A 72089-nucleotide genomic window follows, 5' to 3' on the forward strand; every position below is an offset into this window, starting at 1 on the left:
GGAGCCAGAGAGATGCTCGCCCACAGTTCTGACATTCCAGATTGGAAGCATGCAGCATTTCAAAGCTGGCGAATAAACTCTGACTTAACAGAGGAAATCCAGGAGGGATTTTGCTTAAAAGATTGTAGCCACAGTCTGAACCAGTAAACAGTGGGTGTTGTAGTTTGTCGTTTACAGTGACACTGCTTACGAATGCAAAACAAACTCTGTCCACTTAGTTGGATGTTTCTTTACTCCTGACAGTATTTGGCCCTGCATCCTCTAATGTTATAACCCAGAACCACATTGCCCCTAGACTCTGATCTAAATGCAGTTTGGGCTTTTCCCCCTGATGGTGAAGGTTAGGATTTGGGGATGGTAAGCTGATCCTAGATTTGTGCCTGAGGACCACCTCTATACATCTGGGGCTGTAGGTAGGGCCACCTGATTTAGCCCATAAACTCTGACCACTAACCCCTAACTCCTGAAACCTAACCCTCCACCTGTTTGTAGTCAGACTGCTTGTACAGGCCACAACAGCCAACTGTTCCATGACAACAATATTCTGATTCACGTTCGTACTAGTACTGAATTGTCTTAGAGCTTTTTGAGCCAACATGGTGTGCAGGAAAATGATGTATCTCAATCAGAGTAAGCCCAATGTCTCTAGGGCTCTCGTCCAAACTGCAGGGTACCAATAGTGCTTGTGAGTTGATGAAAAGTTTAGTATCTCTTTGTCTTTGTCTGTTCTGGTCTGTGTGTCTTAATACACTTCTAGTTTGAACCATTACCTATAGGATTGTCATCATGAGGAGCACTAGTGCGTTACAAACGTTGACGTTCAACTCAAACTGCAACCACGACACAAAGAATCCCTCTCAACCGCTGGTTGTAAAAATGATTCCCACTCTCACTCACACTTAGGCCCTCTGTCATCCTTCCCTCCACTGACTCTTCACCACCACTTACCCACAGCACCACCTTTTGGCCATCCTAAGCATAACAACAGGCTATAAAAACAGGTATTTATGCAATCATAGCCTCCAGTCGGTTCCAGTTCAAAGTTTAACTTATCACTTTCCCCCCCAATACAGTATGTCATTTTTCTTTCTCTGTCCAGACATGCATATAAGAAAACATGCATGCACAGTTCCTCCCCTCCCTCTCTACCCTCTCTCCCTTTACCTCTCACCCTCTACTTTTCTCTCCCCTCTCCCTCCCCTCCCTCTCTACCCTCTCTCCCTTTACCTCTCACCCTCTACTTTTCTCTCCCCTCTCCCTCCTCTCTCTCTCGTTTTTCCTCTCTCTTTGCCTCTCTCCTTGACTCTTTCCTTGCCTCTATCCTTGCCTCTCTCCTTACCTCTTTCCTTGCCTCTCTCTCCCTCCCTCGAACTGTCTACAGTTCACTGCTAGGAATCTTCATAACAGCAGGACAATAACAACTGTTGTTGTCACCACAGATACACACTTCCATCCCTGAGCGTTTCCTGGGTCTTATTGTTAGCCGTACCTGCCATCTGCATGGCTTGAGAGATGCGGTCAATGGTCAGTGTGTGTAACTAACGACCTAGTTTAAATATCTACAGTACCGCCACAGACGCATACCATTTGATTAACACTTGAGAACACTTGGCTGATACGTTGGCTGATATGTTGGCTGATATGTTGGCTGATATGTTGGCTGATATGTTGGCTGATATGTTGGCTGATATGTTGGCTGATATGTTGGCTGATATGTTGGCTGATACGTGGCTGATATGTTGGCTGATATGTTGGCTGATATGTTGGCTGATATGTTGGCTGATACGTTGGCTGATACGTTGGCTGATACGTTGGCTGATACGTTGGCTGATACGTTGGCTGATACGTTGGCTGATATGTTGGCTGATATGTTGGCTGATATGTTGGCTGATATGTTGGCTGATATGTTGGCTGATATGCGCAGCAGAGAGACTGAGAGGCAGAAGGACATAGAGACGAGCGGCTGCATCAACGACCTTCTTCAGTCGTGAGTTGCACATGTGTGTCAGGGCAGCAGCAACACAGCTAGTCTACACGCTAACCACCAAATACTACAATATCCACGCAAGCCACGAGCCAGCCAGCCATATATCATGAGTTAGAAGATGATGAATATTATATTATGAGGTTATTATTTGAAAGGAGCATTGAAGATAAATCAATCAGTAAGGTAAATGGAGCTAGCTAACAGCAGATTTACATCAATCATCAACGTCAATGATCTGTTTATAGCCCACCCTCTTTTCCTGAAGTCAGTCATGGCTTTGGAGGCACTGTAACTAGCTTCCAATGTGTGATGATGATGAGTGAGTGTGTTGGTGCAGAAATAAATAGGCCTATGCAAAAAAAAATGCTACATTTGATATGTTATGAATTTTGAGAGCACCTGTCCCCTGAAAGGTCTGTGCATGGCCCTGCCTGTGACACGGACACACACACACACGTCTCAGATAGATGCCTGACCAGGATCCTGCCTTCTCCTCTGTCTCTCCTCTGTCTCAGCCAGGCCAGATGTGGCCTCTTATCAGGAGATGGAAACTTGAGCTCTAATCATTATCATTTCCCCATGCTAGATTTATAGACCAGTTGGGATTTATAGTCCACTCCTGACAGGCTGGAATAGGAGAGGGGAGCAGAGAGACACACACACCACCATGTACTCTCTTTCCCCTTATCACGTGCTATCTAGAACCTAAAAGGGTTCTTCAGCTGTCCCCATAGGAGAACCCTTTGAAGAACCATTATTTGTTCCAGGTAGAACCCTTTTGGTTCAGGTAGAACCATTTTGGGTGGGAACCCAAAAGAGTTCTACCTGGAACCAAAAAAAGTGTTCCTATAGGGACAGCTGAAAACCCCTTTTGGAACTCTTTTTTCTAAGAGTTTGGGGCTAGTCCTGCAGGCTTTAGCCACCTGCAAATTACAACTTAGTACTTGAAGAGTTAAGACTATGTTCCTTCAGCCCATTGTGTGTGTGTGTGTGTGTGTCAGGGGGAGGGCCGTACAGCCTCTAGTAGAAAGCCTTTAATCCTGGGGCTGTCAGGCCCAAACCCGGCTTGACGTCCCATTGATGTGTAACAGAACAAAACACAGGGCCCCTCACTAAGCCCCCGACCCGGGCCCCTCAGCCCCCAGCCACCCCGACAATACCACAGAGGAGGGCATTTTTCAGCCAGTACACACACACACACACACACACACACACACACACACACACACACACACACACACACACACACACACACACACACACACACACACACACACACACACGCACACGCACACACACACACGCACACAGGCACACACACAGGGGAGGGCATTCCTCAGCCCCTCAGAGCCTCGTCTTAAAGGGGAAAAGGCAACCACTAAACAACACACATTCATAGTAAATACATTACCATACACAACAACACAATTTTAATTCTCAAGGAAGGACTTTCCATAGGAGCAACAATGTTTTTTCCCATATCATTTGTTTATAAATTCTCGACTGACAACAAAAGACTAAAATATACAGTTTATCCTTAGTTTTTTGGTAATGATAAGGTGAGAAAGTTGTAATAATCTCAGTAAGATATTTATTCTAAGTTATAAGTAAGTAATTTATATTATTTACAATATTCTTCACAATTATGAACTTAGTAGTGTTTAGGCATTAGCTTGGAGAAGTGTATATCTAGAACCTAATACCACAATAGAGGAAAAATCACACCCACCAACACCATCCATCCATCATCCATCCATCCACACACTCCCAAATGATGTAGGATGTACAGGACTAGTGTTTATGTGTGTGTGTATGTGTGTGTGTACATGTGTACCACTGACCATCCATTAACAACACTGCTCCACGTCTACTCTTTCATATTCATGAGACACATATTTCTCTCCCACTTTCTCTCTCTCCATCCCTCTCCCTCTCTCTCTCACACACACAGCCACCCGATCGGTACAAATTAAAACTAGGCCTTGGGTCAATTATCACTGGAGCTGGGAGTATGCTCATAAGAGAGCAGGGAAACAGGTAGGGAGAGGATGGAACTGTGGTGCCATTGAGGAGGACTCAGGTAGAATAAATAGACACAAAAATGCATACACATCATCTGGGTTGAAAAGCAGCAGCGTGTTGACTGTGTGGGAAGGAGAGATAGAAAAAGAGAGAGAGACCTCTGTCTATGTTAAGCTGTACTGTCTTCTGTTTGCAGAAGGCCTACGCTTATGGTCCTGTGACTCCCAAAGTGTGCACTTGTTCACTTCCTTTTAATGACTGCCATAAGAAAAAAAATCCTCAAGCCCATGTCTCCACCAATCCAATGTTTTTTTTTTGATGTGTGGGAAATAACAAGTGTACACTTCAGGAGAAAGACGATATTAAGATAGTAAGACATTTAAACGTGTTAACCCTCGCAAGGATGCTGGCCCAAACAGCATCCCTAGCCGCGTCCTCAGAACATGTGCAGACCAGCTGGCTGGTGTTTTTATGGACATATTCAATCTCTCCCTTTCCCAGTCTGCTGTCCCCACATGCTTCAAGATGGCCACCATTGTTCCTGTACCCAAGAATGCAAAGGTAACTGAACTAAATGACTATCGCCTCGTAGCACTCACTTCTGTCATCATTAAGTGCTTTGAGAGACTAGTCAAGGATCATATCACCTCCACTTTACCTGTCACCCTAGACCCACTTCAGTTCGCTTACCGCCTCAATAGGTCCACAGACGACGCAATCGCCATCACACTGCACTCTGCCCTATCCCATCTGGACAAGAGGAATACCTATGTAAGAATGCTGTTCATTGATTATAGCTGTGCATTCAACACCATAGTACCCTCAAAGCTCATCATTAAGCTTGAGGCCCTGGGTCTCAACCCCGCCCTGTGCATTTGGGTCCTGGACTTCCTGACGGGCCGCCCCCAGATGGTGAAGGTAGGAAACAATATCTCCACTTTGCTGATCCTCAACACTGGGGCCCCACAATGGTGCGTGCTCAGCCCCCCCCCCCCCCCCCCCCCCCCCCCCCCCCCCCCCCCCCCCCTCCCCCCCCCCCCCCCCCCCCCCCCCCCCTCCCCCCCCCCCCCCCCCCCCCCCCCCCTGTACTCCCTGTTCACCCATGACTGCGTGGCCATGCATGCCTCCAACTCAATCATCAAGTTTGCAGACGACACAACAGTAGTGGGCTTGATAACCAACAACGACGAGGCAGCCTACAGGGAGGAGGTGAGGGCTCTCGGAGTGTGGTGTCAGGAAAACAACCTCTCACTCAACGTCAACAAAACAAAGGAGATCATCGTGGACTTCAGGAAACAGCAGAGGGAGCACCCCCTCTGTACAAATCACAAACAAACTGAATTGGTCCACTCACATAGACAGTGTGGTGAAGAAGGCGCAACAGCGCCTCTTCAACCTCAGGAGGCTGAAGAAATATGGCTTGTCACCTAAAACCCTCACAAACTTTTACAGATGCACAATTGAGAGCATCTTGTCGGGCTGTATCACCGCCTGGTACGGCTACTGCACAGCCCACAATCACAGAACTCTCCAGAGGGTGGTGCAGTCTGCCCAACGCATCACCGGGGGCAAACTACCTGCCCTCCAGGATACCTACAGCACCCGATGTCACAGGAAGGCCAAATAGATAATCAAGGACAACAACCACCCAAGCCATTGCCTGTTCACCCCGCTACCATCCAGAAGGTGAGGTCAGTGCAGGTGCAACAAAGCTGGGACCGAGAGACTGAAAAACAGCCTCTCTCAGTCCATCAGACTGCTAAACAGCCAACACTAACACAGAGAGGCTGCTGCCTACAGACTTGAAATCATTGGCCACTTTAATAAATGGATCACTAGTCACTTTAATAATGCCACTTTAATAATGTTTACATATGTTTACATTACTCATCTCATATGTATATACTGTGTTTTATACCATCTATTGCATCTTTCCTATGCCGCTCTGTCATTGCTCATCCATATATTTATATTTATATATTCTTATTCCATTCATTACATTTTTGTGTGCATTAGGTAGTTTTTGGGGAATTGTTATATTACTTGTTAGATATTACTGCATGGTCGAAACTAGAAGTACAAGCATTTCGCTACACTCGCATTAACATCTGCTAACCATGTGTACTTGACCAATAACATTTGATTTGATTATTGAGATGCATCCATTGACCCAGAAACAGCTTCTTTTAATCCTACACAGCTCAGTCTACTTCACTTTCCCTTTCTCAACAGCCATATTGTTCTTAGTTCTGGCCTCGCACAGTTTGGTGATTTCATGAATTCATGTTCCCCCTTATTGCATCGATTGTATTGTTTTCCTTTTATCGAATGTAGCCTGTGCCTACATATTAGCTATTATGCTGAACATAAATTAACGGCAGTATATATAACTTTTATTAACAAAGTCATTTTCTAACTAATATCGTCGATATTTTGGTTGGAGATAGGTCTAGTAGGCCTATGCGTAACTTATTTCACGTTAGGCCATAGGCCTAGGCTACACGTTAGGTTGGTTTCACTGTGCTCTCACACAAGCTTTTGGTTTATGAAACTTTATTTAGCACTTACTTTACATAAACCGCTAAATACCATACATTTTGCATTAAAAGTCATGTTAAAATTCGCTAGCTAGCTAACCAACAACTGTAAATATGTATTTGAGAGACAACAAGTGCTCATTGTGCAAATATATTTACGTTTTCAATAAATATGGAAGACGGAATATAGTTTTGTTGTCAACAATCTAAGCCAACACCTTCTGATTTGTCCCATAATTGTGCATGTGTCGGTATTGTTACTAAACTATTTGGTTAATAATAATTATGGTTATTCCATGCGAGACATTGCCAAGAAACTGAAGATCTCGTACAACGCTGTGTACTAATCCCTTCACAGAACAGCGCAAACTGGCTCTAACCAGAATAGAAAGAGGAGTGTGAGGCCCCGGTGCACAACTGAGCAAGAGGACAAGTACATTAGTGTCTAGTTTGAGAGACAGATGCTTCACAAGTCCTCAACTGGCAGCTTCATTAAATAGTACCCGCGACTCTGGGATGCTGGCCTTCTAGGCAGAGTTGCAAAGTTATCAGACTTGCCAATAAAAAGAAAAGATTAAGATGGGCAAAAGAACACAGACACTGGACAGAGGAACTCTGCCAAGTGTGACAAAACCTCACATTTTTGATATGCCACACCTGTTACATGGTGTGTTTATATTTTTGTTCAGTGTAAATATTAATCTTCAAGTGCAGTGTGATGTGAAATAGCTGATGAAACGTTATAAATCGATATTGGTCTATCTGAAGAAATCATTCGGCTGATATCCTCAATTTTTTGAGATTCTGTTTTTTGTCAAAAAGCCTGGGTCGTCTTGTGGTGGTCAAGAAAAACCATACTTACTCAGTCTTTGCGCTCACATTAACAATAGTTGTCTGGGCTATAATGCGACATAAGTTAAATACTACATTTTGGCAAGTGTTCAAGTTTAGCGTCTCGTTCTTGCCCGTTTAATTATTATTATTTTTTTTTAACTATTAGCTGCAGCTCTTGATTAAATAATTGCAATGATAATGGCCATACATTATGCCCAGACAAAGGTCGCCTTTAGTTTAGAGGATTATTATTCAAATTCAAAACAGTAACAAGCTTTAATTAAACACGCTAAAGGCACGGAGGGAGAGAGGGCATTTCTATGGTCGCACCTCTCCTGCTGCTGCTCCAGTTCCCCGGTGGATGGTGGTTCTTGCCGCCACCGGACTTGATAAACACGTTTGATGCTGGTTGTTTACCCAATGAAACCAAGCCTTTAGTGTTCGGGGCGATAGGGACCGCATCAGAGCAAAGGATGCTTTATCCCTAACCGCTTCATTAGAGCTCTCTGATTCCCACATTAGTTTATTGTAAGAAACAACTTTTATCACGCAACGTAATCAGCGGGCCCAGAAGAATAGAACATACGGACTATGTGAAGTTTTTCCTTTTGTCTTATGTCATGTTTGGGTAACAATAGATGGCTCAGCACAATACCAGACTTCATCATACAGTCATACCAGCAACCATGTAGTAAATAGTGTGTTCATCTTCATTCCAAAACTCAATTTTGAAATTAGGGGATGCTTTTATCAAGAGTAGGCTATAGACCAACATTGTGTTTTTATAAATCTTACTATAAGGGATTAAAGTTTTCCAATGCCTATAGGCGAATTCTTTTGTACAAACCACTCCATGTTGTGCTTAATGTTTAAATGATCATATTATCACTATTGAAATGAATTTCGTTCAATTATTCAGAAGTTAATTTAAGCACTGGCCTCAATGTAAGTTTCATTTTTTTTCAAAGCAATAAAAAGGTTTCTTCTTAATATGAATAATTTCAAGTGCTTATTATTCGAAATTGCTCACGAAATCGGATTCATTGAGTGAATCTTTATCATGCATTAACACCGTTAGATATTACTGTGCACGTTAGGCCTATGACACTGTATATTAATGGACGGATTATCAAGAGCTGGTTATGTTCGAGGGCACGGGCTTTCAGCTTTACGCAGCTTCCACATCAATGTCATGTGTGGAGTTGGTCACAGGGGTGACCTATCCCAGTTAATAACCAGAGGATGTATCATTTTTTAGCTTCACCAAACCATACGTATGCCTACTGGACTATAAGCGCATAGAGTCATTACACCTGCCTTTCAACGGCAGAAAACGTCAAGGTGAGCTCATGACATTGCAGAACTTGGAGAAAAAATAATAAAACGCTTAGTGTTGTCATTTATGGTTGACGAATTTGGTTTGTCGTTTAATTTAATCAGTAGACTAGGAAACGTGTGATGGTTCCGTATTTTACCGTTTACATCTTCACAATCACAGGTTGAAATAGACGAAGGAAACTTCAAACATGCCCGAAGCCAACGGCAGTCTAATCAGAACAATTTAGTGGGCTTTATTAAATATCTTCCGTATTCAATTATCTGTTGCCTAGTTCAAATTCACTGAGATTTACATATACATAAATACTACATCACTCAATTGATTCTCTACACAATTCCTTCATCAAAAGTGCTATAGGCCTATGCGTAGTATAATACCTATAGGCTACACATTGGTCTATGAGCATAACATTGTTATAGTAGCCTATAGCAAAAATTGCTGTGACTTAGTATGCCTTTGCTGCATATTGTGTATTTTCACGAATAAGACAATCAGGCCAACCAATTATAATGGAATCGGGATGTTGTTTTACTGTAAAATACATTAGGCCTACATACTATTCAATAAAAGCCACATTGACTGACTGATAGTTTTACCTGATGGCTTTTTCAGTCTGTAAACGGCTTGTAAATTGTATGATTGCGTCCCCTGGTGGTGATCTAGCAAACTACATCACTGATCGTAGCAGGCAAGTGCAGCATGTTGCACCTTTTAGCACATCTGGTTGAACTTAGTCACACACATCCTCAATTGTCAAGTCTTTGTTATACATTTCATGTGCATGTAGACTAGTTTGATTGAAATATTGTAGTTATATGTCTCTGCAAAAATTGTGAAACAGTGCATTATAAACTAAATTGAATACATTATTTGAACATTAAACAGAATAAAGGTCACTGTCCCAAGTCTTGTCCCTGTCCCTTCCCTTATCCCTGTCCCTTCCCTGATCCCTGCCCCTCCCCTGCAGATCCCTGCCCCTCCCCTGCAGATCCCTGTCCCTTCCCTGATCCCTGCCCCTCCCCTGCAGATCCATGTCCCTCCCCTCCAGGTCCCTGGTCATGTTCCTCCTGAGGAGTTGCTTCAGCCCCCTTGAGGAAGGTACGAAAGTGCTCTTCTGTGTTGAGCTCAGGTTTCTTCAGCAGCAGGTGACATTTTGGCAGATAGTAGGCCACCATCAGTCCCATGTTACTGAGCAAACTGACAGATACATGAACGATGGAGCGGTCTTTGTCATTCAGACCAGTGTAGATGGGGATGAAGACCACCCAAACCACGCAGTAGGTCAGGGTGGAGAAGGTGATATCTCTGGCCAGGTTGTACTGTCGAACGGTCTTCACAGCCATGAAGGTGCACATGAAGGATGTGAGGGCCAGGAGGCCATTGAAACCCTGCATCAGGCCCAGACCTAAAATGGGTTCCACAGGGCATCGTAGGAACTTCCTCACAAAGTTCACCTTCATCTTGGCCAGGTACTGGGATAGAGAGGGCCCTTCCTGGACATAGTAGCCACAGATCCCTGCCTGCACTCCACAGCAGGCCAATACTAGCAGACAGCCTCCAGGGCCTCTCAGTGTATCCAGATGAAAAGGAGCCTTGCCAGGGAATTCTGTCACGTACACAATCTGAGGGAGGACAGAGAATTAGCTATTCCAGGATTCATGATATTCTGCGTCTTCCTCACTCATATTCATCCAAATGTCTCCTGAACTGTTGGATTTTTTAAATCAAAGAAAACCTATTTAGCTATATAATATATCCAATGTTTCATGTTTGTTTTGTGTTCCACAGGTCTAGGCCTTACCTGCAGTGAGATGGCTAGGATGGTGGACAGGGTGACCGTTTGGAAAATAGAGCTGACGGGCAGCTGCAGACGACACACCAGCTCCCCCGGCTGGCCCAGGAACAGCAGCAGGCAGGCACAGCCCCCCATCAGGCTGAGGAGGGCCACACCACCCAGGGCCCCTCCAGAGGCCCTCACCAGTGGAGACCCCCGGTGCTGCAGGAGCAGGACCCCCACAGCCCCCTGACAGGCCAGCAGCACCAGCATGGCAAGCAGCAACCCCAGGGACTCAGGCTGGCCCCAAGTCAGGAAGTCAAAGGTAGGCTCTGTGCAGTTGGTGCTACGTACCAGGGACCACTGGCCCTCTAGACACTGGGTACACTGGATGTCCACTGGAGACAGAGAGGGAGCAGAGACGTGGTTAGAATGATAGAATGATAGAACCAGATAAGAGTACAAAGTCTTATAAGACCACCACTCACATCTTTCAATTTTGTAAATTTATTGGGCATTTTTTAAACACAATGTTGGCCGTGTGTGACAAAGGTGTAAAGCTGTTAGTCTGTTCATCTGTTAGTTTCAGCATGTTGCTCAAGGAAAATATCAAAGAAATCTACAAAACCAAATCACAAGAGTGATGGCTTTTTTAATGCCTAGATTGATGGATGTAATTTCTGTGAGTGTGAATCACCCACTTGTGCCATTCTGGAAGGTGCCCGGTAAACATTCAATACAGTCATAGCAGCAGGAATGGAAGCCTTTCACTCTGCGCACCTGGCCAGGGCCACACTCAGAGGAACAGGTAGACTCAGGGGCCTGCAGCAGAGGTGGGGTCAGACAGGATGTGGTGGTCAACACCACAGGAGGCTGCTGAAGGGAGGACGGCTCATAATAACGGCCGGAATGGAGCGAATGGAATGGCATCAAACACATGAAAACCATGTTGTTGTTCTTTTATACAATTCCACAAATTCTGCTCCAGCCATTACCACGAGTCTGTCCTCCCCAATTAAGGTGCCACCAACCTCCTGTGGTAAACACACTTAAATGAAGACTTTTTTAATGTCAAACATTTGAGCAGCTTTAACCAATAGTGGTGAAAATTGAGTTTGGTGCATAAAAGGAAGATGCAATCTACTCTAGCTGAAGGAACTTAGAAACGTTACCACTTTGTGGAGCATAGCTGGCACATTAAAAAGGCTTAATCCCAGAGGTAAAAATGTGAAAAGCCAATCAAATCCAACATTATGTTTGATGAGGAGATGGGGCGGCGATTACCTTAGTACTGCCTGTATGCCATTGGATGAGGGTGTTGTTAATTGACAGGTTCTTATAGAAGGTGCCGACATCTTTGAAACTCAGACTGTTGTTTCTCCAGACCCACTGTAGTACATTGTAGCCAATGTTTGGGTTTCCATTACTGTCAAACTCAAAATGACTTCCATTTAGACTGAAGTTTACCTTCTTCAGCACCTCCAACAGCTGCAGGGGGAAAGTGTTGTTAATTACATTTGTAAAAGTATCCTTGCACAGTCTCACATAATCATTATCATTATCTGGAGAAAAAAAGTAACTGTGAGGGAGAATGTACCTGCCAGGGATAGACTTTGCTTTTAGCGCCCCTCGGGCAGCTATTGGCATTGCACCTGAGCAGATTATGCAGTGCGTGTGCAACGCTGTAGATGGCAGCATAGACACTGAAAGCTGACCTCAGCAGTATGGGCTCTGTCACTAGACGTAAATTGTCTGGAGACAGGTTCCAGCAGTCTGGGCACTGGTTCATACCACGGGTTGACTCTGTATCTGGTGAGGGCTGCCTGGCCCTCTCCTCTCTGATCCTGGAGAAGAGTTCCCTGGTGTAGGGTGTGAGCAGGCCCAGGGTCTGGCTCTGGACTGCGAAGGCGATGATAGTGCCCACAGTGTGGATGTTTGGGAGAGTTGATACGTCTCTGTGCAGGGCCCAATCTTCGCTGGCCACCCACACACCTGTCAGATTCCTCCTGATCACCTGATCACAAACAGCATGTTGGTATCGTAGCAATGGTCATTGAAATTGTTAAAACGTTTTTAAAACTATTGTAATAAATGAAATAGTTGGAAATAGATTAAGTAACTCCAAACTTTTAGAATTGTTTATAATCTATCAGATATTGACTGAATTATAGCACATAAAACATTTTACTGACACGGAAAAATTATGAATGAAGTTCAGGGATTTTGGTGGGAATTCATGTAGTACATTTATTGTCAGAGGTAACTTTTTTTCTTAGAATGCACTCATATATACTTTTTCTTATTGTATCAGGTATTTTTTTTATATATTTTGTGTTAAAATAAAGAAAATCATATGTGCCTCATTTCCATAAATATGCAGGTTATATTTGCATATATGAAAAAATTAACATAAAGGGGTGGAACAGGGCTGAAACCACCAAACACCTGCTCTGTCTACCCTACCAGCACTCACTCTGTCTACCCTACCAGCACTCACCTGCTCTGTCTACCCTACCAGCACTCACGTGCTCTGTCTACCCTACCAGCACTCACTCTTTCTACCCTACCAGCACTCACTCTGTCTACCCTACCAGCACTCACCTGCTCTGTCTACCCTACCAGCACTCACCTGCTCTGTCTACCCTACCAGCACCTCACTCTTTCTTACCCCTACCAGCCACTCACTCTGTCTACCCTACCAGCCACTCACCTGCTCTGTCACCCTACAGCACTCACCTGCTCTTGTCTACCCTGACCAGCACTCACTCTTTTACCCTACCAGCACTCACTCTGTCTACCCTACCAGCATCACCTGCTCTTCTACCCTACCAGCACTCACCTGCTCTGTCTACCCTACCAGCACTCACCTGCCTTCTACCCTACCAGCACTCACCTGCTCTGTCTACCCTACCAGCACTCATCTTTTCTACCCTACCAGCACTCACTCTGTCTACCCACCAGCACTCACTGCTCTGTCTACCTTACCAGCACTCACTCTTCTACCCTACCGCACTCACTCTTCTACCCTACCAGCACTCACCTGCTCTGTCTACCACAGCACTCACCTGCTCTGTCACCTACAGCACTCTCTCTGTCTACCCTACCACACTCACTCTGTCTAACCTACCAGACTCACCTGCTCTGTCTACCCTACCAGCACTCACTCTTTCTACCCTACCAGCACTCACCTCTGTCTACCCTACCAGCACCCACCTGCTCTTGTCTACCCTACCAGCACTCACTCTTCTACTCTACCAGCACTCACTCTGTCTACCCTACCAGCACTCACCTGCTCTGTCTACCCTTCCAGCACTCACTCTGTCTACCCTACAGCACTCACCTGCCTGTCTACCCTCCAGCACTCACCTGCTCTGTCTACCTCCAGCACTCACCTGTCTACCCTACCAGCCACTCACCTGCTCTGTCTACCCTACCAGCACTCACTCTGTCTACCCTACCAGCACTCACTCTGTCTACCTACCAGCACTCACTCTGTCTACCCTACCAGCACTCACCTGCTCTGTCTACCCTACCAGCACTCACCTGCTCTGTCTACCCTACCAGCACTCACCTGCTCTGTCTTACCCTACCAGCACTCACCTGCTCTGTCTTACCCTACCCAGCGCTCACCTCTCTGTCTACCCTACCAGCACTCACCTGCTCTGTCTACCCTACCAGCACTCACCTGCTCTGTCTACCCTACCAGCACTCACTCTGTTCTACCCTACAGCACTCACCTGCTCTGTCTACCCTACCAGCACTCACCTGCTCTGTCTACCCTACCAGCACTCACTCTGTCTACCCTACCAGCGTACCTGCTCTGTCTACCCTACCAGCACTCACCTGCTCTGTCTACCCTACCAGCACTCACCTGCTCGTCTACCCTACCAGCACTCACCTGCTCTGTCTACCCTACCAGCACTCACCTGCTCTGTCTACCCTACCAGCACTCACCTGCTCTTCTACCCTACCAGCACTCACCTGCTCTGTCTACCCTACCAGCACTACTGCTCTGTCTACCCTACCAACTCACCTGCTCTGTCACCCCACCAGCACTCACCTGCTCTGTCTACCTACCAGCACTCACCGCTCTGTCTACCCTACCAGCACTCACCTGCTCTGTCTACCCTACCAGCACTCACCTGCTCTGTCTACCCTACCAGCACTCACCTGCTCTGTCTACCCTACCAGCACTCACCTGCTCTGTCTACCCTACCACACTCACTCTGTCTACCCTACCAGCACTCACCTGCTCTGTCTACCCTACCAGCACTCACCTGCTCTGTCTACCCTACCAGCACTCACCTGCGCTGTCTACCCTACCAGCACTCACCTGCTCTGTCTAGACTGGCCCATTAATACTGTTGATTTCAATGTTCTCTCTCATAATTCAACAAGTGTGTCAATAGCAGGATACCTCCGGATTTAAAATCAATGCGCTTGGCTCTAGATTACACCTATCTTAACATACTTTACATTGTTTGCGAGATCAGACATAATATCACTATAGTCAGTGTTCATTTTCGGGAGTTGCTTTCATTTGAGCGAATCTCATTTGTAAACACTGTATTAAATTCTAACTTTTTTCAATTCCACAAAAAAGGAACACACATCAAAATAAAGTTATCTTTCTTCTCTTTGTTGTGATGTAAGTGTCAAGATGGTGCGTTAGATCCTAGATGAAGCTTTAGGGTTCTTAGAAATACAACGGAAAGCCAACGTATTCCATTGAGCCCATTTCAGCCATTACCGGGGTGTGTTTGACAGGTCATTACAAACATTTCATAACATACATAAACGGGGGAAAACAACAGGCACAAGCAAGAGTATAAGAGTAGCAGGAGTACATTTTATTCATCAATCCAGTGAGATTTAAGTGACAAGTGGATATTGCACCCCTCAAACACAGGAAACAGATAGCTGAAAAAAACAGATCCTAAGATGGGCGGGGCATGCACGTTGCTACTTACAGTTAAATGTTCTAATCTGAATTTAGATACTGTAAATTAGTTAAATTAATGTACTTCAAAAACAGTCAAACCAATGGCTGCATAAAGCTTTTTGAAAAGCTTGTGAGATTTTTTTTTACAATTTTGTCTGCCTCTAGAACTCTTATGTGACTTGCTATCTCACTGACCTCAGTGAAGAAGGCTCTGGCAGGCTGGGAGAGGGAAAACACCACCACCACTCCCACCTTGGCCTCTGCGATGCGGTCCAGGATCTCTCTGACCACTGGCTGTGGGTCACGGTACATAGGGATTAACCCCTCGTAGCCCACACAGATGGAGTTCCTTGCTGCCAGGGTGGAGAACTGGCGCTGGCCCTGGCGTCCGTACTCATCCTCACTGCCCACCACGGCCACCCAGTTCCACTGGAACCTGTTTAGCAGATACACCATGGCCTCCACCTGCCTCTTGTCACTGGGCACGGTGCGCAGGAACGATGGGTACATACTCTTGTCACTGAACATGTCACTAGTTGCGAGGTAGCTGATCTACAGAGGACAAAGGGATGATGGTAATGAGACATAAGTAGCAACGGTAGATATTATGTCTCCACTGCAGTTGTATCTCAAATGTTCATCTGTGTTCCACCACAGCACACAGTTCAATCAAAATCATATTCGAGGGATTGTTAATCAATGGACAAATCGGAAATCTTCATTTTGCATTACATTATATGAGGATGACATTGTTTGCATTGAAAGATAGCATTCCATCATGTGACCATACTAACCTGTGGCATGAGGAAGAATCCCAGTAGTTTTCCTATGACTGAGACCATCTCTGAGGTGGATGGGCCGATGACAGCCACCACACGGGTCACGTAGTCCGTGTAGTTACACATGACGGCCAGCTCTCGGCTGGAGTCCTCAGTGAGGAAGAAGAGTGTGGGCTTCACGATGACGGCAGACTGCTTGCAGGTGTCGAAGATCTCATAGCCCAGCCTGATGCCAGGGAGTAGGGTGGAGTTGGCGTTGATCTCATCCACTGTGTACTTCATCACAAGAGCCATACCTAGCCCATGCTCATTAATCCTGCCAGGCGAAGCACAGACAGGGAGGGGTGGTTACTGCTGTACTATAATTCAATAATTCAAATAATTTAAACGAATGAGAAGCAAGCACTGATTCGAATGAGATATGCATAATCAGCTAATATGATTACAGTATAAAGACACTTGACAGGGCAAAAATTATATTCAGCAAAAAGTACAGTGGGTCTTGAGTTACTGTACCTGTCACAGCTAATGTTGTCCGGCTTCACTCTGTGGCTCAGGTTGCTGGTGAGCTCGTTGATGGGGAAGAGCCCCCCGAGGAGGATGTCTCCCGAAGAGTTAAACAGGTTGGTAGTGATATTCTGGAACCATGGTGGAGAGCTCTGACTACGCCCTGCTCCTAACACCCAGCATAGAACCAGCAGTCTCAATGGCGCCGCCATGCTGCTGAGGGCAGGTAGAGACAGGCTAGGGGTCATGGCAAACATCAGAGAGAACTTAAAGCAGGCATCGGCGAATGCCAGTGTAGAAAGATGCATTGAGAAAAGGAGAGAGGGTCAGAGGGAAAGAAAAAGAAGGGACAGAGGCCAGTAGAAAGTCATTTGAAAGGTAATTTGCCATACAACCAGTTACCGAGTAATGGAGAAGCTCACCTGTACTAGTACCTTCACAGCCCAGCGAGTCGATGGGGAGAGCTGTACTCTGTCTGTCTGTACCTCCTGTGTCTCCTGTGTTTTGATGGGTAGTGAATAAAGTACTGCGGATCAGGCTGCCCTGTACCAGAGTACAAGTCTCACCAGAGGTGTGCTGTTGCTTTCAACATGACGCCGGAGGTGCATTTACATTTGTGGTACGCCTTAAGATGTTTGAAACAAGACACCAACATATGGAAATTACCAGGCGACAGGTTCCTGTCAGACACTTCCAGAGTATTTTCCTGACATTTGCTTGTGGTTGGCTGATTAGGCCTTGTCAGTATTGTGTGTGGTTAGGGGAGGTTAGATGAGACGAGCACTTTAATACCACATGCCTGATTTGCACAGTTTTTACAAGACAGTTAAACTTCAAAGGTGGCCTTGTGTGTGTTTGAGTTCCTGTGGTGTCTCCATTTCATAGGCATATAATATTTCGGAAAATCAGGTGTCAGGTATCTAATCAACAGAAGCCAATTTGTCTCTCTCCTGTCCTTTTCTGCTGCCGATAGCACTCTGTTAGTACAAGCTGTTAAACATTTGCCAAAATCTATATTAGCATTCTATATCCACTTCTACCATTATAATCTTAAAGTTAAGCTGGAGCTGTAGTTTGAGAGTTGAGATGTATTATATTTTCTCTCTCATCTGATGTTTGCATATTTGTATTCAGCCCGGATACTCACAGTATTTTGCATTAACCTTTGCATGCCATTTTTTTGTCCATTTGCATTGAGATAGAACATCACATTTCCAGGTTCTTCCAGGTATTTTGCATGAAACAATAAACACTTAACCTTAACACGCTCCTTTGAAAAAGTGTTACTCAGTATGATCACTACACCTTTGTACTGTATATAATAGGGCTGAACTTAAATGTACTTATTCTCAGCTCTTTAATTGGGTGACGGAGGATCTGTTTGACAGACAGTGTATAGGTGTATTTGGACCCTAGTTAAAACCTTTTCTCAATAGGGGGTGCTGTTTACACTTTGAAGATTTTTCGTTCCCAGATTAAACTGCCTCGTACTCAATTCTTGCTCGTACAATATGCATATTATTATTACTATTGGATAGAAAACACTCTCTAGTTTCTAAAACCGTTTGAATTATTTCTCTGAGTGAAACAGAACTCATTCTGCAGCTCACTTCCTGTCAAGAAGTGAAATTTCTGAAATTGAGGTCTCTGTTCCAGGGTCGGTTTATAAATTCCCTTATAAGCTATGGGGCTACATGCACTGCATGCGCCTTCCCCTAGATGTCAGTAAGCGGTGAGACTTTGAATGGAGCGGATAGCACCATCTGGGGGAGTATAAAACCTCTTGGAACGGAAGTACCGACCTTTTCGACGAGGCGCCTGACGCATGAGCTACACCGGCATGGCGTCTTCAAAAGCTTTCGGTTTAGCAGTTCTATATCTCCGGCTCTGATTTAATTTGTTTTTTGTCTTAAAAACTTCATAAGGTAGTTMATTTAAACCGACTTATAGCAGTTTATAGCAGTTTATTGCGATTTTCTGGAGTTTCTTTGTCAGGCGTTATCACGAGTTGGGCACCTCTCCGGTACATCGGCGTTAGCAGCTAATTTYTACAGGAGTAGMGGACATCTTTCAACCAAAAGACGATTGTTCTGGACAAAGGACCACTTGCCCAAGATTCTGATGGAAGATCATCCAAAAGTAAGAGCTATTTATGATGTTAATTCGTATATCTGTGGAAAGATGTAAAATTATTAGTCCGCCATTGATTTAGGCATGGTCTCGCTGTAACGCACGCTGAATGTCGAGTAACGTTAATTTAAAAAATCAAACACAGCGGTTGCATTAAGAACTAATGTGTCTTTCATTTGCTGTCCAACCTGTATTTTTTAGTAAAGTTTACGATTAGTTATCGATTAGATTAGGTGCCTCTCCAAGATGGCGCCGGCCAGATTGCCTGAAATGTTGCTACTAATCACATTGTATAACCACGATTTGTGCTGCTAAATATGCACATTTTCGAACAAAACCTATATGCATTGTGTAATATGATGTTACAGGACTGTCATCTGATGAAGTATATCAAGGTTAGTCAAAAATTATATATCTTTTGCTGGATTGTTACGATCGCTAACCTTTGCTACTGGTAAACGGCTTGTGTTTCCGGCTATTGTGGTAAGCTAATATAATGCTAAATTGTGTTTTCGCTGTAAAACACTTAAAAAATCTGAAATATTGGCTGGATTCACAAGATGTTGGTCTTTCATTTGCTGTACGCTGTGTATTTTTCAGAAATGTTTTATGATGAGTATTTCGGTATTTGACGTTGGTCTCTGTAATTATTCTGGCTGCTTCGGCACTATTTCAGATTGCAGCTGCAATGTAGAACTGTGATTTATACCTGAAATATGCACACTTTTCTAAAAAATCATATGCTATACAATAAATATGTTATCAGACTGTCATCTGATGATGTTGTTTCTTGGTTAGTGGCTATATATATCTTTATTTGGTCGAAATTGTGATAGCTACCTATGCAGGAAAAAAATGGTGGAGAAAAAAAAGATGTGTCTTTTGCTATCGTGGTTAGCTAATAGATTTACATATTGTGTCTTCCCTGTAAAACATTTTAAAAATCAGAAATGATGKCTGGATTCACAAGATGTGTATCTTTCATCTGGTGTCTTGGACTTGTGATTTAATGATATTTAGATGCTAGTATTTACTTGTGACGCTATGCTAGGCTATGCTAGTCAGCTTTTTTACTGTGGGGGGTGCTCCCGGATCTGGGATTGGGACCAATTAGAAGTTAAAACAGGTACTGTAGTCTTTCTTCTATCTTGTCCGAGATCTTGACGTGAGTACACACATACCAATGCTTGTGATGAAACACTTGATGTTTTACTTTAGTACAGTGCGTCTACTTTCCACCCATGTTTTAATTTTTTTTATGCCATGCTACTATTTAGTTTTTATAATCAGTTTATGATATAAAGCAAACTAAAGTGAAAATGCTATAAAACAATGTTTTACATTTCTGTTCATATACAGTGCATTCGGAAAGTATTCAGACCCCTTCACTTTTCCCACATTTTGTTACGTTACAGCCTTATACTAAAATTGATTAAATAAATGTTTTCCCTCATCAATTTACACACATGATGACAAAGTAAAAACAGCTTTGTAGACATTTTTGCAAATATAAAAAAAATACTATATTGACAAAAGTATTGCTATGAGACTCCAAATTGAACTCAGGTGTATCATATTTCCATTGGTCATCCTTGAGATGATTCTACAACTTGATTGGAGTCCACCTGTGGTAAATTCAATTGATTGGACATGATTTGGAAGGCACACACCTCTCTATATAAGGTCTCACAGTTGACAGTGCATGTCAGAGCAAAAACCAAGCCATGATGTCGAAGGAATTGTCTGTAGAGCTCCGAGACAGGATTGTGTCAAGGTACAGATCTGGGGAAGGGTACCAAAACATTTCTGCAGCATTGGAGTTCCCCAAGAACCTAGTAGCCTCCATCATTCTTAAATGGAGAAGTTTGGAACCACCAAGACTCTTCCTAGCGCTGGCCGCCCGGCCAAACTGAGCAATCGAGGGAGAAGGGCCTTGACCAGCGAGGTGACCAAGAACCCGATGGTCACTCAGACAAAACTCCAGAGTTCCTCTGTGGAGATGGGAGAACCTTACAGAAGGACAACCATCTCTGCAGCACTCGCCCAATCAGGCCTTTGTGGTAGAGTGGCCAGACGGAAGTCACTCCTCAGTAAAAGGCACTTGACAGCCCGCTTGGAGTTTGCCAAAAAGCACCTAAAAGGCTTTCAGACCATGAGAAATAAGATTCTCTGGTCTGATGAAACCAAGAAACCAAGTCCTTGGCCTGAATGCCAAGCGTCACGCCTGGAGGAAACCAGGTACTATCCCTACGGTGAAGCATGGGGGGTGGCAGCATCATGCTGTGGGGATGTTTTTCAGCGACAGGGACTGGGAGACTAGTCAGGATCGAGGGAAAGATGAACGGCGCAAAGTACTGAGAGATCCTTGCTGAAAACCTGCTCCAGAGCGCTCAGGACCTCAGACTGGGGTGAAGGTTCAACTTCCAACAGGACAACAATCCTAAGTACACAGCCAAGATAACGCAGGAGTGTCTTCGGGACAAGTCTCTGAATGTCCTCAAGTGGCCCAGCCACAGCCCGGACTTGAACCTGATCAAACATCTCTGGAGAGTCCTGAAAATAGCTGTGCAGCAATGCTCGCCATCCAACCTGACAGAGCTTGAGAGGATCTGCAGCAATGAATGGGAGAAATTCCACAGATACAGGTGTGCCAAGCTTGTAGCATCATACCCAAGAAGACTCGAGGCTGTAATCGCTGCCAAAGGTGCTTCAACTCTGAGTAAAGGGTCTGAATAATTATGTAAATGTGATATTTCAGTTGGTTTTTACGTTTGCAAAAATTCCTAAAAAACATTTTTTTATTTGTCATTATGGGGTATTGTATGTAGATTGATGAGGAATTTTTTTGAACCCCTTTTTAGAATAAGGCTGTAAAGTAACAAAATGTGGTTAAAGTCAAGGGGTCTGAATACTTTCCAAATGCACTGTATATATTTTGGGATGTTTGCGAGTGTTCACTCCTATGAGGTGGGTTTTATGTGTGTGCTTCTGTGCACAGTGTTCCTTTGTCGCAACAAGACATTGTTTGGGCAGTAGATTCAGATAAACACTTTGTGAATGTACGTTTTTGTTTGGTTCTTCGGTAGCCTAAGCCATGAATCCACCTCCAGCCTTCCTAAAACTTTCTTGTGCTAAGGCTCCAGAACACATACATACACACGTGCGTGAGCAAACACATACACAGACACTAATTTGCATACACACACACACACATTATTATTATTATTATTATAATTGTGTATCACATTTCTACCAAAATAACATGACTTACAGATGTAAACTTGTTCCTTTAATATCAGACTGCTCATAATTCCAGGCCCGCCTTGTCTGACAAATCTGTAGCTGCATACACTACATGACCAAAAGTATGTGGACAACTGCTCGTTGAACATCTCATTCCAAAATCATGGACATTAATATGGAGTTGGTCCCCCCTTTGCTGCTATAACAGCTTCGACTCTTCTGGGAAGACTTTCCACTAGATGTTGGAACATTGCTGCGGGGACTTGCTTCCATTCAGCCACAAGAGCATTAGTGAGGTCGGGCACTGATGTTGGGCGATTAGGCCTGGCTGGTAGTCGGCGTTCCAATTAATTCCAAAAGTGTTCGATGGGGTTGAGGTCAGGGCTCTGTGCAGGTCTGTCAAGTTCTTCCACACAGATTTTGACAAACCATTTTTGTATGGACCTCGCTTTGTGCACGGGGTCATTGTCATGATGAAACAGGAAAGGGCCTTTCCCAAACTGTTGCCACAAGTTGGAAGCACAGAATCGTCTAGAATGTCATTGTATGCTGTAGCGTTAACATTTCCCTTCATTGGAACTAAGGGGCCTAGCCTGAACCATGAAAAACAGCCCCAGAACATTATTCCTCCTCCATCAAACTTTACAGTTGGTACTATGCATTTGGACAGGTAGCGTTCTCCTGGCATCCGCCAAACCGAGAGTCATTCATTGGACTGCCAGATGGTGAAGCTTGATTCATCACTCCAGAGAGCGCGTTTCCAATGTTCCAGATTCAAATGGAGGAGAGCTTTACACCACACTTGGCATTGCGCATGTAAACCCATTTCATGAAGCTCCTCACAAAAAGTTATTGGCCTGACGTTGCTTCCAGAGGCAGTTTGGAACTTGGTAGTGAGTGTTGCAACCGAGGACAGACGATTTTTACACGCTACGCGCTTCAGCGTTTGGCTGTACCGTTCTGTGTGCTTGTGTGGCATACCACTTCACGGCTGAGGCGTTGTTGCTCCTAGATGTTTCCCCTTCAGCACTTACAGTTGACCAGGGCAACTCTAGCAGGACAGAATTTTGAAGAACTGACTTGTTGGAAAGGTGGCATCCTATGACGGTGTCACTTAGAAAATCACTGAGCTCTTCAGTAAGGCAATTCTACTGCCAATGTTTGTCTATGGAGATTGCATGGCTGTGTGCTCGACATTATCCACCTGTCAGCAATGGGTGTGGCTGAAATAGCCGAATCCACTAATTTGAAGCGGTGTCCACATTCTTTTGTATATACAGTGTATTTTAACACAACACGGCATGCAGTTTTAACACTAGGTGTCAGATGTGGGTTACAACACACTGACCGTCCACAGAAAAACACTCCGAACTCTTTATGTAGGGAGAATTGCCTGTAACATGTTTTGATGTGGACAGTATTTTTCATTTTCACAGACGTATGATATTGTTCTTTTTCTTACGGGCCAGAGCCCTGATGTGGTACGAGAATCCGAGTCCATGTGGTGGTGGTGTGTAGGTGGAGGTTGACGGGGCTTCCCAGGGTCGCTGTCTGTGTGGGTAGTGGGTACACAGTGGATATGCAGGCTGTTTGAACAGTTGATAACAGAGGTGATTGAACCTGCCTACTGGGAATCTATGGTCGTTCCTCCTCACTGGTTGCTCTGGTTGTTCTGAACAATGGTCCTCCAAAGGAAAACATGTTTTGATTAGTCTGTTGTTTTCCATTGGTCAACTTTATGACCTGCATAAGAGGATTGTGGCTATTGGTTTATGGCAGACATGTTTTACAGATAAAGAGTTTATTTACAAAACACTATATCCACCAATTTCTCAAATTTGTGTTTCTTCATCAGAAATGATTGCTTATGGGTACCTTCACGTGTGTGTAAAATAGTACTGTTCTCAGATTTTTCAAAACATTTAATAAATATTGATGTCTCAAATGTATCTTTTGTACAGTTCTTTATTAAACGTTTAGTTATTTGTTGCATTTGACTGGGTAAAACATAAGAGTACTACTTATTTCTCTGAGAGTGAAGCACGTATATAGCATTGTGTCATTGTCTCTCAAGTGATAGATTTTCAACAAATACATGTACATGTCTGTCATTGAACAACCCCATGCTATGATTAGATAGTGAAACCACACACCAATCTTTCATAAATTATTTAAACAATAAAATCAAATTTACTAACATTTATTAAAAAATGGATATATAGCGTTTTGGAATTTGCAACTATTCAAATGCTACTGAGAAGACATTATTGTACATTTACATAGAAAATAAAAATTAAGGAATGGGTACACTCTTATCAGTAATTGATTTAGTTGGTATTCACTAAAATGAAGTGTCCTTACGTGTTAGTGTGCTACTAGTATGTGTGTGTTCATACCAGTGTTTACATAGCTAGCCTAAAGATACGAAGGCACTAGTGCTCTGCAAAGGCTTTGAGTGTTACAAAACACTGTGACTGTGCCGTTTACTCGTCTGTGAGCTGAGACAGGAACAGGTTTAGTGCCCTCCCCCCTCGTTCCCCCCACCCTCCCCCACACTCACCCCCTGGCCTCAGAATGGCCGGATCAGCCTCGCTCTAATCTCCTTCGTTGGCCAGAGAAACAGTGTGCCCATTGTCAACATGCTGGCCTCATACCCCACAGGGCCTAACCAATTATTAACAAGGCAGAGCAGAGCATAGCAGAGGACAGCCAGCCAGCCCAGCTAGGCAGCAGAATACTAAAATGTGCTAATGGACATGATGCCATCTGTCTTGATCAGCTCCAGTGCCTAACATTGCATGGGGAAAGTGTCGGAAAGAGGGGATCCTGCTGTGCCAAGGCAGGGAGGCCATGCAACACCAACCCAGCTGTGCTGTAGAGTAGTATACGCCATGCAGTTAACATTACACTGCTCACGTCTACTGACTACATCAACAACAGTATATCAAACCAGCCCAGCAGTATAGACCAGCCTGTCCTTGACAAAAAAGCTAAACATTATTTCCCTGCCTCTACGGCTTAAACACTGTGCCTTTTACCCTGCCTCGAAGGGTTAACACTGTGCCTTTTACCCTGCCTCGAAGGGTTAACACTGTGCCTTTTACCCTGCCTCGAAGGGTTAACACTGTGCCTTTTACCCTGCCTCGAAGGGTTAACATCCCTGCTTCCTGCCCCACTCTTCTTCATTGGTTCAACCTGTTTTTCTGCCTTTAAAGTGTTTGTGTGTGTGTTGGAGTTTGTATATTTATCATATATTATACTGTATAGCTGCAGTAAGTGTATATGAATTTGCACATACTTGCACGTCTCATATGCGCTAACCTCACAAAACAGTTTGCATTCAAACCAGGGATATGTGTGTGACACGTGTGTGTGACCCCAGTGTTGGTGTATAATTAAACAATCCCCATCAAAATCCATCTGTTTAAGCTAGAGATATCTGTTAAGCCTCACAAGACTCGTTTGAAGGTAGCCCGGTACCAGTTAAACCTTATATAAGTATAAACTCAGCAAAAAAATAAACGTCCCTTTTTCAGGACCCTGTCTTTCAAAGATAATTCGAAAAAATCCAAATAACTTCACAGATCTTCACTGTAAAGGGTTTAAACACTGTTTCCCATGCTTGTTCAATGAACTATAAACAATTAATGAACATGCACCTGTGGAACGGTCGTTAAGACACTAGCAGCTTACAGATGGTAGGCAATTAAGGTCACAGTTATGAAAACTTAGGACACTAAAGAGGCCTTTCTACTGACTCTGAAAAACACCAAAAGAAAGATGCCCAGGGTCCCTGTCATCTGCGTGAATGTGCCTTAGGCATGTTGCAAGGAGGCATGAGGACTACAGATGTGGCCAGGGCAATAAATTGCAATGTCCGTACTGTGAGACGCCTAAGACAGCGCTACAGGGAGACAGGAAGGACAGTTGATCGTCCTCACAGTGGCAGACCACGTGTAACAACACATGCACAAGATCGGTACTTCCAAACAGCACACCTGCGAGACAGGTACAGGATGACAACAACAACTGCCCAAGTTACATCAGGAACGCACAACCCCTCCATCAGTGCTCAGACTGTCCGCAATAGGCTGAGAGAGGCTGGACTGAGGACTTGTAGGCCTGTTGTAAGGCAGGTCCTCACCAGACATCACCGGCAACAATGTCACCTATGGGCACAAACCCACCATCGCTGGACCAGACAGGACTGGCAAAAGTGCTCTTCTCTGACGAGTCGCGGTTTTGTCTCACCAGGGGTGATGGTCGGATTCGCATTTATCGTCGAAGGAATGAGCGTTACACCGAGGCCTGTACTTTGGAGCGGGATCGATTTGGAGGTGGAGGGTCCATCATGGTCTGGGGGCGGTGTGTCACAGCATCATCGGACTGAGCTTGTTGTCATTGCAGAAAATCTCAACGCTGTGTGTTACAGGGAAGACATCCTCTTGCCTCATGTGGTAGCCTTCCTGCAGGCTCATCCTGACATGACCCTCCAGCATGACAATGCCACCAGCCATACTGTTCGTTCTGTGCGTGATTTCCTGCAAGACAGGAATGTCAGTGTTCTGCCATGGCCAGCGAAGAGCCTGTATCTCGTCTGGGACCTGTTGGATCGGAGGGTGAGGGCTAGGGCCATTCCCGCCAGAAATGTCCGGGATATTAAAATGGCGCCGAAAGAAATGGCAGCAGTTTTACGGGTGCCCAACCAATTGTGCTATTATGTGGGCGTTTTTCGTGTTATTTGTAACTTATTTTGTACACAATGTTTCTGCAACCGTATCTTACAGCAAAAAAGAGCTTCTGGATATCAGGACAGCGAACACTCACCTCGGATTAGACAAAGATTTTTTGTTCAACAAGCAGGACACACAGGACATTCTCCAAACACCCGACAGGGCCAACATCCCGTTATTTGCAAGAGGAAGATACGCAGGTACAGAGGGAACAGAGCAGGATGCCTCGTGGGGACCCGCAGAAGGCGAGTGGAAAAGCTGCCATTACCGTCAATATTACTCGCCAACGTACAATCATTGGACAATAAATTAGACGAGGTACGATCACGAATATCCTACCAACGGGACATTAAAAACTGTAATATCCTATGTTTCAAGGAATCGTGGCTGAATGACGACATGGATATTCAGCTAGCGGGATGTACGCTGCACCGGCAAGATAGAACAGCATACTTGGAAAACATGGAAAAACATTCTAGATCACCTGTACTCCATACACAGAGACGCGTACAAAGCTCTCCCTCGCCCTCCATTTGGTAAATCCGACCATAACTCTATCCTCCTGATTCCTGCTTACAATCAAAAATTAAAGCAGGAAGTACCAGTGACCAGTGACTCGGCCTATAAAAAAGTGGTCAAATGAAGCATATGCTAAACTACAGGACTATTTTGCTATCACAGACTGGAACATGTTCCGGGATTCTTCCGATGGCATTGAGGATTACACCACATCAGTCACTGGCTTTATCAATAAGTGCATCGAGGACGTCGTCCCCACAGTGACTGTACGTACATACCCCAACCAGAAGCCATGGATTACAGGCAACATTCGCACTGAGCTAAAGGGTAGAGCTGCCACTTTCAAGGTGCGGGACTCTAACCCGTAAGCTTACAAGAAATCCTGCTATGCCCTGCGACGAACCATCAAACAGGCAAAGCGTCAATACAGGGCTAAGATTGAATCATACTACACCTTCTCCGACGCTCGTCTTATGTGGCAGGGCTTGCAAACTATTACAGACTACAAAGGGAAGCACAGCCGCGAGCTGCCCAGTGACATGAGCCTACCAGATGAGCTAAATCACTTCTATGCTCGCTTCGAGACAAGCAACACTCAGGCATGCATGAGAGCATCAGCTGTTCCGGACGACTCTCCGTAGCCGACGTGAGTAAGACCTTTAAACAGGTTAACATACACAAGGCTGCGGGGCCAGACGGATACCAGGACATGTGCTCCCGGGCATGTGCTGACCAACTGGCAGGTGCCTTCACTGACATTTTCAACATGTCCCTGATTGAGTCTGTAATACCAACATGTTTCAAGCAGACCACCATAATCCCTGTGCCCAAGAACACAAAGGCAACCTACCTAAATGACTACAGACCCGTAGCACTCACGTCTGTAGCCATGAAGTGCTTTGAAATGTTGGTAATGGCTCACATAAACACCATTATCCCAGAAACGCTAGACCCACTCCAATTTGCATACCGCCCAAACAGATCCACAGATGATGCAATCTCTATTGTACTCCACACTGCCCTTTCCCACCTGGACAAAAGGAACACTTATGTGAGAATGCTATTCATTGACTACAGCTCAGCGTTCAACACCATAATACCCTCAAAGCTCATCACTAAGCTAAGGATCCTGGGACTAAACACCTCCCTCTGCAACTGGATCCTGGACTTCCTGACGGACCGCCCCCAGGTGGTGAGGGTAGGTAGCAATACATCTGCCACGCTGATCCTCAACACTGAAGCCCCCAAGGGGTGCGTGCTCAGTCCCCTCCTGTACTCCCTGTTCACCCACGACTGCATGGCCAGGCATGACTCCAACTTCATCATTAAGTTTGCATACGACACAACAGTGGTAGGCCTGATCACCGACAACGACGAGACAGCCTATAGGGAGGAGGTCAGAGACCTGGCCGGGTGGTGCCAGAATAACAACTTATCCCTCAACGTAACCAAGATTAAGGCGATGATTGTGGACTACAGGAAAAGGAGGACCGAGCATGCCCCCATTCTCATCGACCGGGCTGTAGTGAAGCAGGTTGAGAGCTTCAAGTTCCTTGGTGTCCACATCACCAACAAACTAGAATGGTCCAAACTCACCAAGACAGTCGTGAAGAGGGCACGACAAAGCCTATTCCCCCTCAGGAAACTTAAAAGATTTGGCATGGGTCCTGAGATCCTCAAAAGGTTCTACAGCTGCAACATCGAGAGCATCCTGACTGGTTGCATCACTACCTGGTATGCAATTGCTCGGCCTCCGACCGCAAGGCACTACAGAGGGTAGTGCATACGGTCCAGTACATCACTGGGGCTAAGCTGCCTGCCATCCAGGATCTCTACACCAGGCGGCGTCAGAGGAAGGCCCTAAAAATTGTCAAAGATCCCAGCCACCCCAGTCATAGACTGTTCTCTCTTCTACCGCATGGCAAGCGGTACCGTAGTGCCAAGTCTAGGACAAAAAGGCGTCTCAACAGTTTTTACCCCCAAGCCATAAGATTCCTGAACAGGTAATCCCCCCACCCCTCTTTTACGCTGCTGCTACTCTCTGTTTATCACATATGCAGTCACTTTAACTATACATTCATGTACATACTACCTCAATTGGCCCGACCAACCAGTGCTCCCGCACATTGGCTAACCGGGCTATCTGCATTGTGTCCCGCCACCCACCACCTGCAAACCCCTCTTTTACGCTGCTGCTACTCTCTGTTCATCATATATGCATAGTCACTTTAACCATCTACATGTACATACTACCTCAATCAGCCTGACTAACCGGTGTCTCTATGTAGCCTCGCTACTTTTATACCCTCGCTACTGTATATAGCCTCGCTACTGTTTTTCACTGTCTTTTTACTGTTGCTTTTATTTCTTTACTTACCTGTTGTTCACCTAATACCTTTTTTGCACTATTGGTTAGACCCTTTAAGTAAGCATTTCACTGTAAGGTCTACACCTGTTGTATTTGGCGTACGTGACAACTAAACGTTGATTTGATTTGAACTTGCAGGAGCCTTGTTGGAAGAGTGGGGTAACATCTCACAGCAAGAACTGGCAAATCTGGTGCAGTCCATGAGGAGGAGATGCACTGCAGTACTTAATGCAACTGGTGGCCACACCAGATACTGACTGTTACTTTTGATTTTGACACCACCTTTGTTTAGGGACACATTATTCAATTTCTGTTAGTCACATGTCTGTGGAACTTGTTCAGTTTATGTCTCAGTAGTTGAATGTTGTTATGTTCATACAAATATTTACACATGTTAAGTTTGCGGAAAATAAACGCAGTTGACAGTGAGAGGACGTTTCTTTTTTTGCTGAGTTTATATGGAAGTGGTTTAGTGCATTTTTTGGGGGGGGGATCCTGATCTTTCTTATATTTCTCAGACACATCGTTTGAATACTTTTTTCTTCTGTTTTTCCATGTATGAATATGTTATTCAATGTGTTTATGGGCTAATAGCAGTAAGGCCAAATTCAATGTCCTAAAATCTAAATCAAATGGCTAAATTATCCTTGGTATGACCATCTTAAAACAATTCCATATGTTCATTTAGACTCTTAAGGATTTTGGTAAATCTTAAGGATGAACCAAAACCACACCCTCATTATCATATTTCCCAGCATGCTATATTGCAGGTATATTTATTTTTTGTTTCAATATCCATGTTTTTGCATGTACATTGATTGATTAATTAATCTTATGCTACTCAAATATATATAACATACATTTTTCTAAACTATTCCAATCTATTACTTGGACTTATTGCACCCATTACTGAAATGTTTGTTCCAGTTTAGATGTTTAAGGCAGTCTCATATTTAATTTTCCCAACTCTGGCATTCATTCTGAATACCGGTTTCAGGTGAATAAAAATTCCAAATGTTGGATAATGCCCACTGTGGCTGGATTCCAATAGGAATTACACATACCTTTGCAAACCAGCATAATGTGACTTGCAGGACTAATGTCTGAGTTTCAGGTCACTGTATTAGGGTAAAAGTAGGCCCTCAAAAGAAGGCCTTATGAAATACTCTATGTATTGTCTTAAGGAGTGCAATTTTAATGAAAATATATTAATTTAGGATCACACTTGGGTGAAGGCCACAGGACTAAATATTAATTAATGCAACAACCATGTCACTGTCACTTGCAAACACAGTCATGGGTGGTACTAGTGGTCAGGAACTGGAAGGTTGCTGGATTGAATCCCTGAGTTGACAAGGTAAGAAGCTGTTGTTCTGCCCCTGAGCAAGGCAGTTAACCCACTGTTCCCTGGGCGCTGTGGATGTCAATTAAGGCAACCCCCCGCACCTCTCTGATTCAGAGGGGTTGGGTTAAATGCAGAAGACACATTTCAGTTGGACAACTGACTAGGCAGTTAACCTACTGTTCCTAGGCTGTCATTGAAAATAAGAATTTGTTCTTAACTGACTTGCCTAGTTAAATAAAGGTTAAAAAAAACATACAATACATTTATTAAACATAAGAATGAGTGTGAGTTTTTGTCACAACCCGGCTCGTGGGAAGTGAAAAATAGCTCTTATAGGACCAGGGCACAAATAATAATATAATAATAATCAATAATTTTGCTCTTTATTTACCCATCTTACATATAAAACCTTATTTGTTCATCGAAAATTGTGAATAACTCACCACAGGACAATGAGAACGGTGTGCTTGAAAGGAGGCACATAACTCTGCAATGTTGGGTTGTATTGGAGAGAGTCTCAGTCTTAAATCATTTTCCACACACAGTCTGTGCCTGTATTTAGTTTTCATGCTAGTGAGGGCCAAGATTCCACTCTGACATAAGTACGTGGTTGCAAAGGGCATCAGAGTCTTAACAGCGTGATTTGCCAAGGCAGTATACTCTGAGCGCAGCCCAATCCAGAAATCTGGCAGTGGCTTCTTATTAAATTACCTTTTCACAGAAGCGCTTGTTGAAATTTCGATGAGGCTCTCTTGTTCAGATATCTGTAAGTGGACTGGAGGCAGGGTATGAAAGGGATAACGAATCCAGTTGTTTGTGTCATCCGTTTCGGGAAAGTACCTGCGTAATTGTGCAGCCAACTCACTCAGGTGCTTCGCTATATCACATTTGACATTGTCTGTAAGCTTGAGTTCATTTGCACACAAAAAATCATACAATGATGGAAAGACCTGTGTGTTGTACTTGTTAATGCAGACAGAGAAAAGCTCCAACTTCTTAATCATAGCCTCAATTTTGTCCCGCACATTGAATATTGTTTCCGAAAGTCCCTGTAATCCTAGATTCAGCTCATTCAGGCGAGAAAAAACATCATCCAGATAGGCCAGTCATGTGAGAAACTCGTCATCATGCAAGCGGTCAGACAAGTGAAAATTATGGTCAGTAAAGAAAACTTTAAGCTCAACTCTCAATTTAAAAAAACATGTCAATACTTTACCCCTTGATAACCAGCATACGTCTGTATGTTATAAAAGCATTACATGGTCGCTGCCCATACCATTGCATAATGCAGAAAATACACAAGAGTTCAGGGGCCTTGCTTTAACAAAGTTAACCATTTTCACTGTAGTGTCCAAAACGTCTTTCAAGCAGTCAGGCATTCCCTTGGCAGCAAGAGCCTCTCGGTGGATGCTGCAGTGTACCCAAGTAGCGTCGGGAGCAACTGCTTGCACACGCTTTACCACTATGTCCCCTTGTCATGGCTTTTGCGCCATCAGTACAGATACCAACACATCTTGACCACCAAAGTCCATTTGATGTCACAAAGCTGTCCAGTACTTAAAAAATATCCTCTTCTGTTGTCCTGGTTTCCAGTGGTTTGCAGAAGAGGATGTCTTCCTTAATTGACCCCCCATAAACATAACGGACATATACCAGGAGATGTGCCAGGCCCGCCATGTCTGTTGACTCATCCAGCTGTAACGCATAGAATTCACTGGCTTGTATGTGAAGCAGTAATTGTTTCAAAACATCTCCTGCCACGTCACTGATGCGTCGTGAAATGGTGTTGTTTGATGAAGGCATTGTCTGTATAGTTTTTTGGGGTCTTTTCCCCCAGCGTTGTATCAGCCATATCTGCAGCAGCAGGAAGAATTAAGTTCTCCACAATAGTATGGGGCTTGCCTGTCTTAGCCACTCGGTAGCTCACCATATAAGACGCTTCTAGCCTTAATGATATCTGTTGCTTTTATACATGTCTTACTACTTGAAAGTTGTCTTAATTCTCACTCAAAAAACTCCTGTGGCTTATTTTTCAAAATGGCATGTTTTGTTTCTAAATGTCTCCGCAGGAGTGAAGTTTTCATTGAGTTGTAAGATAGTACTTTTGCACATATAACACACTGTGGCTGAGGAAAGACACTACTCCCAATATAAGTGAACCTCAAATCAATGTAGTTCTCATCATATTTACGCCTCTTCGATGGTCCAACGTCCCTGTCTGTTGTTCGGTGCTTTCCCGGGTAAGGGGGCAGTAGCTCTTCGGCTGCATCAGATTCACAACTGTCAGTGTCCATGCTAGCTGGGCTAACAACAAATGTATAATTACTGATGCTAGTATTGGATGTGCTCGTGGAAGGAGAACAATTTGTGTTGTCTACAGGTGCAGATGGAGTACTGTTGGTAGTAGTAATACTACCAGTAGAGCTGGTATGGGTCTATGGACGCGGGCCTTACTTTTTTTAAACCATTAATCAATTTTAGAGCAAATGGAATGAGCAGCAGCTACGTTTGGTTACATACGGACCGTTAGTGGAATTCCTGCGAGAGAGTAACGGTTAATGTGATTGGATGTTAATTATTTGACTAGGCTACCTGTATTTGACATTGTGTTGTTATTTCGCTGAACACTAGATGGTTTAACCTTTATTTTTAAGATTGTATAGAGGATGTGAGTTGATACTTTAGCCCGAGAGGAAGTATGCACTCTGCAATGTTGAACCGGGAATTGTGAGTGTCTAAAGAGATATCAGTGACAGAGTGAATGTATGCGGAAGAGGCACGAGGGAAAGTCTAAAGCTGCATGAGTGGATATTGAATGCATGAGGATGAAAGGAAGGAGAGAGTGTATGAGATGGTGGAAAGAAGAGAGTGGGTTGAGAGGTCAGAGAGAGAGAGCAATGAGGTAATCAAATGGCTACCCAGACTACCCATTCTCTCAGAGAGAGAGAGAGCAATGAGGTCAGAGAGCAATGAGCAATGATTAAAGCTGCAATATGCACATTTTGGGATATCTGACCAAATTCACAAAGACATTTTTCGAGAATTATAGATCTGTCATTCTCATTGAAAGCAAGTCTAAAAAGCGGTAGATATATTCTATGTGTACTATTTCTATGCTTCCCGTTCTTAAAGGGGACTTGCAGCCTGGCTCTGCCACGGCATATAGTCATTACCACGTTAACAACATTACATTTGTGTCATTAACATCGACATTATCCAAACCACAAGCGAGAGCATTTTCATTTCACTTGTAGAATAGAAAAGTTTTGAATTGTCTTAGTCCTCAATTCGTGGAAACAGGAATCTCAAAATGTCCGTGTCCATTTGCCGGGGTCTGTTTGAATTTAGAAAATGCTACGTTATTAAAATAAATACTTTTTGCTCCATAAAGTAATCCAAAAGTGTACGCTGCCATCGTATCTATTTCAAGTCTCTCGTTGATGTCCACCACAAAGTGTCGCATGTCATGATGACAGACACCTCAAATAGACAAGATGGCGGTGTACACATTATTGGATTACTTCATGGAGCAAAACAGGTATTTATTTTAACCTTTTGTCAATCTAGGGGAGTCTGGAAGGAGAGTTAACACTCTAGCCAGACACCTAGGTATTTATAGTTGTCCACATATTCTAAGTCAGAACCGTCCAGAGTAGTAATTTTAGGTGGGCAGGTGGGTGCGGAAAGCGATCGGTTGAAGAGCAAGCATTTCGTTTTACTAGCATTTAAGAGCAGTTGGAGGCCACGGAAGGAGTTTTGTATGGCGTTGAAGCTCGTTTGGAGGTGTGTTAACGCAGTGTCCAAAGAAGGGCCAGATGTATACAGAATGGTGTCGTCTGCATAGAGGTGGATCAAAGAATCACCCGCAGCAAGAGCGACATCATTGATATATACAGAGAAAAGAGTCGACCCGAGAATTTAACCTTGTGGCACCCCCATAGAGACTGCCAGAGGTCCGGACAACAGGCCCTCCGATTTAACACACTGAACTCTATCTGACAAGTAGTTAGTGAACTAGGCGAGGCAGTAATTAGAGAAATCAAGGCTGTTGATTCTGCCGATAAGAATACGGTGATTGACAGAGTTGAAAGCCTTGGCCAGGTCGATAAAGAGTGCTGCACAGTACTGTCTTTTATCGATGGCCGTTATGATATAATTTAGGACCTTGAGCGTGGCTGAGGTGCACCAGTGACCAGCTCAGAAACCAGATTGCATAGCGGAGAAGGTACGGTGGGATTCGAAATGGTCGGTGATCTGTTTGTTCACTTGGCTTTCGAAGACTTTATAAAGGCAGGGCAGGATGGATATAGGTCTGTAACAGTTTGGGTCTAGAGGGTCTCCCCAGGTGGAAAGCATGGCCAGCCATAGAGAAATGCTTATTGAAATTCTCGATTATCGTGGATTTATCAGTGGTGACAGTGTTTCCTAGTCTCAGTGCAGTGGACAGCTAGGAGGAGGTACTCTTATTCTCCATGGACTTACAGTGTCCCAAAACTTTTTGGAATTAGTGCTGCAGGATGCAAATTTCTGTTTGAAAAAGCTAGATTTTGCTTTCCTAACTGACTGTGTGAATTGGTTCCTGACTTCCCTGAAAAGTTGCATATTGTGGGGACTATTCGATGCTAGTGCTGTACGCCACAGGGTGTTTTTGTGCTGGTCAAGGGCAGTCAAGTCTGGAGTGAACCAAGGACTATATCTGTTCTTAGTTCTACAGTTTTTGAAAGGGGCATGCTTATTTAAGATGGTGAGGAAAGCACTTTTAAAGAACAACCAGGCATCCTCTACTGACGGGATGAGGTCAATATTCTTTCAAGTTTCCCGGGCCAGGTCGATTAGAAAGACCTGCTCTCAGAAGTGTTTTAGGGAGCGTTTGACAGTGATGAGGGGTGGTCATTTGACCGTGGACCCATAACAGACGCAGGCAATGAGGCAGTGATCGCTGAGATCCTGGTTGAAAACAGCAGAGGTGTATTTAGAGGGCAAGTTGGTCAGGATGATATCTATGAGGGTGCCCATGGTTACGGATTTGGGGTTGTACCTGGTAGGTTCTTTGATCATTTGTGTAAGATTGAGGGCATCTAGCTTAGATTTTAGGACGGCCGGGATGTTAAGCATATCCCAATTTAGGTCACCTAGCAGTATGTATTCTGACGAAAGATGGGGGGCAATCAATTCACATATGGTGTCCAAGGCACCGCTGGGAGCTGAGGGGGGTCTATAACAAGCGGCAACAGTGATGGACTTATTTCTGGAGAGATGGATCTTTAAAAGTAGAAGCTTGAACTGTTTGTGCATAGACCTGGATAGTATGACAGAACTCTGCAGGCTATCTCTACAGTAGATTGCAATTCCACCCCCTTTAGCAGTTCTGTCTTGATGGAAAATGTTGTAATTGGGGATGGAAATCTCAGGAATGTTGGTGGCCTTCCTAAGCCAGGAATCAGACACGGCTAGGACATCAGGGTTGGTGGAGTGTGCTAAAGCAGTGAATAAAGCAAACTTAGGGAGGAGGCTTCTGATGTTAACATGCATGAACCCAAGGCTTTTACGGTTACAGAAGTCAGCAAATGAGAGCACCTGGGGACGCACAGGGCCTAGGTTAACTTCTACATCACCAGAGGAACAGAGGAGGAGTAGGATGAGGGTACGGCTAAAGGCTATAAGAACTGGCCGTCTAGTGCTTTGGGAACAGAGAATAAAAGGAGCCGATTTCTGGGTGTGGTAGGATAGATTCAGGGCATAGTGTAGGGCTAGCTACCTAAGTTAGCAAACGGAAAATAATATTTGATTTCACCCCACTGTAACACAGTAGTATGTTAGCCATAAATACACAATATGGGTTTCAGTAGATACACTAAAGTTAGCTAGCTAGAAAGGTGGCTTGCAGGAAAACTAACTTACTTAGCTAGCCACCATATTTGTCATCTGCCTTCTTGGTGCTGGCATCCATCGGCTGTAGCTGAGCTTCTAGCTAAATCCAACTCTTTGTTTCAAATCCTCTTTGTTACATTTCGGTGTAATGTAACAAAGAATGTCACCATGTAGCTTAAAGAATGCTCCATCATCGAATTCGTGTTGATGAGAGATATCACTTTAAGCCATTGTGGTCTGGTCAGTTCTTTCAGTTTTGCACAAAGGATTGTGTTGTTAGTGTCCGCCTCCTTTTCAAAAAAAAAAGGGATGGGACCAGAGCCTGAAGCACCGCCCCATACGACTTGTAGTCTTTCAGAAATTGGAAAAAATGTGTCAGCTTGTATATTTAGCAATTCATCCGCTGATAGGAACATCGCTGAAAGACGTCCAATGGCTCTATCGAACAAGGACAACCATATCTACACGCACCAAAACGTATAGTGCGATCAGTATAACATAGAGCCTTCGGGAAATGCCACAAAGCAGGATTGCATTTATTTCCAGATCTCGCACCCCATACCCCCACCCCCCATCAATACACCGGAAGCCGTCATAGGGTGTATCATTCAGCACGTGAAGCCCAGACCTGCCTTCCTCACTGACCTAGAAATGCCTCGGACAGATTCACCCAGGGTGAAATTCCCCTTTAAGTTTTGTTTTTGCGTATTTTACTTTCGGTCTTGTACACCAACTTCAAACAGCTGGAAATATAATATTTGTGGTTATTGAAAATATATTTCACAGCGGTTTAGATGGTACAATGATTCTCTCTTGCTTGTTTTGTCACATAAACTGAAATTAGGTCAACTATTAGAATTTTAGCAACCAGGAAATGGCGGAGCAATTTCTGCATATTACACCGATAAGTTGAATGCCTGACTGTTGATACTGCATGTTGGCTGAGGTTATCAATAGCTGTGCATACTTTGGGGACATTATGGACAAATGATGGGCAGAACTACTGTTCTTTTTACTGTAGGACATCTATGTGACCTGAATGATGCAACACACTTAATTACAGACTCCTTGCACAATCACACCCAGGACAGGGGACTTGTTTGTACCTGTTTGCCATTACATCTAATAGAAAATTAGTTTTTCAAGTGTACTTTTTAATTTCATGTTGACATGAAAGGAAAATTACATTTCTCAGAAGTGGAGAAGGTCAGAGAGGTGCAGCACTACCATAAAGCACTACCATATTCTATGTCACATCCCTGAAGCTACCCATATTATGTATGTATCATTCCAGTTTATTTGTGTATCTCTGCATGCCCCATATATATTAAAGAGTTCTCAGATGTAATGTGTAAGCCTCTGGCCCCATGACTATACAGGAGGGCTATCTGTAGTCTCTTTATTAGTCACTCTGATATCCTCTTGTGGTTTCCAACCTGTTGCATCTGGTGGATCAAATCACATCAAATTGACTCATAGCTGTTAGGTGAAACAAGGACCATTGTGTCTCCAGGCAAAATAGATGGTGTTGATGGTACTATTGGCCATCAAAGAGAGGAGAGAAGAGTCTTAGCATTCTACATCAGATAGCATATTTGAAATATCAATCATGAGACTCGTGAAAAATGCATGTTTTTAATCTTTGATTACTCTTTCAGATCTGTACGAATCATCCTCAAACAAAGCTACTGTACACAAGTTCCTCTACGAGGTTTAACAGCAACAGGAGTGAACAGTTTTACAATGACATACATTGTTTAGATCATAGCCTTAAAGCCTTAGCAGGTAATGATCCCTAGAAAACCTCCTCCATGCGGACCTCACTTAGACTGAGGTATCCCTGTTTGTGAGCAGCTGGAAAAACATCCCGTGAGTGGGCGGCTGGTTCTCAACAGTACCAAATTGTTGTCGCCACAGGGCAAAGCCATAAGAAGTGGGGGAGCGAGTCAGTGAGTGAGCTGTGGAATTTTACCAGGTCAGCTTTATGTAAGAGAAGAGGCAGGCTGACTGACAGGAAAAGAGGGAGAGGTAGGGAGGTACACTAACAGACATGCACAGAGACGGTGCGAGAGACAGAGAGGAGGGATGCAGGTTGACAGGCAGGGTGAAGAGGAAGAGAAAGAGGCAAGAACTGATGAAAGTTGACATGGACGAAGTTTATGACTGCTCCTCATCAATGCAGCTTTATGTTTCTCCTTAATTCACCTCTTTTCTTTCTTTCCCTCTAACCTTTTCACTCTTTTCTTCCATCTCTCCCCCTTGCCTTCCCTCCTTTCCTCTTCTCGATCCACACATGAGTCAGTCAATGAGTCCGTCACTCAGCGGGTGATTTGACGCTGGTTTATTAGAGCGAGGAGCTTCTTTCCCTCTGAGTCAAGTAATTGCCTTCCTCTGAAGACAGACAGGACTTAGTATCTGCTGTGGAGAATAAAGGAGGTGGGGGTGTCTGTTTTTAGAAACAGCCCAGCTGGCACAGTCTGACCCTCAAGGTGTCTGTCTCTGTCCTCCCCAGCACAGGTTGGGATCTGTCAGAACCATAACCACACTCCCAGTTATTCCTGGGTAGTTTACCTGACGCTACCCGCCGTCGCCGCACCACCCCGTTATGCATCGCAAAGCATGGTCATAACTTCCTTCATGCATCACACCTCCAACTCATTACATGCCTGGAGGCAGAGACTCAATTGCAATTATTTCTTAATCACCAGGTGAGCATTTAGAAACAACACAGACACGCTTAATTAAGCTCTTGGTGATGAGTTAAATGTCAAAGCTCTGTTTGACCATAAATCTATTTTAGTCTTCTAAATGGTTGTTTCCATGTAATTTAAACCAAAAAATTATATGTGATGACATTGAATTAACATAGAAAACTGATTGGATTTGCAAAAAGGCATCAACATAAGGGAATTTCATCTTCTTTTCACCTTTGACCTAAATACACATGGTATGTGGTCAGTAAGACAATTGAAAAGTATATAGTAAAGTTTGATCGAAATCATTCCCATAGTTAGTCAATATAATCATTATAATGGTGATATGCATAATATAGTGTAGATTGTATCTTGTATGTGAGATGCCTCAATCTCAATGTTTGTTTTGAAATATAACACCATAATTACAGACTCTACAGTCACATTCTCCCTCTCTGCAGGACAGAGAAGCAGTACCATTCACTGCATGCCCTACTATCATTACCGTTATTATCATTATAGCTATCTTATTCCCCTGTCCATTCAAACAGACAAGGATTTCCAGTGCCCACTGATGAAATGGAGACAAAGACATATTTCTGCAGCTACATCCACTCTCATTAGGAACACTTGAGAGTGTATCACTATTTAAATTATTTTTAGTGCTGTCAGCCCAAGGGCAACAGTGACAGTGTGGGTGAAAGGAGAGAGAGAGGTAGAAAAAGGAGGTATAAAAGGCAACAGAAGATGGGAGGAAAAATATCTGGCAGAACAGGAAGAGGATAAGATGAAAAGGGTGAGACTGACATGGAGAGATCTGCTCTTTTCATTAGATTTAAAGTAAACATTTTCATGATAAAACACAGTTCATGAGTTAGTGTATTGGTGATATGGGACAACCTAGTAAATTATGTAGCTTCCAACTCTTACAAATAAAGTTTAAAATTGAACCAAATAAGGTTCTTCAGAGAAATGCCATAGGGGAACAATTTTAGGTTATCTGAAGAACTTTAAATGGAATGGATCTTTGAAGAGCCATATACAAATGGAAACAAAAAAACTGAAATGTTTCAGCCCTCCAGGACCGGAGTTGAATAGCCCTGTTGTAGGGTGTTGAGCGTTATATGCAGGGTGCCTTTCGAGTGAATTTTAGAGTTACCAGTACCACCCATAACTGTGTTTGCTATTGACAGAGATATGGTTGTTGCATTCATTCATTTTCCAGTCCTATGGACTTCCACCAAGTAAGATCCTAAGTAAATTAAAATGGTATTATTTAAGACAATACAATACATATTTCATGAGGCCTATATTTTGAGGGCCTAGTTTTCACCTAATACAGTGGCCTGAAACAAATAGGTTACAGCCCACATCCGACCCACACCAGAACTCCAAACTGCCTCTGGAAGCAACGTCAGCACAACAACTGGTTGTAGGAAGCTTCATGAAACGGGTTTCCATGGCCGAGCAGCCGCTCACAAGCATAAGATCACCATCCGCAATGCCAAGCATCGGCTGGAGTAGTGTAAAGCTAGCAACCATTGGACTCTGCAGTGATGAATTACGCTTCACCATCTGTCAGTCCGATAGACGAATCTGGGTTTGTCGGATGCCATGAGAACGCTACCTACCTGAATGCATAGTGCCAACTGTAAAGTTTGATGGAGGAATAATGGTCTAGAGCTGTTTTTCATGGTTTGGCTAGGCCCCTTAGTTCCAGTGAAGGGAAACCTACAGCATACAATGACATTCTAGATGCTGTGTATCCAACTTGTAGCAACAGAGATCGGTGTGGAAGAACTTGACTGGCATGCACAGAACCTTGATATCAACCCCATCAAACACATTTTGGGATGAATTGGAATGCTAACTGCGAGCCAGGGCTAATCGCCCAACATCAGTGCCCGACCTCACTAATGCTCTTGTGGCTGAATGGAGGCTAGTCCCCACAGCGATGTTCCAACATCCGGTGGAAAGCCTTCCCAGAAGAGTGGAGGCTTTTAAAACAGCAAAGGGGGGACCAACTCCATATTAATGCCCATGATTTTGGAATGAGATGTTTGACGAGCAGGTGTCCATATACTTTTGGTCATGTAGTGTATATAAACAGAATCAAACAAGTTCCTATAAGATACCAGCAGTATCTTAGGAAACAAAAAGAAAGATAACTCTAGAGAAAATAAAGTGGTGAACTGAAATCCATCTCACAACCTTCCCAGCGAGAATTTTTTTTTAAAAGGAGGCCATAGAAAATAAGTAAAAGAAACAGAATATCAACTATCCAGAACATTGTGGTTATGGAGTCATACCTGTAAAGGAACACTCCACCACACTCACCTGAAGGCTTACACCTACAGAAGGATGACCTAACTGCCACTCAAATGACTCCACATCTATGTGATTGTTTTGGCCCATTCACAAACAGTGGAAATTCAACAAACAGAGGCAGACAAAGCACAACCTTCTACTTCCACCTGCACAGCACCACAGCCATCTCCTAGCGCACCACAGCCATCTCCTAGCGCAATATAGCCATCTCCTAGCGCAACACAGCCATCTCCTAGCGCCACCACAGCCATGTCCTCCTAGCGCAACACAGCCATCTCCTAGCGCAACACAGCCATCTCCTAGCGCAACACAGCCATCTCCTAGCGCAATACAAAGCCATCTCCTAGCTAACACAGCCATCTCCTAGCGCAAACACAGAGCCATCTCCTAGCGCAATACAGGCAACTCCTAGCGCAACATAGCCATCTCCTAGCGCAACACAGCCATCTCCTAGCGCAACACAGCCATCTCCTAGCGCAACACAGCCATCTCCTAGCGCAACACAGCCATCTTCTAGCGCAACACAGCCCATTGCAGACATACATGAGGGACTTATTGGAAAGTGTTGTGTTGTGAAATATGATGAAGACCGTTACCCTGGTATTATACAAGATGTTGATGCAGAGAGCTGCGCTCTAGTCAAGACCATGAGTCGTGTGGGAGCCAACTAATTATTTTGGCCAATGAGAGAGAACATTGTATGGTACCAACCAAAGAATGTGCTTGGGCTTGTCCCTGAGCCTCATCCAGCGACAAAACGGCATATAATGCATCGATGGGATAGCAGTGGAAAAGGTGGAAAGTTTTAAGTTCCTCGGCATACACGTCACAGACAAACTGAAATGTCCACCACACAGACAGTGTGGTGAAGAAGGAGCAACAGCGCCTCATCAACCTCAAGAGGCTGAAGAAATGTGGCTTGTCACCCAAAACCCTGACAAACCTTTACAGATGCACAATCGAGAGCATCCTCTCGGGCTGTATCACAGCCTGGTACAGCAACTGCACCGCCCTCAACCGCAGGGCTCTACAGAGGGTGGTGCGGTCTGCACAGCGTATCACCGGGGGCAAACTACCTGCCCTCCATGATACCTACAGCACCCGATGTCACAAGAAGGCCAAAAAGATCATCAAAGACAACAACCACCCGAGCCACTGCCTGTTCACACTGTTACGATCCAGAAGGCGAGGTCAGTACAGGTGCATCAAAGCTAGGACCGAGAGACTGAAAAACAGCTTGTTCCTCAAGGCCATCAGATTGCTAAACAGCAATCACTAACTCAGAAAGGCTGTTGCCTACAATGAGACCCAATCACTGGCCACTTTAATAAATGCCATTTTAAATAATGCCACTTTAGTAATGTTTACATATCTTACATTACTCATATCATATGTATATACTGTATTTTACACCATCTATTGCACCTTGCCTATGCCGCTTGGCCATCGCTCATCCATATATTTATGTGTACATATTCTCATTCACCCCTTTAGATTTGTGTGTATTTGGTAGCTGTTGGGAAATTGTTAGATTACTTGTTAGATATTACTTTACTGTCGTAACTAGAAGCACAAGCATTTCGCTACACTTGCATTAACATCTGCTAACCATGTGTACGTGACCAATAGGATTTGGTTTGATTTGATTTGATGGCACAGTCTGGGAGGAAATTTGCTCTCTCGTTAAGCAATAAAATGTATTAAGGGCAAACCTAATCTTGAATGAGCACACACCTGTCTCATGAGTCTGAATCAATAGACCACAGCCAGTGACAAATAATTTGTTCAATGTCAACCAGTGTTTCCAACCCTTTACATGTATTTCTGCCTAATGCATTGAATCTAAAAATTATTGGGGTTTTAAATGGTGTGTTCTATATCTTCAATCAAATGAAACATGTCCGCTGTGACATTAAAATGTTCAATGGTATTTTGTATCAGCCGTTTTAGATGAAATGTCATTTCCACCACACTCTGTCATTACCACAACGCTAAGTCATTACCATCACGCTAAAAAAAAAATAGGAAAAGGTGTATTAAATTACAATTGATATTGATGATTTTTCCCATATGTGAACCATGTATGCTTGTTATTAAGATAATTCCTAAAATAATGTAAAATATTGAGATTTTGATGTGGTAAATACACGTTTCTGCGTATCATCAAGGCATATATGGACATTTAGACATGACAATGATGAATACATAGCAATAAGGAAACTTCAAAATAGTAAAATAATATAAATAATAGTAATGTGAAATGTTATATAAAATACCGTAGGCACAGTTTCTGTAATTTCCTTTTCAACTAAAATAGCACATTTTATGACGTAGCGGTAATGACATTTCCCCTCGGGTATTTGGGGAAACCAATAAAAATCTTTATAATCTTAAATAGTATAGTCTCAGCCACTATTAGATATTGTTTCCAGACAGAGTGAAGAAAATATTCAGCTAGATAAAAAGCAGTTTCAAGAGGTTTCATTTTCAAAAACGTTCAACATCCAAAAGTGTGCGTATTTGCAAAATCAACAATATAATTTACTTTTGAAGGAGGCACGCCAATGTTCTATGAGATTACTCAGACTGGTTGTATGGGCCTTGATAAAATACATTTATTGTTTCTGAACAGACATTAGCTTTAATAACTACATCTCTTGTAGGATTGTATTTACTCAAGTATATCCCCTGTTTTACAGAGAACGATGACTCAGTAGAGCTCTTTAGACACTGTGCTTTTGCGGTACTATGGCAACCTTACAGGAAAATCCACATTGCAGTACTATACAGCAGGTGACAATAGCAGTCATCACCAATGTCAAGCATTAGAAAATGTCTTGGGTGATGACAGCATGTGGCAGGGACACAGGTCACTGTACTGTACAGAAGACCCTAACAGCCCCAAGACAAACCCATGTACTGTATGTTTAAAAGACACCATTCCTGGTTTCTCACCAGCAATGTCTGTAATAATAATAATTTGGGGGTGCTTATATCTGTCCTGTTACACACAAGTATGTATTGGAAATGTGTTTCTTGCAGATCCTAACTTTCCCTGATACACCCTCAGGGAGTGGGGTTACAGCCAGGGTCACCATTGTACAGCGCCCCTTGAGCAATTAGGGTTAAGGGCCTTGCTCAAGGGTACAGCAACATATTTTTCACCTTGTCTGCTCCAGTATTTGAACCATCAACCTGTCGGTTACTGGCCCAACACTAACTATCAGTGTGTGTTATCCAACCCCAGTGTAAACCCTGCAAGAGGCAGAGCACACCTGCAGGCCCTACATCTAGCTGTCTCCACACTTTGATGAATGATACCTGTGTGCACTGGTTCCTCCTGACAAAGGTTTGCGTGTGAAGAGGCGGGCTGCTGCTAAAATAAGACGGAAGGTGTTCAGAGGCCTGCCTTAGCTTGCAAAACACCTGTATCTGACTCAGCCTGTACTAATCACACACCTCTACACAGTACAGTTGACAACCACCCGCCTCAGAGAGAAAGAGAGAGGGAGGGACAGAGAGATATATACAGAGAGAAGGAAATGAAAGGGAAGGAAAGAATGATAGACAAAATTAGAAAGAGGTAAGTACACCGAAATGGTTCATCCTCAGCTGTTAAGGTTCCTTAGAGAACTTTTGCCCGATAAAGAACCTTTTAATTAAGTGTGGGGTTCTTGACGTGGCATCTACGGTTCTTTAGAATTCGAAAAGGCTCTTGAAATGTATGGAAGCGTGCAGATGGGTCCCTTTCATACCACAACAGCAAATTGTCCAGTGTTAACTCGTGTTGATTTTTCAGTGTAGAATTTCAAGTGTAGATTCAAGGGTGAACACCTTAAATAAATGGACACTGTAAATTGTTTAACCCTTGTGTGGTGTTCGGGTCTGTGGGACCCATTTTCAATGTTTACTAAAAGAAAAGTGATACAATTCATATTTTTTTCAACCTGACACTCATTGGCCTTGCTCATTTTCTGTGAAGAACATGTAAAAGAACACATTTTCATTACATTCAGTTGAAGTCAGAAGTTTACATACACCTTAGCCAAATACATTTAAACTCAGTTTTTCACAATTCCTGACATTTAATCCTAGTAAAAATTCCCTGTCTTCGGTCAGTTAAGATCACCACTTTATTTTAAGAATGTGAAATGTCAGAATAATAGTAGAGAGAATTATTTATTTCAGCTTTTATTTATTTCATCACATTCCCAGTGGGTCAGAAGTTTACATACACTCAATCAGTATTTGATAGCATTGCCTTTAAATTGTTAAACTTGGGTCAAATGTTTTGGGTAGCCTTCAACAAGCTTCCCACAATAAGTTGGGTGAATTTTGGCCCATTCCTCCTGACAGAGCTGGTATAACTGAGTCAGGTTTGTAGGCCTCCTGGCTCTCACACGCTTTTTCAGTTCTGCCCGCAAATTTTCTATAGGATTGAGGTCAGGGCTTTGTGATAGCCACTCCAATACCTTGACTTTGTTGTCCTTAAGCCATTTTGCCACAACTTTGGAAGTATGCTTGGTGTTATTGTTCATTTGGAAGACCCATTTGCGACCAAGCTTTAACTTCCTAACTGATGTCTTGAGATGTTGCTTCAATATATCCACATAATTTTCCTACATAATGATGCCATCTATTTTGTGAAGTGCACCAGTCCCTCCTGCAGCAAAGCACCCCCACAACATGATGCTGCCACCCCCGTGCTTCATGGTTGGGATGGTGTTCTTCGGCTTGCAAGCTTGCTCCTTTTTCCTCCAAACATAACGATGGTCATTATGGCCAAACAGTTCTATTTTTGTTTCATCAGACCAGAGGACATTTCTCCAAAAAGTACGATCTTTGTCCCCATGTGCAGTTGCAAACCGTAGTCTGGCTTTTTTATGGCTTTGTGGTTTTGGAGCAGTGGCTTCAACCATGCTGAGCGGCCTTTCAGGTTATGTCGATATAGGACGTGTTTTACTGTGGATATAAGATACTTTTGTACCTGTTTCCTCCAGCATCTTCACACGGTCCTTTGCTGTTGTTCTGGGATTGATTTGCACTTTTCGCATCAAAGTACGTTCATCTCTAGGAGACAGAACGCTTCTCCTTCCTGAGCGGTATGACGGCTGCTTGGTCCCACGGTGTTTATACTTGCGTACTATTGTTTGTACAGATGAACGTGGTACCTTCAGGCGTTTGGAAATTGCTCCCAAGGATGAACCAGACTTGTGGAGGTCTACTATTTTTTTCTGAGGTCTTGGCTGATTTCTTTTGATTTTCCCATGATGTCAAGCAAAGAGGCACTGAGTTTGAAGGTAGGCCTTGAAATAAATCCACAGGTACACCTCCAATTGACTCAAATGATGTCAATTAGTCTATCAGAAGCTTCTAAAGCCATGACATCTTTTTCTGGAATTTTCCAAGCTGTTTAAAGGCACAGTCAACTTAGTGTATTTTAACTTCTGACCCACTGGAATTGTGATACAGTGGATTATAAGTTAAATAATCTGTCTGTAAACAATTGTTGGAAAAAATACTTGCGTCATGCACAAAGTAGATGTCCTAACTGACTTGCCAAAACTATAGTTGTTGACAAGAAATTTGTGGAGTTGTTGAAAAACGAGTTTTAATGACTCCAACCTAAGTGTATGTAAACTTCTGACTTCAACTGTATGTGGTGTTCGGGTCCACTGGACACGAGAGTTAGACAAGTGTGGAAATATGTGTGTGTAGGTGAAAACATGTAAAAAATTAAACAAAAAGGTTTGCTGTGTACCTTCACTCTGTCTTTCTCCTCCCTGGGCCTGCTGTTTCAACAAAGCACCAAGAACCTGTCTATGTCCCTGCCTGTCTGCTTGTCTCCCGCTTTTCTCGCACTCTTTACACTTTGTATTGTGTGAAACTACACAATGTCTGTCACGCCCTGACTTTAGAGATCCTTTTTATGTCTCTATTTTGGTTTAGTCAGGGTGTGAGTTGGGGTGGGCATTCTATGTTTTGTGTTTCTATGATTTTCTATTTCTATGTTCTGGCCGGGTATGGTTCTCAATCAGGGACAGCTGTCTATCGTTGTCTCTGATTGAGAACCATACTTAGGTAGCTTTTTTTTCCACCTGTGTTTGTGGGAAGTTGACTTTTGTTTAGGGTTTGTTGTTTTGTTCGGCGTCATTTTTATCAATAAAGAGAAAATGTACGCTTACCACGCTGCACCTTGGTCCTCCTCTTTCAACGGCCGTGACAATGTCTTGCGGAAACCTGCACAATGTTATTACAATACATTATTTCAATACATTATTTTGATATCTGTATTTTCCCCACACTCTACCCCAGCCAGATGCAAATTGGGGGAGGGACACAACAAATAAATAGCTTTGCAGGTGTGGCTACTAACCACAATCACTCAGTATGGCAAAAATGATCTCTGCTCAGAGAGCCTTAGAAATAATTTTTGCAGAGGCAGAAGCTAGTGTGAAAGGAACGTCTTCCACTTTGGAAGATTAAGCATTTTCAGAATATGAGGATCATGTCTCTGTCAATTCGGAGTTTGATAGTGAATTGGAAGAAGAGGATGAGGTTGACTCTCAACCAGCCCCAGGACCAGCCTGTCAGCAACCAGTTGATCAGCAGCCTGCAGGAGGAGAAATATGGATGTCCAAAAAATTTGCCCAAGGAATGAGCCACCCCGCATGGCTGCCAATGTGATAAGGATGCAACCAGGGCCGGCGCAGATGGCGGTTACTCATGTGCAGGACATAAAGTCTTCTTTTGATCTGTTCATCCCAGATACCATCCAGAAAATCATTCTGGACTGCACTCATTTGGAGGGAAGGTGTGTTTTTGGAGAGAGATGGAAGGAGATGGACCAAACTCATTTGCATGCATGGTGTTTTCAGATCCAATGGGAATCCACAGAATCCCTGCGGGATGCAGAAACTGAAAGAGAACCTTTCCGTACAACAATGTCTCTGGAAAACTTCCACATTATTTCCAGGATTATCTGCTTCGATAACCGAGACACCAGACCAGCTTGGCGGCAGAGAGACAAGCTAGCTGCAATCAGGTCAGTGTGGGACAAGTGAGTGGACCACCTTCCTGCTCCCTCCCTCTGGCGCTTGACGTCGCTGGTCTACTAACCACTGATCCTGGAAACCCACATTGTATACACCTGGCAACCAGCATTGTGCACACCTGCTCATCATTTTGTCCTTGATTACTCCCCCTTCATTTAGCCCTCAGTTGTCTTCAGTCACTAGGTGTTATTGTTTTCTTTCACGTTATGTCCGCTCCTCATGTTTGTTCATTTGCTTTGGTTATTTATTAAAATCACCTCCTGCACCTGTTTCCTGACTCTCTGTGTATACGTTACATTAAAGTAATTATTTCCTCATTACTATCTGCCCCTATGTGCTGATCCCCATACAGGTCTGCTGGTAAAAGGCTGCAGTGGATTAGAAATTGAGTGGGTGAATCATGGAGTGGTGGTTGGTTGCCCAGCAGCATCCAGACCTGACTGAGTGGGATACACTGTATGTAAGGGCTACATTACTGTGGTCCTATCAGTGCTATGTGATATGTGTGTATGAAATATTAATGTGTGTTTGGGTCTCAACATACACAGTCATGTTACCGTTGTCTCACACTTTTCATTGGCTGCTGATATAGTCAGTGGGTGTGGCTTTTCCCAGCAGCTCTAATGATGTGATGCTCTCCCAGAAGTTTCCATCTCAGTAATCCTTGGAAATAAATCTAGCCGATTGAGAAATTAACTATTGAGACTGTTCAAAGGTTAAGAAATGTTATTTTTGGGTGAAAGAGCTTGCTTGTACTTTATGTAGTTATTGGTCACTGGTGCTTGTAGAGTGAGGAAAGGTGTTTCTGAGTGTGTTATGTCATGTTGTGCCATGTACAGTATTGTATTTTATTAACGGGGAGGTTAGAGTGTATGGTGTGTGTTTTATGGATGTAAAGGGGAGTGTGTGGCGGGAATAGAGCTACAGGTAGCTTAGCAGTTAGAATGTTGGGCCAGTAACTGAAAGTTTGCTATTTGAATCCCCAATCCAACAAGGTGAAAAATCTGTCAATGTGCCCTTGAGCAAGGCACTTAACCCCCTTTTCTCCAGGGTCGCTGGCTGACCATGGCCGTGACCCCACTCTCCGAGGGAGTTTCAGGTGGAGTTTGGATTTGCAAAAAACACATTACCATTTCACGTGTATTAATACACAGTTTTGTAAAATGTGTGAAATAGGACAAACATGAGCACCCACAAAATTATTATTCATACAGTTGATGGTTCGCGGAGTGTGTGGCAGGAAAAAAGTTGATGGTTGACATGCATAGGCTAGTACTTGGGCTGTATGTGTGGGGGGGGGAGTGTGAGGTTGGGGTATGTTATATGGTTAACATGTGAAGAACATGTTGGGTGTATGTGTGACTGTGTGTTGGAGAGGGGTGTGCTAGAGTGTGTGTGGTGGGTGGGTTGTAGAGAGGGGGTAAAGTGGATAGTTGACTCCACTGGAATGCGGCACTGACTCAGTTTGTCTGTCAACCATGGCCTTGATCACTCTGTGGACTCATTCACACTGCGCCCCCCTTTTGGGACTGTGGGGGACGGGGCAGGGGAATGACTGTTGCCTCATGTCGGATTTCCGGCAAGTTTCTTGGAATTTTAGGGAACAGAGCTCCAGGAAACCCTGGAACGTTAGGACACTGCCTTGTTTGGGTTATAGTCTAGTCTGGTCTCAGGACTCTGCAGGAAACAAACCAATTCCTTGGTTACTGTGTGTCTCATAAAATAGTTAAATCCTCATTCAGTCTTAAAGGCATTTATTCTCAGTGCTGGTGGTTGGTAGTACTATGATACATGTAGCTTTGTTCCAGCAATGAGATAAACACGCTGTCTTCCCTCAGTCCCTCGCCTGTCCCATCACCCACCATGGACAGACAGAGAGACCTGCTATGTGTCTCCCTCTACATGACCATTGGCCACCGGCCCGCGCTGCCTCACTGCTGCTGGCCAGACTGAGACAATCGTCTTTCAGCCAGGGATTACCTGGGTCTCCTCTCTCTCACTGGACTGTCACCACAACAAAACATGCTATCACACAGCAGAGGCGAAGATCTAATACACTCAGAGGAGCTTCTGACCCATACCAATCATTTGACAGACATTGACCTAGAGTCATGGCAATCTCTTAGACTCACTTAAGAATTACTTTAGTTATAATTGCATTCACGTATACCAATGCATTCAAATGTCAAAGCTATAAAAAGACCCCAAATCAACCATACAGCATGTTCTTGAAATCGACTCTGAAGGATCATTGTCAACCCTCAAGCACATGATCATTTCTCATAGCACTTCTATTTCAACCTGCCAGGGACTGTGAAACAGCTTTCTAGAATTTCTCTAAACACTGTGCATTACTACTGCCGGTGCATGGCTAGAAAGTGGCAAGCAAATTAAATTAATCACACAACTGACTACAGTGTATGGTAATATCTCTATTTCATACATAACTGAAGTGTGTGTGTGTGTGTGTGTGTGTGTGTGTGTGTGCGTGCGTGCGTGCGTGCGTGCGCATGCATATCTGTCAGCATTGTGGAGCCTTCCTGCAGTCCTTTGTACACTGACAGAATGCAGTTTGTGGCACACTCCACTTTGAAAAACACACACACAGTAACCCTGGGGCACAATGCCAGCAGGCAGATGGAATGTGACCTGATGACCTTTGCCTGTAGACTTCCACATGGAGCCCGGACATTGGGATGGTGTGCAGGGGGAGGAGAGGGGGAGGGGAAGCCTGAATAGACATGGTGTCCAGTAACGGGAGACACTCTCTGTTTGTAAACTCTGACAATATGACACATGTAGAGAGATAACACTGAGGAAAGCGTTGCACACTTACAAACACGCACGCACACACATGGACCCCCAGTGCACCCAAACACATGTATGTTCAAAATAAATGAGAGGGAAAGAGAGAGAGCATGGAGTGGGGAGTGGTTTGAAATCAGTGGGTACGTCGTGTGTTGTACAGCACTTAGTGAACCTCGCAGCCACACATTTTTACCATTTCATAAATCCTGACTTACCTGTTTGACATTTGTAGTTTTTTTGTACTCTTGCTCAGTTCAATGAGAGGCTGTGCTTGATTCATTCATCCTTAGAAATAACTTCACCTACAAAACCCCAAGGTGGTGGTGAAAGTGTGGAGGTAAATATGGCATAATGCATCCATACATTCATTGACAGACTGTACAGTCACTTATGACAGTACACATGTGCACACATTCATGCACACCCACAGACACACAGACGCACACACACTCTGAGGTAAATAAAAAGTCTATTGCATGATGTTGAATGCCTCCCATAACAGCTTGCAATGGGGTGTCCAAACAGTCACAAACTTCCGTTGCCTCAAATTAACTGCACAACGACAAGGTACTGGACATGTTGTGTGCCTTTGATTTGAACTGTAAAGGATGCTTTACATCATGAAATTATCTTATAGGTTTAGAGATCTGATATCTGCTCAGCCCATGAGGTGAGGTACGTATTTGTATGCGTTTTTATTCTATTGTATATGGAAAGGGGGGACTCTCCTATGTTGTCACAAACAGAAATAACTATAGGAAGAGCTCTATTAGTGTAAACCTGTAGTGTAAATCCTTATTACTATACACAGACAGGGCATGGGTAAACCCCACCCTCTGTGCAGTGAGAAAGGACACTGACACATCTGACAGATCTGGTTCAACCAGTCACAGATGACAAGCCTTTGGATTTGCCCCAAGTACATATGACTCAAGGGTGTACCGTCTCTGAGTGTGAAATCACACTTATGAAACACCATTTGCATTTGTGCCACAAGGTCAAAGACAATACTTTTTTACCTTCATTTGATGGATGACCTACAGTGGGGAGAACAAGTATTTGATACACTGCCGATTTTGCAGGTTTTCCTACTTACAAAGCATGTAGAGGTCTGTAATTTTTATCATAGGTACACTTCAACTGTGAGAGACGGAATCTAAAAAATCCAGAAAATATCATTGTATGATTTTTAAGTAATTCATTTGCATTTTATTGCATGACATAAGTATTTGATCACCTACCAACCAGTAAGAATTCCGGCTCTCACAGACCTTGTTAGTTTTTCTTTAAGAAGCCCTCCTGTTCTCCACTCATTACCTGTATTAACTGCACCTGTTTGAACTCGGTACCTGTAAAAAGAAAGAAAAGTCCACACACTCAATCAAACAGACTCCAACCTCTCCACAATGGCCAAGACCAGAGATCTGTGTAAGGACATCAGGGATAAAATTGTAGACCTGGTCAATGACCTGAAGAGAGCTGGGACACAGTCTCAAAGAAAACCATTAGTAACACACTACGCCGTCATGATTAAAATCCTGCAGCGCATGCAAGGTCCCCCTGCTCAAGCCAGCGCATGTCCAGGGCCGTCTGAAGTTTGCCAATGACCATCTGATGATCCAGAGGAGGAATGGGAGAAGGTCATGTGGTCTGATGAGACAAAAATAGAGCTTTTTGGTCTAAACTCCACTCGCCGTGTTTGGAGGAAGAAGAAGGATGAGTACAACCCCAAGAACACCATCCCAACCGTGAAGCATGGAGGTGGAAACATCATTCCTTGGGATGCTTTTCTGCAAAGGGACAGGATGACTGCACCGTATTGAGGGAGGATGGATGGGGCCATGTATCGCGAGATCTTGGCCAACAACCTCCTTCCCTCAGTAAGAGCATTGAAGATGGGTCGTGGCTGGTCTTCCAGCATGACAACGACCCGAAACACACAGCCAGGGCAACTAAGGAGTGGCTCCGTAAGAAGCATCTCAAGGTCCTGGAGTGGCCTAGCCAGTCTCCAGACCTTAACCCAATAGAAAATCTTTGTGAGGGGAGTCTGAAAGTCCGTATTGCCCAGCGACAGCCCCGAAACCTGAAGGATCTGGAGAAGGTCTGTATGGAGGAGTGGGCCAAAATCCCTGCTGCAGTGTGTGCAAACCTGGTCAAGAACTACAGGAAATGTATGATCTCTGTAATTGCAAACAAAGGTTTCTGTACCAAATATTAAGTTCTGCTTTTCTGATGTATCAAATACTTATGTCATGCAATAAAATGCAAAATAATTACTTAAAAATCATACAATGTGATTTTCTGGATTTTTGTTTTAGATTCTGTCTCTCACAGTTGAAGTGTACCTATGATAACAATTACAGACCTCTGCATGCTTTGTAAGTAGGAAAACCTGCAAAATCGGCAGTGTATCCAATACTTGTTCTCCCCACTGTATTTTGATAGGCATAAGATGACAGGAATCCTGTTCTGTGGATCAGGGTTATTAATTCAATTGATGGGATTTTTTGTGTGACATATCTAGGTTGTGTACCTGTTGGATATGGTTCTCTCTGATTCTATACTTTCCCTGACTTATGGCCACTCATACTACTTAGATATCAGGTCCACAGTTGATACTAACCAGTGTTTATTTCCTTCTACACAGCACCTGTAACAAACATTACATCCATATGAGAAAGGAGAGACTCAATCTGCGTGAGGCAACTGCTAACTCTCTCCAGAGCTCTGTCTGCGTGGTTTCTGTGTCATATCTCTCCTGTTAAATCAATAGGTGCAGATCCTACCTGCGAGACAGACAGGCTGGTGCCATAGGTTCACTAAACAATCAGGAGGCAGCCATATATCCCTCCTGCATATCAAATAGCTAACAGAGCAGAGATGGGCCCGTTGTGCCAGGTCAAGGAAGAACAAACAACAGTGCCACTGCCCCTCCCTGGTCCCTCAGTCCCTGTCACGACAGGGCACAGAGACACCCAGTCTTCCTCCTCACAGTATAACGTTACCAATCCCATTCACACAGCTCTCAGACTTAGTGAACATTATGTGCTGATCTAATCTATACAAGGCCCTCACTTGTCCCCCCTTTGGAAAATCAGATCATGACTTTATACTACTGCTTCCTGTTTACAAACAAAAGCTCAAACAGGAAGTACCCATGACGTGCTCCATAGAAAAATGGTCCTCCGAGGCGGAGGGTCTGCTGCAGGACTGGAATATACTCCACCAATAGCATCGACGAGCTAATCACGTCCATCGCCGGCTTCATCAGGAAATGCATCGCCGACTTTGTCCCCACAGTGAAGGTTCGCTACTTACCGAATCAAAAGCCCTAGATTAACACTGAGGTACGCGTTAAACTTAATGACAGAGCTACGGCACACAGGGCTCTCGCAGCCAACCTCGAGGCTACGGCTGAGGACACGAAGTCCAGCTACAACCTCCGCAGTGCCGTCAAACAGGCAAAAGGGCAATACAGGAACAAGGTGGAATCCTGTTACACCAGATCCAACGCTCAACACATGTGGCAGGGGTCCATTACGGATTATAAAGGAAGACCCAGCCATGATCTGCCCAATGAAGCCTCTCTACCAGACAAGCTCAATGCATGTTATGCACGCTTCGACAAAAGCAAAACTAATAATACCTAGAAAAGAATACAAAACAACATACACATAACCTAAAAGTTAAAAGAAAGAAACTAAGAAATATCAGAACGAGCAATGTCAGAGTCATATAATCGCTGCCAAAGGTGCTTCTACAAAGTATTGACTCAGTGGTGTGAATACTTATGTAAATGACATATTTCTGTATTTCTTTGCAATAAATTGGCAAAAACAAATGTAAAACATGTTTTCACTTTGCCATTATGTGTAGAGAAATGTTTTACATTTACTTTCCAAGGCACTGTATATATACTACACTGAACAAAAATACACTGCTCAAAAAAATTAAGGGAACACTAAAATAACACATCCTAGATCTGAATGAATGAAATATTCTTATTAAATACTTTTTTCTTAACATAGTTGAATGTGCTGACAACAAAATCACACAAGAAAATGATTCAATGGAAATCAAATTTATCAACCCATGGAGGTCTGGATTGGAGTCACACTCAAAATTAAAGTGGAAAACCACACTACAGGCTGATCCAACTTTGATGTAATGTCCTTAAAACAAGTCAAAATAGGCTCAGTAGTGTGTGTGGCCTCCACGTGCCTGTATGACCTCCCTACAACGCCTGGGCATGCTCCTGATGAGGTGGCGGATGGTCTCCTGAGGGATCTCCTCCCAGACCTGGACTAAAGCATCCGCCAACTCCTGGACAGTCTGTGGTGCAACATGGCGTTGGTGGATGGAGCGAGACATGATGTCCCAGATTGCTCAATTGGATTCAGGTCTGGGGAACGGGCGGGCCAGTCCATAGCATCAATGCCTTCCTCTTGCAGGAACTGCTGACACACTCCAGCAACATGAGGTCTAGCATTGTCTTGCATTAGGAGGAACCCAGGCCAATCGCACCAGCATATGGTCTCACAAGGGGTCTGAGGATCTCATCTCGGTACCTAATGGCAGTCAGGCTACCTCTGGCGAGCACATGGAGGGCTGTGCGGCCCCCAAAGAAATGTCACCCCACACCATGACTGACCCACCGCAAAACCGGTCATGCTGGAGGATGTTGCAGGCAGCAGAACATTCTCCACGGCGTCTCCAGACTCTGTCACGTCTGTCACATGTGCTCATGTGCTCAGTGTGAACCTGCTTTCATCTGTGAAGAGCACAGGGCGCCAGTGACGAATTTGCCAATCTTGGTGTTCTCTGGCAAATGCCAAACGTCCTGCACGGTGTTGGCTGTAAGCACAAACCCACCTGTGGACGTCGGACCCTCATACCATCCTCATGAGTCTGTTTCTGACCGTTTTAGCAGACACATGCACATTTGTGGCCTGCTGGAGGTCATTTTGCAGGGCTCTGGCAGTGCTCCACCTGCTCCTCCTTGCACAAAGGTGGAGGTAACGGTCCTGCTGCTGGGTTGTTGCCCTCCTACGGCCTCCTCCACGCTTCCTGACGTACTGGCCTGTCTCCTGGTAGCGCCTCCATGCTCTGGACACTACGCTGACAGACACAGCAAACCTTCTTGCCACAGCTCGCATTGATGTGCCATCCTGGATGAGCTGCACTACCTGAGCCACTTGTGTGGGTGTAGACTCCGTCTCATGCTACCACTAGAGTGAAAGCACCGCCAGCATTCAAAATGACCAAAACATCAGCCAGGAAGCATAGGAACTGAGAAGTGGTCTGTGGTCACCACCTGCAGAACCACTCCTTTATTGGGGTGTCTTGCTAATTGCCTATAATTTCCACCTTTTGTCTATTCCATTTGCACAACAGCATGTGACATTTATTGTCAATCAGTGTTGCTTCCTAAGTGGACAGTTTGATTTCACAGAAGTGTGTGATGACTTGGAGTTACATTGTGTTGATTAAGTGTTCCCTTTATTTTTTTTGAGCAGTGTATAAACGCAGAAAACTTTATTCCTCTCAAATGTTGTGCACAAATTTGTTTACATCCCTGTTAGTGAGCATTTCTCCTTTGCCAAGATAATCCAGCCACCTGACAGGTGTGGCATATCAATAAGCTAATTAAACAGCATGATCATTACACAGGTGCATCTTGTGCTGGGGATAATAAAGGCCACTCTATAATGTGAAGTTTTGTCACACAACACAATGCCACACATGTCTGAAGTTTTGAGGGAGCGTGCAACTGGCATGCTGACTGCAGGAATGTCCTCCAGAGCTGTTGCCAGAGAGCTAATTGTTAATTTCTCTACCATAAGTCGCCTCCAACGTCATTTTAGAGAATTTGGCAGTACGTCCAACCGGCCTCACAAGAGCAGACCACGTGTAACCACGCCAGCCCAGGACTCCCACATCTGGCTTGTTCACCTGTGGGATTGTCTGAGGGGTGTGTTCAGTATATTTTTAAAGTATAAAAAACATTAGGAACACCTTCTTAATATTGAGTTGTACCCCCTTTTGCCCTAAGAACCGCCTAAATTATTGATACACACAGGAAATTGTTTGTTGAAAAACTCAGCAGTGGTGCAGTTCCTTTCACACTCAAACCGGTGAGCCTGGCACCTACAGTCGTACCCCTTTCACACTCAAACCGGTGAGCCTGGCACTACTGTCGTACCCCTTTCACACTCAAACCGGTGAGCCTGGCACCTCTGTCGTACCCCTTTCACACTCAAACCGGTGAGCCTGGCACCTACTGTCGTACCCCTTTCACACTCAAACCGGTGAGCCTGGCACCTACTGTCGTACCCCTTTCACACTCAAACCGGTGAGCCTGGCACCTTACTGTCGTACCCCTTTCACACTCAAACCGGTGAGCCTGGCACCTACTGTCGTACCCCTTTCACACTCAAACCGGTGAGCCTGGCACCTACTGTCGTACCCCTTTCAAAGACACTTAAATCCTTTGTCTTGCCCATTCACCCTCTGAATGGCACACAAACCCAATCCATATCTCAATTGTCTCAGGGCTTAAAAATCCTTCTTTAACCTGTCTCCTCCCCTTCATCTACACTGATTTAAATGGATTTAACACGTGACATCAATAAGAGATCATAGCTTTCACCTGGATTCACCTGGTCAGTCTATGTCATGGAAAGAGCATGTTCCTAATGTTTTGTACACTCAGTGTATACTTGCGTTCTCATGTTTTTTCAACCTATATAATTTTTGTAATTATTTGTATTATATTTTCTATTATTAGCCATAACATTATTACTATCACTGCATTGTTGGGAAAGGGCTCTCAAGCTAAGAATTTCACTTGACTGCTTTACACCTGTCATATCCTGGGCACATGGTGAATGAACATTGAAACTTGAAACTTGGAAGTGTTTACCCAAGACACAGCAGGGGAAAATGATAGAGTGCTGAAAGTGAATGAGCTAGACAGGCCAAAAGAGCTGCAGCTCATATTCTCCGGTGCTGCAAATCTGTTGATGCATACATAACTCTGGCGCTCAATCTGATCAGTACCCTAGCTACACATCCACCTGGAGATTTGGTATTATGCAAGCCATGAATATGGTACTGGCATGGATGCTTGCAAAAAGGACAAATGTATAAATGTGTAAAGGTTCTACAAATGCATAGAAAATAATGCTGACTAGGGCAAATACCATAAGACATGACTGTTTTTTGTTGGGCCCTATTCAGGGTTGTTATGGGGGGGACGGGATGTACTGTACATATAAAAGATCCTGCACAGAACAAGCCGAGCTCAACTCTTCCCCTGCTTCATCTATTCAGGTCAACTATTGAGGGATGACTACTGTATCACTAGGGCAACACGTCAAACAAACAATGTGTGGGATTGTATGTGGATGAAACCCTGCACCCAACTAAATTGAATGCCTCCCCAAGAAATATATTGAGATCTGAAGTCATCACAGAAGACCAGAGTAATTAGTAGACTCTAACGTAAGTATTGTTCCTTAGAACCAACCAAGCGTGTGGGTAGAATGGGTTTCTGGGATAATGACTGTTGAGGTTTTCTCCATGTTTACCAGAATGGTGAGCTCTGTAAATACAGGATGTGCAACAGCATTATTCTCCCAAGCCTTTGTTTTCTCATCCTTGGCTCATCGACTGGCCCACACAGCCCAGTGAGGAGGAGGAGAGCTGTGGAGAGGTTTGGTTGAGTTGGCTGCATACTGTTTATCTATTCCCAGGCCTTTGGGAGGATTAATGGCTGATTCCATTGTTTTTCAGGGTCCAGGGGACAGGAGACATCACAATTCTGTGATTTACGGCCTTATAATCTCTCTGAAACATAGCCTATTATATAATATTTTGTATGTTGCTACACTGTAAAGCATTTTTTGGGATTCAACATACAATTGTAAGGCAACCAGCTGCAGTAGGATTGTGAGTTTGCTCAACATTTGGGCATATATCTGAACCAACAAACATTCTCAAGTAGAATTGTTTTGCATATTTCCCAGTCTAAAATGTATCTCTTTATGACAATACATTACATATATCATAAGGCCTTTCTTTGAGGGCCTAGTTACACCCTAAAGCAGTGGTATGAAACTCCTGGTTTACAGGCCACATCAAGCCTGCAAGTCACATTATGCTGGCTTGCAAAGTGATATGTAATTCCTATTGGAATCCAGCCAGAGTGAGGATATCCAACAATTTTAACTTTTAATCACCCGCAACCTGCATTGAGAATGACTGCTGTGGTAGGAAAGACTGATTATTGAGAATACCTAAATCATGTAACTTGAACAGCCATCTCAGTAACGGCAAAAAGTCAAACTACTAACAGATTATTTTTTTTTGTAGCGTAAGATTAATCATCCAATCAATGTACATGCAAAAAAACAGGTATTGAAGGAAACAATTCTAAAAATCAATCTGTAATATCGCATGCTGGAAAATGTGATAATGACGATGTGGTTTTGAGCAAACATTACTTTTTTAATCCTTTTGAAGTCCACTCAACTCACATAATAATGCTGATTAAAGGGATACTTCGAGATTTTTCTCCAGCGACAGATGAACTCGTGGATACCATTTTCATGTCTCTGTGTCCAATATGAAGGAAGTTAAAGGTGGTTTTGTGAGCCAATGCTAACTGGTGTTAGCGCAATGACTGGAAGTCCAAGGGTGTCTGTTAGCATGTTTAGTAGATACCCATAGACTTCCAGTCTTTGTGCTAAGAAAACACCTCAGGAAGCAACCTGGTCTCAGAGCATTTCATATTATTCTGTACATAAATCCAAGACAATCATTTAGTATGATATGTTCCGTTTGGTATGGTTACATTAAGGCAAAAAACTAAAGTAAGGTGGTTGGTTGGGGTGGACGTATAATGCAAACGTCTAGAATCCCAAAGGTTGCGAGTTCAAATCTCTTCACGGACAACTTTTAGCATGTTAGCTAAGTAGCAACTTTTCAACTATTTACACATTTTTAGCTACTTTGGAACTACTTAGCATGTTAGCTAACCCTAACCCGCCCAGCACGTGACGTCCACGGATGGCACATTTTCGGCAATATCAGGTCCACCCGTCATGGACTTTATTTTGCCCAAAATTGTCTTCCCAAAAACTGGCCTGTATTTAGTCTGTCCGTTTTGGTCCAAATATAGCTGAAGTTCAGCCTGATCAGCTTGTGCTCATTGAAATGCATGAGATACACAAATACAATTATCCAATATTGCATATAGTAACTCCTAAACTTAACCCTATCCCCTAACCCAAATTTTTTACATATCATACATCTGCAAATTCATAACATTTTTTTTTGTTGTACCTTTATTTAACTAGGCAAGTCAGTTAAGAACAAATTCTTATTTTTAATGAGAGCCTAGGAACAGTGGGTTAACTGCCTTGTTCAGGGGCAGAACAACAGATTTTTACCTTGTCAGCTCAGGGATTTGATCTTGCAACCTTTCGGTTACTAGTCCAACGCTCTAACCACTATGGTACTTGTCACCCCATATTGTACATTTTCAAATTCTTAACATATAATACGAATTGTAATTCGTAACATATCATACAAAATGGGTGATGGACATCTACAAATTAATAGATACCATAAGAAACGTAACTTATAATAAATGGGGTGTCTCAGATTTACGTAAAGAACAATACTAAATGCTCTGAGACCAGGTTGCAGTGAGGCACACTCCGCCAACCCTCCACCTCCCACTCCTCGCCAATCACAAAAAAAAATCTCTGTTCAGAAACATTAATCAATTTCTGCCAGTAGTTGACTCAGTCACATAGCGAGACCTGCAATTAGTCAAACCAGGGGTAACTCGATGACAACTGAGTAAGCGTTAGCGTGTGCATTCCATGAACCGAGTGGGTTCTTACTCTGTGCGTCACTCTGCTGCTTCCATAGCCAGAGGAGATTTCATCTTGTCCCATCAGTAAATACACTGGAGTCTTCCCCGGTGATGAGAAGGGAACCTATTGGTGTCACATTTACTAAGTATGAGACTACATCTAAGGTTGTATTTACACTATGATAGACTCTCTAGAGGTTTTGAGAAAATACCATCACCTAGACCTTTTAATGTAGTGTAAACTTTTGAAATGCTCACGTCTCCTACGCCACCTCCAGAGGTCACGGGAGAGACTGCAGTCAGATGTATTGTCTTTTTTAAGAGAGACAATAAAAATCCTAATAGCAGAGAAATGTTTTTAAACAGCTGAAATGTAAAATTGCTGTAACATCCTGTTACATCTTGAAATTCTGAAACTAATATGAGACAACAGACTGGGCATTGGCCATTGAACCTGGGGCGTCATCAATAGGCCTTATTTGGTTGTCCATATGAGAGCTGTTATCAGGCCTGCTGGGTGGGAGGTAACAGGATGTTCTAAGACGCTGAGGGATTGTACACACTGGAGACAGAGGTAAACAACTAGAAAGCGGAAGCTACTGTACATGCGGAAACAAACCCAGAAGAATAGGAGTTATTGTAAACTCTTTGGACACAGAGGAAACAATGAGGGATTTAAACTCACTGGGGACAGAGAGGGGCCAAAACAGATGAGAAACAACATGACCATTACATATTAGGGGGCAGTGGGAGGGTGGAAGCACATTTGGGACAATGTGAATAGTAGGGACACAGCTTTCGTTCTGAGGCCCATTATCAGCAACCATCACTCCTGTGTTCCAATGCCACATTGTGTTAGCTAAACCAAGTTGATAATTTTAAAAGCATAATTGATCATTAGAAAACCCTTTTGCAATTATGTTAGCACAGCTGAAAACTGTTGTGCTGATTAAAGAAGCAATCAAACTGGCCTTCTTTAGACTAGTTGAGTATCTGGAACATCACCATTTGTGGGTTCGATTACAGGCTCAGAATGGCCAGAAACAAATAACTTTCTTCTGAAACTCATCAGTCTATTCTTGTTCTGAGAAATGAAGGCTATTCCATGTGAGGAATTTCCAAGAAATTTAAGATCTCGTACAACGCTGTGTACTCGTCCCTTCACAGAACATCCCAAACTGGCTCTAACCAGAATACAAAGAGGGGTGGGAGGCCTTGGTGCACAACTGAGCAAGAGGACAAGTACATTAAAGTGTCTAGTTTGAGAAACAGACGCCTCACAAGTCCTCAACTGGCAGCTTCATTAAATAGTACCTGCAAAACACCAGTATCAACGTCAACAGTGAAGAGGCATCGCCGGGATTATGGCCTTCTAGGCAGAGTTCCTCTGTCCAGTGTCTGTGTTCTTTTGCCCATCTTAATCTTTTATTTTTATTGGCCAGTCTGAGATATGGCTTTTTCTTTGCAACTCTGCCTAGAATGCCAGCATCCCAGCGTCACCTTCTAAAGAAGGCCAGTTTTATTGCTTCTTTAATCAGTACAACAGTTTTCAGCTGTGCTAACATAATTGCATAATGATCAATTAGACTTTTAAAATGATCAACTTGAATTAGCTAACACAACGTGCCATTGGAACACAGGAGTGATGGTTGCTAATAACGGGCCTCTGTACGTCTATGTAGATATTATAATTTTTTTAATCAGTCCTTTCCAGCTACCATAGTCATTTACAACATTAACAATGTCTACACTGTATTTCTGATCAATTGAATGTTATTTTAATGGACAAAAAATGGGGAAAGTGACCCCAAAGTGACCCCAAACTTTTGAACGGTAGTGTAGGTGTGGATTCTCACTGTCTAAGAAAGTACATGACACAAAGCAGGTTTACTGGCCAGTTTACGTGGCGTGCTCTTTGAAGAAAGAGGATGTCACACTGCTCTAGACAGTGTTGGATAATGTTTAGCAGGGAATGGCCCTGTTATGTAATGTGAATATGACAGACTGTGGAAACAGAGGGAACTTCAATAACAAGCTAACACACAGTGTGCTAGATGCTGTGGTCATGCAAACAACCACCTCTGACATAAGCAATTATATACTGTATTTACAGTACAGAATAGTGTTGTAAAGTAGTGGTGGTGTAAAGAATAGTGGTGTAAAGTAACTAAGTAAAAATCATTTGAAGTACTTCTTAAGTCATTTTGGGGGGTATCTATACTTTACTATTTATTTTTTGGACAACTTTTACTTTTACTCCACTACAATCCTAAAGGAAATATATACTTTTTACTCCCATACATTTCTCTGACACCCAAAAGTATCTTGTTACATTTCGAATGCTTGCCATGAGAGGAAAATGGTTCAATTCACGCACTTAAAGAGAACACGTGGTCATCCCTACTGACTCTGATCTGACAGAGTCTTTTTCCACCACTGGTCCCAACCTACTACATATACCATAAATCAATATACAAGTGCAATGTATGGAAGACCGAGCACAGGACTTAACAATCATTATTGGTGCCTGGCAGCTTAATGTTACACCATAACCAAGTGACATCCATGCCGGAGTTCCAAATTAAGCAGCAGCAGCTGAAAAGATGAGCTCCTACAAATATTGAAATTTAAATGTTTTTTTTTTAGAGTAAAGTACATCGAAAAAAATCAAAAGAAAACTGCAAACTGAATAGGAGACCAAACAAGCAGCAAAMAAAGAAGAAAGGCTTTTGAAAAAGTAACAATTTTTCATAAAATTATACCGTTTTCTTAGCTAGCTAAGTTGTTTACCTGTTGCTAGGCAGTTGCTAGGGACATTCCTGAAAGAAGCTAGCTAGCTAACAAGGAGTGTCTAGTTGGCAGAAGAGAAGAAGGGACAAAGAAGGGACAAAGTGGGACAAAATAAGGACAGAAGAAAAGGGAAAGGGGACATTAAGGTGAAGCAGTCCTCTAAAGACACAAAAGACAATAATACAAGAAACAACACTTCTATTGCCTCTCCCTCTATTCTGATATCGTCTATCTCCTGTGTGGGATCGAGTAGTTGCATTCGCTTTGCTCCACAGGTAGTATTAAGGTAGTATTACATTTCATTTCATTACAGTCAACAGTTTGATTTGTTTGATCTTAGCTGGCTACATAGCCGTCTTTGTATCCAAGATAATTGTGTAGTCTAGAGTAATTGTCGAGGTTACCTAGCCAGTTAGAGGTTACCTAGCCAGCTACACTTTCAAACAAAGTTCAACAACGCAGCCCTGCTAGCTAGCCTATTTCACCAGCCAGCAGTACTATATCATTTTAGTCAATAAGATTTTTTGCAACGTAGCTTAACTTCCTGAACATTCGAGACGTGTAGTCCACTTGTCATTCCAATCTCCTTTGCATTAGCGTAGCCTCTTCTGTAGCCTGTCAACTATGTGTCTGTCTACCCTGTTCTCTCCTCTCTGCACAGACCATACAAACGCTTCACACGCGTGGCCGCTGCTACTCTAACCTGGTGGTCCCAGCGCGCACGACCCACGTGGAGTTCCAGGTCTCAGGCAGCCTCTGGAAACTGCCGATCTGCGCCAACAAGGCAGAGTTCATCTCAGCCTATGCTTCCCTCCAGTCCCTCGATTCTTGGCACTGACGGAAACATGGATTACCACTGATAACACTGCTACTCCTACTGCTCTCTCCTCGTCTGCCCACGTGTTCTCGCACACCGCGAGAGCTTCTGGTCAGCGGGGTGGTGGCATGGGTCCTCATCTCTCCCAAGTGGACATTCTCTCTTTCTCCCCTGACCCATCTGTCTATCGCCTCCTTTGAATTCATGCTGTCACAAGTTACCAGCCCTTTCAAGCTTAACATCCTTATCATTTATCGCCCTCAGTGCCCTTGGAGAGTTCATCAATGAGCTTGACACCCTGATAAGTTCCTTTCCTGAGGATGGCTCACCTCTCACAGTTCTGGGTGACTTTAACCTCCCCACGTCTACCTTTGACTCATTCTCTCTGCTCCTTCTTTCCACTCCTCTCCTCTTTTGACCTCACCCTCTCACCTTCCCCCCTACTCACAAGGCAGGCATACGCTTGACCTCATTTTACTAGATGCTGTTCTTCCACTAATCTCATTGCAACTCCCTCCAAGTCTCTGACCACTACCTTTATCCTTTTCCCTCTCGCTCTCATCCAACACTTCCACACTGCCCCTACTCGATGGTATTGCGCCGTCCCAACTTTCGCTCTCTCTCCCCGCTACTCTCTCCTCTTCCATCCTATCACTCTTCCCTCTGCTCAAACCTTCTCCAACCTATTCCTGATTCTGCTCTCAACCTCCTCTCCTCCCTTTCTGCATCCTTTGACTCTCTATGTCCCCTATCCTCCAGGCCGGCTCGGTCCTCCCCTCCTGCTCCGTGGCTCGACGACTCATTGCGAGCTCACAGAACAGGGCTCCGGGCAGCCGAGGCGAAATGGAGGAAAAACTCGCCCTCCCTGCGGACCTGGCATCCTTTCACTCCTCCTCTCTACATTCTCCTCTTCTGTCTCTGCTGCTAAAGCCAATTTCTACCACTCTAATTCAAGCATCTGCCTCTAACCCTAGGAAGCTCTTTGCCACTTCTCCTCCCTCTGAATCCTCCTCCCCTCCTCCCCCTCCTCCCTCTCTGCTGATGACTTCGTCAACCATTTTGAAAAGAAGGTCGACGACATCCGATCCTCGTTTGCTAAGTCAAACGACACCGCTGGTTCTGCTCACACTGCCCTACCCTGTGCTTTGACCTCTTTCTCCCCTCTCTCTCCAGATGAAATCTCGCGTCTTGTGACGGCCGCCGCCCAACAACCTGCCCGCTTGACCCTATCCCCTCCTCTCTTCTCCAGACCATTTCCGGAGACCTCTCCTTACCTCACCTCGCTCATCAACTCATCCTTGACCGCTGGCTACGTCCTTCCGTCTTCAAGAGAGCGAGAGTTGCACCCCTTCTGAAAAAAACCTACACTCGATCCTCCGATGTCAAAACAACTACAGACCAGTATCCCTTCTTTCTTTTCTCTAAAAACTCTGAACGTGCCGTCCTTGGCCAGCTCTCCTGCTATCTCTCTCAGAATGACCTCTTGATCCAAATCAGTCAGGTTTCAAGACTAGACATTCAACTGAGACTGCTCTTCTCTGTGTCACGGAGGCGCTCCGCACTGCTAAAGCTAACTCTCTCTCCTCTGCTCTCATCCTTCTAGACTATCGGCTGCCTTTGATACTGTGAACCATCAGATCCTCCTCTCCACCCTTCTCCGAGCTGGGCATCTCCGGCGCGGCCCACGCTTGGATTGCGTCCTACTGACAGGTCGCTCCTACCAGGTGGCGTGGCGAGAATCTGTCTCCGCACCACTGCTCTCACCACTGGTGTCCCCCAGGGCTCTGTTCTAGGCCCTCTCCTATTCTCGCTATACACCAAGTCACTTGGCTCTTGTCATATCCTCACATGGTCTCTCCTATCATTGCTATGCAGACGACACACAATTAATCTTCTCCTTTCCCCCCTCTGATAAACCGGTGGTAAATCGCATCTCTGCATGTCTGGCAGACATATCAGTGTGGATGACGGATCACCACCTCAAGCTGAACCTCGCAGACGGAGCTGCTCTTCCTCCCGGGGAAGGACTGCCCGTTCCATGATCTCGCCATCACGGTTGACAACTCCATTGTGGTCCTCCCTCCAGAGTGCTAAGAACCTTGGCGTGAATCCTGGACAACACCCGTCGTTCTCAACTAACATCAAGGCCGGTGACCCGTTCCTGTAGGTTCATGCTCTACAACATTCGCAGAGTACGACCCTGCCTCACGCAGGAAGCGGCGCAGGTCCTAATCCAGCGCACTTGTCATCTCCGTCTGGATTACTGCAACTCGCTGTTGGCTGGGCTCCCTGCCTGTGCATTAAACCCCTACAACTCATCCAGAACGCCGCAGCCCGTCTGGTGTTCAACTTTCCCAAGTTCTCTCACGTCACCCCGCTCCTCCGCTCTCTCTACTGGCTTCCAGTTGAAGCTCGCATCCGTTACAAAGACCATGGTGCTTGCCTACGAGCTGTGAGGGACGACCTCCGTACCTTCAGGCTCTGATCAGGCCCTACACCCAAACAAGGGCACTGCGTTCATCCACCTCTGGCCTGCTCGCCTCCCTACCTCTGAGGAAGTACAGTTCCCGCTCAGCCCAGTCAAAAACTGTTCGCTGCTCTGGCACCCCAATGGTGGAACAAACTCCCTCACGACGCCAGGTCAGCGGAGTCAATCACCACCTTCCGGAGACACCTGAAACCCCACTCTTTTTAAGGAATACCTAGTGAATAATGGATAAAGTAATCTTTCTAACCCCCCCCCCCCCTTAAAAGAGTTAGATGCACTATTGTAAAGTGGTTGTTCCACTGGATATCATAAGGTGAATGCACCAATTTGTAAGTCGCTCTGGATAAGAGCGTCTGCTAAATGACTTAAATGTAAATGTAAATGTATGACCCTATGCTCTGACACTGTATTCTCCATGGTCCACTCCATGTTGATCTTACAGTAGTTTTGGCTAGCATTACAGAATGGCTGGTTTCAGAGTGGGACCTGGGGTATGTGTTTAGAGCATGTAAACTGAGGGATCTGAGGCTTAGGCAGAGCTGTGTCTCTGGGCTGGCCAGTGTTCCCCTGCCCTAGTCTTGTGTGCCAGGCAGCCAAGCTATGAGTCAAACCCTCTGTGGTCAGTGTGGGAGGCTGCTCTCCTTGTTTCACCCCAGTGACTAGTCTCCTCTCCCCATTCCTTCCTTCTCTCTATCTATCTTTCCTTCTTTCTCTTTATCTCCCTTTTCACTCTGAATCACCAGGGAAGTCAACGTCTGCTTGGCCACATAATTTAACTACCACCACACACCGAACCTGCTTTGATTCATTATTTGCTCATATACTACACAATACTACTACACAATACTACACCACTGGAGGAGGATGACATAGTACTGTTTTCCCTTGTCTTATAAGGAGCCTCTACGTCACAGTGAGGACCCATGTGCCGGTGCCCACGGGAGGGAGTGCCCTATTTATTAGGCTGTGTGTGAGGTGTTAGGCACTGGTCAGCACGTCTCTGATAATCCTTTCTCATCCCTATCTATCTCCACTGAGTCTGCCGACCTCCCTCTGTTGGGAAACACAGTGCTACTTGGTTGCCCACGGTGACAGGACAAGACCTGGACTAGGAAAACATGACTACACTAGTTTCATGTCTCTTCAAGGACCTGTTTTCTCTCCCAGTTTGTTTTAACAATATGCTGACATGCTTCTACAAAGTGCTCTGTCTCTCTCGGGCTTGTCCATCCTGTGCTGTAGTTGTTTGTACAGTAGTATCCCGCTGCCTCTCACACTCTCTTCACACTTAGCAGGATGCTATGTCTCCTTCCCGCTGACACAACCCCAGTGCAGTGTTCATTTCGTCAACAATAACTAAGGAAAATATTCTTCAATTTCCACATTTTCCTGACGATAATGAGGCGAGATGCCCTGAAAAAACAATAACTATTACAAATTACCTTTAATTTTAGTTGACGTAAATGTAACGGAACACGAATTCTACGTGAGACTAATGGACATTCAATTTGACATGAAGCTCCTTTTTATCTGTTCTGTCAAATCATAAGCATGCATGCCTTTGCAGAATATTTCATGCAATCGTCTCATTGGCCGATAAAGTCTTTCAGTAGCGCTTGCTGCTTGAGCAGAGCCAGATCTATACACACAAAGCTCCCGGGCGGTCTCTTCAATCACTCTCTCTTTTCAACTGATGCGCAGCCAGAACACTTCAATTGTAAATTACCTAAATTAGAAACAATAATGTATTGGTAATCCTTGCTTTCATATAAGATATTTTAACTAATCTGGGTTGCTTCTCGCATTCCACAAATGCCAGTTGCGTTTGCTTTTCTCCGATTGGCGAAAACTAATGCTAGGCTATTTGCTGAATTTTAGGAGTACAGAAATACTTCTGGCATTGTTGGAAAGCTCAGATTCTCCCCTTTTCAATTAAAGCACTGTTATTTACTGCCCTTTGATGGCTATGATGGGGAGAAAATCAAAACTGTAAATTGTTTAACCTGTACCTAAGGCTATAGCCTATAATGGTTAATTATGGCTGGCATTGGTTACAATCTGCCACAGAAGCAATGTTGCAAACTTATATGAGGGGATAGTAGGCCTAGTTGGACAAGGCTATCTGAATGTGCGCATGATGGAAGTTAGGGGTAAATATACATTATTTATTGGAGAAAAAATGCACTGACTATTATGTGACTAAAATGACTGTGACTCAAACTAGACAAAAAGTATCCAGAGTTTTAGTGGACTGATAATAACAAAAAATGACTAAAATGTGACTAACACTAAAAGGTATTTTAAGACTAAAACTAAGACAAACACTAAATCTGAAATAGCTGCCAAAATGAACACTGCCCAAGAGCAGGGAACACAGAAAGCCGAATTAAGTGGAGCTGTTGTCCCTTCTCTGGGCTGGGCGCTCCGGGCAGGGTGCTTCCTGTCCTGATAGAGGAAGTGAGAGGAGGACGAAATAGCCGTGAAAGGCTATTACCTCAAAATACATGTTTTACAGTGTACTGTACAGTACAGTATGTTTGTGTTTTATGGAAAATGTCTGTTTTATCAGAAAGCTTTTTGAACATTCTTTATGCATTCGAAATGCCTGTTTGGGTATTTTGATGTGCACTTTGAGTCAGTAATTGTAACGGCCATCGTTGCATGAAGAAGTGGACCAAAGCGCAGCGTGATAAGTGTTCATGATTTATTCATAAAACTGAACACTGGATAACAAAAACAACAAAGAGAATGAACGAAACCGAAACAGTTCTGTCTGGTGCAGGCACAAAACAGAAAACATAGAATGCCCACCCCAACTCACGCCCCGACCAAACCAAAATAGAGACATAAAAAGGATCTCTAAGGTCAGGGCGTGACAGTAATGATAGATAGAGACACTTACCATATGTTTATGTAAGTCATTTTTGTGTCTGTCATTTCGATAGGACCAGTCAACTCTAACACACTCACAGTCTATCTTTGTCTCTCCCTCCCACTGTCATGGTAAGACGTCCGTGAAATAATCCTTGACATCATTATTTATGGTATATACAGACAGTACTGTATTGTACAGTACCATCATTCAAGATGGTTACCTGTCTCTTCTACAAACAATCGAAGAAAAACGTTTGGATGGGTCCTGCCTGCCTGTCTGTCGGTCTCTCTTCCACTTCCTCTCTCTCTTTAAGGTGGTGGTAGTCACATTGAGTGTGCCTGTGGGAAAAAGCTGTTCTATCTCTGGTGGTGCTATATGTAATGACCTCCTATTTCTCTGGATCTCTGGATGTGGCTCCCTGGCCCTGGCTCCCTGGCTCCTTGGCCCTGGCCCTGGCTCCCTGGCCCTGGCTCCCTGGCCCTGGCTCCTTGGCCCTGGCTCCCTGGCTCCCTGGCCCTGGCTCCCTGGCTCCTTGGCCCTGGCCCTGGCTCCCTGGCCCTGGCTCCCTGGCCCTGGCTCCTTGGCCCTGGCTCCTTGGCCCTGGCTCCCTGGCCCTGGCTCCTTGGCCCTGGCTCCCTGGCCCTGGCTCCCTGGCCCTGGTTCCTTGGCTATGGCTTTGGGATGATAATTGAAATTGGTATTCTAAAGTGAATTTAGGAATCTTATCTTGTTAGGACAGTTGTGGTTATCCTGTTGAACTTCGCGGGACTCTTTGTTGGACTGTTAAATTTGTCATCTACACTATACTAATTTCTTCCTCTTTCTCAATACTCTATTGACCCAGAATGTAAGTATCACACACCTCCTTTTTCTGTGAACTAGGTCTATGTTGGATAAAACAGATGTTTTCACACACACACATACACACACCCGCATGAACGCGCACACACAAACGCCACAGTCATGTCTGAATTTTTTTGCTTTTGGAGTTAACTAAGCCTGTCTCCATACACATAATTGTGGTTTTGTACAGAAGTTAGATGGTAGCACAGCCTCTTAACTAGAGGGGAGACATAATGAGAATGTAGGAGTCATTTGGGAGCAGACTTTTCAAACAGAAAGAGGGGCTTTTGTCTGAAGTCTGTTGTGTTTGATCTCCCTGAAAACCAAAAGTGAGAAAAATAAGCCAGCTCAGAACAGAAGCTGTTCTCAATACTTTCTCTGTAGTCATGGGAACACTCTCTTTGAGAGTGTAAAGGAGAGCACACTTTATTTGGGACAAGCGAAAGATAAAGAAAGGATACAACATTTTGCTGTATGTATGTTATACTGCTGGTCCTTTGAAAAAGCTGACTCAGAGTGACCACAATGACAGGTAGTGACAGTCAATGTAGAGGATTTCTAACACAGCCTGAATTAATG

At 43.9% G+C, this 72089-nt stretch overlaps 1 protein-coding gene across 1 annotated transcript; it reads right to left on the bottom strand.

The window, feature by feature from the left end:
* Nucleotides 1–9635: 9635 nt before the first annotated feature.
* On the bottom strand, nt 9636–16933 carry LOC112068739 (taste receptor type 1 member 3-like). The gene is made up of 8 exons (XM_024135937.2): nt 16731–16933; nt 16230–16530; nt 15631–15987; nt 12091–12507; nt 11778–11981; nt 11195–11315; nt 10521–10891; nt 9636–10341 (listed from the first exon to the last, which is right to left on the bottom strand). The coding sequence occupies exons 1-8, from the start codon at nt 16931–16933 to the stop codon at nt 9646–9648; spliced, it is 2670 nt and encodes an 889-aa protein (XP_023991705.1). The 3' UTR covers nt 9636–9645.
* Between the last annotated feature and the right edge of the window lie 55156 nt (nt 16934–72089).

This window comes from Salvelinus sp. IW2-2015, unplaced genomic scaffold (assembly GCF_002910315.2).
Source record: "Salvelinus sp. IW2-2015 unplaced genomic scaffold, ASM291031v2 Un_scaffold667, whole genome shotgun sequence".
NCBI lineage: Eukaryota > Metazoa > Chordata > Actinopteri > Salmoniformes > Salmonidae > Salvelinus > Salvelinus sp. IW2-2015.

Excerpts from the sequence above, each read along its gene's own strand:
- LOC112068739 (XM_024135937.2), bottom strand. The coding sequence starts at position 16,933 with ATGGCGGCGCCATTGAGACTGCTGGTTCTATGCTGGGTGTTAGGAGCA. Across the intron at positions 15,988-16,229 it reads GATTCTTCCTCATGCCACAG|ATCAGCTACCTCGCAACTAG; the intron begins GTTAGTATGGTC and ends TGTCCTCTGTAG. Across the intron at positions 11,982-12,090 it reads GCAAAGTCTATCCCTGGCAG|CTGTTGGAGGTGCTGAAGAA; the intron begins GTACATTCTCCC and ends TTCCCCCTGCAG.